The sequence below is a fragment of the Schistocerca cancellata genome, chromosome 11 (genome assembly GCF_023864275.1).
Source record: "Schistocerca cancellata isolate TAMUIC-IGC-003103 chromosome 11, iqSchCanc2.1, whole genome shotgun sequence".
NCBI lineage: Eukaryota > Metazoa > Arthropoda > Insecta > Orthoptera > Acrididae > Schistocerca > Schistocerca cancellata.
In genome coordinates this window covers 24,588,845-24,660,933 of record NC_064636.1, presented here as the reverse complement: position 1 = coordinate 24,660,933, position 72,089 = coordinate 24,588,845, and the positions used below count along the sequence as shown (strand labels likewise).

Genomic DNA, 72,089 nt, shown 5'->3' with positions numbered 1-72,089 from the left:
GCATGGTACCATATGATATGGTTTCTTCCTGGTCCCTCCACAAATAGACTAAGGGAAGACTGACTGTTTACATGACTGTGTGCCGCAGTTATTTTCCTCACTGTCCCCATTGCAGGGATATGGAGGGGACTGAAGATTCTCTCTATGTTCTCACTTTGGGACTGCTAAATGAAATACCGTTTCATATTTTTCTACAACTGAGGTCTCTAGATGTTCATACCTCTGGAAATTAAGGTCGAAAATTACTTATATTTTCTTTTCAGGTCTATGTGTGTTTTACAGAACAAACTCATTGCAAGCTACTGTAAAGCAGAAATACTCTGCAGACTCAAGCCTGTACTAGTGCTGGGTACTATGTCACAAAGAAACTGTTTAAATGGGCTGCTTTCTACTGGATCAGCAGTGAAAACCAAAAAATCCAAATTTAGCATTAGGGTAAAAAACAATCCCTCTTCCATAAACACACACAAAAATTCAATTTTGTGCTTTCTCCCAAAAGCCGAAAAAGTTCAGACCTTTAAATATTCACAGAAAACTACTGAGAACCTGTAGATGTCGCTTGTGTAGCAAAACACTGATTCACAGATGAAGTTGCCTGCTTTTCTGTTTCAGACTGCCACTCTTAATTATATTTGTAGAACTAACAAAAAGGGACACAGGATGGCTAATCATAACACTGAAGGGGTACAGCTCAAAGTAAACTAATATTTTGCTATGTGATGACTTTAACATACAATTATTATTTTTTTTTTTTATAATATCGGCAGGAAAAAGGACCACAGACTAACAATAACTGCTACTAGTTCCTCTGCCACTGGCAGCTTCATTGTTAATACCATTGTACCATTAGGCACATTAACTAGTATTTTTAATGGTATACCCAATCATTACTGTTTGATATTTAATATAGTTGTGCCAAACAAAGACAAGAAGACAAACATACTTGTATAAAAAATTGGCATCTGGGGGCAACCAGAACAAATTTACAACTTTCAAACATTTACCCCATAAATTTCACCACAGCTGTGTTTACAGTGCCTGGGTTGTTGACAGTAACGCCAGATCAACACACTCAACAAGTGTCATCACAATGGCACACTGCAGTTGCCAGTATTAACTCCTAGTTTTCTGTGGCACAACTTTTTTCATGCCACAAAAAGTTCAAACCAGTTGTACACTGTTATGCCGCTTTCCTTCCACCACTATCCACTGGTGTTTGCATTTCTAAAATTGAACTTTCTGTGACATTTTTGGGTAGTTACTGCTGTGCTCTATTCAATTTCAGTATGTTTTCATTTTATTACTGAAAAAGACAATACAGTGGTTGGCAGGTACACTTTCAGAGCTTGTGGAGTTATTACAGCAGCAATAGTTAATTCCTACCCCACAATCTTGAAAGATGTTTCGATGAATAAAGTTATTACATAGCCAAAAAAAGGGAGTTGCATACACTTCGTCATTTGTGAGACCAATCACTGTGTAACTAGTTGATTATTTATAGGAAACAGCTCCTGACTGATGTGGCAGCTGTTAAAATCATTTATTAAAAATACCTACATTGACAAACAATAGATTCTAAAATCTTGGAAGAGTGGCACAATTGCAGATAATGTTTACATAGCACCTGTGTTAGTTTGCCATAGCAGAAAGCATTTTCATTTTTGAGTATTTTTTTTATAAAATTTGTGTGTATAGCCCCTGATTTATCCCTGCACTAAATTCATTTTCACAGCTAACACTTGGGTCTTGTCTTCCTTGTATTTAACTCTTTTCTAATGCCATAACTTGCACTGTGACGTTAGCACAGACCCATACAATTTCAGTTGATGCCACGTCAAAAGCTACGCAATTATTCAGAATTTGTGGAATCTCGTGTGAATCATAACTCATGGTGCAACTACAGAAAGTCTCAAGATGTCGCATCCTAAATTGCACGTGAGAACCCAGCTTAAGGTAGATGATTTGATGGGTAAACTACAACACAGCTACATTGTAACACTTCAAACCAAGTTTACATCTGCACAGCACCAAGACAAACGGTCCATCAAGAAAAATTAAAAATATCTTGCAACAGTAACAATAAAAACAGTTATTTGTACATGCCAGACCAACAGGCAAGTTATTTCATGAAAATTAGAAAATTTATAAAAAAATTAACAAAGTAATCAGTGAAGCTAAGGAACTGCACAATCTAACGCTCTGGTTGGAGCATTATATGAAGCTAATCTTCCATTTCCTAGAGTTCATTTGATGAAAGAAATGAACAGTTTTCAACTTCACAAGATTTATTGACATCTTAACTATATTCTCATCATGTTTAAACAAAACACTTTTACTTCACTGATCTCTTTGACTCCCAAACAGACACTCAAGCAGACTCCACAACAACTCAACAACTAACTAACTAACACGTAGCCTAGCAGCATCACTTTATATACGAATTTTAACAATAGATACCACTGTCAATTTGCTACAAAATGCAACTTTCAATTAAAAACAATTTCATCCAAATTAACTGATGTTACGTTTGTACATGTTATAAAATACACTGCTACATAATAATATATTTTTTACACTTTCTTCAATTACTTGTGTCAAAATTACTTTACAATCTGACTTCAACAATTAGTTTGATTTTACTTTAATTTCGTAATTACAATATGTATGTAGTATGAAGTTTACCCCTAACATTGGTTTGAATTATACACATTATGCCTCGCAAGATTACATAAATTAAGTACATACTTGTCATGTATGCTAGAATTTCATAAATTTGAGTAGTGTAACTAACCAGAGATTAGGTTAATCATTAATTACAATGAATTACATGAAAATGAATGAATTTACATCACTGAATAATAATTGTTATTTTTATTTGAATCACAATGAGTTTCTTTACGTTAACTACATTTTCAGTTGCTACAATGGTAATTAGCGACACCAGCCATTTACGCCAACGTCTCTACTGGCTCTTGTTATCTGATACTTATTTATTACTTCAATTTGTTGATGAAATATTTAATTTTGCACTTGTTCATAATTTTAATAATGACAACAATTCTCTAACAATCATGATAATGCACGACCTTCCGGAACCTTCTGCAGTTTTCACAAAATATTCTGCTTTCTAGCAAATTGAGCAGAAAGGTATATACATAAAGTCACACATACGAGGCCTTGGGAAGCACTAAATCGTCCAACTACCACCCGGATACATACAAAAAGGGTGGTATCAGACATTTTGAATGACTTTTGGGGAAGGCTGTGTCATCATAACAACTGGCAGTTTATTACCATAGCAGAATACAAAGCCATGTGAGAAGTCACACAGAAACTGTTGCCAATCTGGAACTTACCAACAAATAATGTTCTCTAAATCTAAGATGTTGAGTAACTTGAATCATGAAATATTGAAGCCTAGAGAAGGTAGCAGTTTGGTGTGGAAACACATCTTCTTGTAGGAAGAGATTGTGTTTCACAGAGAGTAGTTTTGTAAAAGAATCATTTTATGTTTGTATGTTTAGTATTAAGAGGTCTTACAATACATCACAAAAACAAGACATCAGAATTTTGTAAACCACACTGACAAGCATTATTCAGCTACTGGAGGACATTTGTATGTCCAGTTTCACAAACAGATAATTTTAACTGGCCACATTTCCTCAGCAAACTGTCAAAATGAACAACGTTCTCCACAACAATTAATGCTCAATTGTTAATAACATGGAAATAAAAAACTGAAACTAGTAACATTAGTTCAGTCATCCACAAATGCTAAATTTAGTTTAAATTCATCACTCCCAGTCACATGAAAATGTTTTCATTTGAAGTGAGCTGTGCATGAAATAATAACCACACACAGCAAAATGACAGGAAGTAAAAAGCTGGTTATGTGGAGGATACCCCCGCTACAATCCAGATAACAATGGGCACATTCCTCCCCCTCCCTTCATACAAGATGTAAGAGACCAGACGAACACCCTCTGGCTTCAAGAAGAATGTAGTAATTCCTATACAAAATGAGGCAGGTGACCAGTATGAGTACTACCAAACCATCGGTTACCTAAGCGACAACTGCAAAATACTGACAAACTACTTTGAGAAGAATGAAAAACCTGGAACACACCAACTTCAAGGGAAATGAGTTTTGGTTTTGTAGCAATGTAGGAACACCTAAGTTGAAGAAAGGTAAACTACTCTTTGTACAACATTCAGATTTAGAAAAAGCTGGTGAACGGAGCCGTCATTACAACTCCAACGCTAACTGCTAAAGACAGCAAGGCAGCTGTTGCTCAAATACGCAATGCTCTGTCCACTGCACCCTGAATTACATCTGCAATTGCTGATCAGGCATACAGGATGTAAAACGGTTGTTGCTATAAAGTATATACACAATGGTTATGAGAAAGCTAATAAATGAAGAAACAGGAGCCTTATATTACATAAAGTAACCGCTACTAACAGCACTTCGTCAGTCTGTGATAATAATATATATAAGAGAGAACCAATCGCAATCAGTTGTGATAAGAATATCGATAGCCATCTGTGAGGATTTATCGTGAACTCTTAGACTGTATGGCAGCAAAGATGTTGGTTATATGACACTAATGGTTCCCAAGGAGACGGTGTGGACATTTCGATATGCACCATCTAGCAGAGGAGGGTTTCAGAGCTGTGTCACCGGCTAGATGTCAAATATATACTGGCATGCAGGTCAACATGTAGAAATGCATTCAAGTTAACATGTATTTGTCTTAGATCGTAGTGCCAAGGAAAATACTGCTCGACTGTTGCCATTATTTCCTGTCAAAGCGGTGTGGAGATGTATGTGCACGTTTCACCACAGCCAATTTCAAAGTAGCGACAGTGACTAGCTCTTACAAGATACTGGCATGCAAGTAAGACAAATGTCTTAATATGTGTCAGATCCACCCCATGGCATTAACCGAGGAATATCAGGTAATTGTAGTTAGGGGAGCAGGAAACAGACTTGCTATGAATCCAAGATACGGTATTAGGAGTGACCTGGATAAAATTGGAGCAGTACCTGAGCACACAAATGTGGGGTTTGCCATGATCAGCCCTGGGTAAACACTGCACTAATAATTATCGTCCAATTTCTCTGATACCTATTTTTCAAAAATAATCGAATATTGTATACCAAAGAAAATTAACATGCATTTGTGAAAAAACAATGTACTGACTAAGTCTCAATATGGTTTTAGGGCCCAGTTATCAACAATTAATGCTGTTGAAAATGTTGTTTCTATTGTGCAATCTTCTTTTGAATCCAAATTATCTGCTGAAGCCACACTAGTGGACTTAAGCAAAGCATTTGATTCTGTAAACCACACAATACTGCTGGAAAAACTATGGTGTTATGGCATTAGGGATCTGGAACTCTCCCTCATTAAATCATATCTCAGTAACAGAAAGCAAACTGTAAGCTACAACGGTCAAAAGTCACAGCTACCGAATGTCACTAGAAGTGTACCCCAAGGATCAGTGCTTGGGCCATTACTGTTTATAATATTTATAAATGACCTGCCCAGCAATATGCCACACAAATCTGTGCTTTACGCAGATGATACAACTTTCATCAATTCAGAGAAGGACATAAATAAACTCAAGGAGCAAAGTAAAGATTATCCAATATGTGGTTCGAAGCAAATGAGTTAGCTATCAACTATGAAAAGACTGTAAATATATCCTTCAGCTTATCCAATGCTGATGTTGAGTACACTTCTAACAAACTTCTTGGCATATACTTAGATACAAAATTAACCTGGCAGAGTCACATAGACAACATATCTCGAAAGCTTTCGTGAGTTATCTATCTACTGGAAAAATTACGCACCTGTGTTTCTCAAAGCCTACTGATCAATTCTTATTATGCATTCTTTCATTGCCATATTAGCTATGGTATTCTTCTATGGGGTAATTCTCCATGGTCAAGGAAAATTTTTATTTGGCAGAAGAAAGCCATCAGGAGCATCTCTGGGATTACCAAAAATAACGTATCATGTAGGTCATACTTCAAAGAATTACAGATAATGACAGTCCCTTCTCTTTTTATATACAGCTGCCTTTTGTACATAAAAGAAAACTTTAACAGTTACAACCTTAAGCAGTCCGTTCATAATCATAACACTCGTCAAACATTTAAGATAGACATACCAACAACTCGACTCAAGAAAACACAAGACAGTTATGAATACATGGGAATAAGGCTTTTCAATACATTACCTGTGTAGGCACATTGTGCCTCTCTTAATATATTTAAAAGTAAGACTAAAAAATGGCTGAAAGACAAAGCTTTTTTCCTTGTTAAAGAATTTGAAAACTGTTCAAAAATAGACCTGACTTACGAAACAACTTGCAACTCTGTTTGAACCTCTTTCTAAGCTTTTTTTGTCTCTGGAGTTCCACATTTAATTGTTAAACATGTGGAGAAATACTTATGTATGAAATGTATTTTTTTATTATGCACAATCTTTAAAATGCACACTTTAGTTATGTGGGATATCTTTATGTATCAAATGTATTCCTTTATTATGTATGTTCTTTTAAAATGTATACTTTAGCTTTGTGTGATACCTCACAATAGTTATATTTCTTAATATGTAAATTGTACATTACTCATGACGACAACGATTGCGTGTAGATGCGTAAAGATGGATAGATAAATAAATAAATAAAAATAAAAAATAAATGAGCTGAACTGGATGCTCCAGACACTGGCAAAATCTCACATAAGTGTTGTTCCAGTAAATGCTATTGGTAGGTGGGGATACACTACACACGGCCTGCACCTGAATAGGATGGGGAAAAGTAAGTTAGCTTCTCTATTAGCAGAAACTGCAAGGGGGTCCACAGTCACACAAGGGGTGATCCCTGTGGTTAATGGGTCCAGGCAGACAGGTTTTTTAGGTTGAAGCCAAAATCCAGATAGATGACAATCAAGATAAACAGAATAAAAGAAACTGCACGTACAGTTAATTGGGATAAAGCTAAGGGCAGTATCAGCATACTTAATTAATATATCAGGGGGGGGGGGATAAAGTAGATGAGCTATCAGTGTGTTTAGATGATCTCAAAAATAAGAATGAGATTTATATAATCTGTCTGACTGAACACCATGTAACTGTGGGCATGGATAGTGTCAGTGTAAGTGGGTATAATTTAGCATCTTACACTTGTACATCTAGGATGGATAAAGGAGGAGTTGTCATTTTCATAAAACAAGGGTATAAATGCAAAACTGTAGATATAAGCAAATTTTGTGTTGATCAGCACTTTGAGGTTTGTGCATGTGAACTGTAGCTAGATAATGTAGTATTGATATTAGCAATAGTGTACAGGTTCTCATTAGGAGACTGGGAGCAGTTCATAAAAAAGTTTGACTCCCTATTATGCTGTATGTCAGACAAAAAGAAGAAATTATTAAACTGTGGTGATTTCAATGTACGCTTTCTAAGTAATTCTGATAGGAAAAGTGAACTAGAAGTGTTATTAACAACATATAACTTAGAATCAGTGATCAATTTCCCTACACATATAGCTCAGGACAGTAGCACACTAATAGATAATGTATTTGTACAGAAAGATGAAGCAAAACAAACACATGCTTTCCCTGTGGTAAATGGATTGTCAGACCATGATGCACAACTGATTAACTTACAAAACCTAACACGGTGTATAGTTCAGAAACCATTAAGTAAAAGTTTGAGGTCGCTCAACCCGGTATCTATACAGCACTTCAGAGAAAGCTTAAGAAATGCTAATTGGGGAGATGTATATAATGAGCCAAATGCAACATATTTCTTGATAAATTTATATCCCTCTTTAAACATTGTTTCCCAAAGAAAATTACTACGTGTAACACCACACACTTTTCAAAGAAACCTATGTTAGAGAAGAAATTAACAACTCCGGCAATAAAATCAGATCAGTATGGAATGTTGTTGATTTTGATTTGATTTGATTTGATTTGATTTATTTCATGTTCCATAGGTCCAACTGTGTTGGATACACAATGATGTGGAACGAGTCAGTTTTTTACAAATACAATCTGATAGCATATACAGAAATTTGAGTACATAATTATATAAAAATTTATACAGTAAATTCTTTGGGCAGCAATACAGAAAGAGAAAATACATATTTTCTAAGAATCATTAAAACACTACACAAAACAGATACAGAGCACACAAAGATACAGAGCTCAGGGTAAATAACATTCTTAGTGGCACTATGTCAACTTGTTTTATATAATATTAAAATATTACAATTTATTTAGTTAAAAATTCATCTAGACTGTAAAAAGCTTTTTCTAGCAGAAATATTTTAGTGCTTTCTTAAACTTACTCTTGTTATGAGTCTCTGTCTTTATTTCGGGAGGAAGAGCATTGAAGAGTTTTGCTCCAGTGTAGTGGACACCCTTTTGCGCCAAGCTCAAATTTCTGAGCTCGCTGTGTATGTCATGCTTCCTCCGTGTGTTATGCTCATGATAATTACTGTTTGGTTGAAATATCTCTATATTTTTACAAACAAAACACCTGAGAGAAAAAATATATTGGCATGTAGTTGTGTATATTTTATGTTTATGAAAACTATTTCTACACGAGTCTCTTGGGCGCAATCCACATACAATTCTTAAAGCTCGCTTCTGTGCAATGAACACTTTCCTTGCTAATGGCTGGTTGCCCCAAAAAATAATTCCATACTCAATGAGAGAATCAAAATAGCCGAGGTATGCCACTTTTGCAGTGTTAGGTTCAACACATGTAGTGACAACCCGTAAAGCATAGGTAGCAGAGCTAAAGAAATAAAACAAAAATAAAGAAATAAAAATAACTAAAGACAGCCATGCAACAACACCCACCCACCTCCCCAGGAGTTGGAACTCCCTCACCCTTTAGAAGATACAGATAATACATTGTTGAGATCCCAGAGATCATCCCAGAGTGCCCAGTGAGCATCCCAAAGTGCCCCAGAGAGCTAAAACACCAAGAAGAATCGCTTCTCGGCTTTTGGCAAGATCAATGTGTACATTAATAAATATTGTAACTAATTATCGTTCTGTATCTTCACAAATGCAAAGGCATGGCTGTCTGTAACATGCTGTTGCTTCGTGAACAGTCAATCGTGCAGTGGCCTCAGAAGCCAGCTGCAAGCAGTAGTTGTTACTGATAAGCTGCAGCGCAGGACGTCACTACTGATAAGAGCCCAGCCAGCCAATCAGCGAGCGACCAGAAGGGCGTCGCCGCACCGGAAGGACCCTTTCTTAGTTAAAACGTAGCGCGATCCTCCGCGGCCAAGCGGCAGCCAGGCGAAGCTCGTTCAAGGTCACCAGCCTTGCGCAACAACGTGGCGTCAACTGAAGACGGCCACGCATTCATGCATGGCTGTCTTGAGTTGCCGCCATGTTGTTGCGCAACGCGGGTGACCTTGAACAAGCTTTGCCTGGCTGCCGCTGGGCTGCGGAGGATCACGCTAAGTTTTAACTATGCGCGATCCGCTGTAAAAGGGTGCGGAAGTTGCGGCAACGCCCATCCGGTGGGCCGCTGATTGGCTGGCTGTGCTCTTATCAGTAGCGACTTATGCCAGCAGCTGCGTACTGAAGCCACTGCAGCTCTGACTGTTCACGAGGCAACAGCACGCTACAGACAGCCATGCCTTACCGGAGGAGAAGATACAGAAGGAGAATGAGACTTCCAGTGGTTTATTTCATTAGGGGTTTCTAGGACTTCATTTGCAAATGCGTCTTCTGTTGAGCGGCCCTTTTGAAAGCCAAATTGGCTCTTGCTGATAACTCCATACTTCATGAAATGATCAGTAATTCTTACATGTATTAGCTTTTCTAGAATTTTGGAGAAATCTGTCAGCAAGAGATCGGCGATAAAGCTGAACTAACTATTGACCTTTTTTGTACAGGGGCTTCACAATGGCATACTTAAGTCTAATGGGAACAACACCTTTCTGAAGGGAAGCATTGAAAATATGACAGAGAATGAAACTTCCTGGCAGATTAAAACTGTGTGCCCGACCGAGACTCGAACTCGGGACCTTTGCCTTTCGCGGGCAAGTGCTCTACCATGTGACAGAGAATGTTCCTTATCCACACACAAGAATATTTCAATAAATTACTAGATATATTATCAACCCCTGCAGAGTTCGGACTTTTTAGAGACATGATGATTTTTTTAATTTCTTCTACAGTGACAGGATTAAGTTGCATTTCTGAAATTGTGTTTGAATATACTGCTTGACAAAGAGTTACAGCTTCATCAACATTGGGCTTGCAACCAATCTGTTGAGCTACTGATATAAAGTGTTTATTAAAAATCTCAGACACCATTTTGGGGTTATCTACTAGGGTACCTTCATATCTGATTTTATTTACATCTTCTTTGCTTGTTGTATCTCTTCCTGTTTCTTCTTTAACAATGCTCCAAATTGTTTTTATTTTATTATTAGAATTATCTATTTTCTTCTCATAATAGAGGGCTTTTGATTTCCATATTAGTTTCTTCAAAATTTTTCAGTATAATCTATAGTGTTCCCATTTTTCTACATCTTTACAGAATCTTATTGCAGCATAAGTTTCCCTTTTGGTTTTACATGACTGTTTTATACCTTTTGTAATCCAAGGCTTACTTACAGAATTGGAAGTACTGTTTCTGACCCATTTCTTGGGAAATATTTCTTCAAAAAGAGCACAGAATTCATTTATAAAACAGTTAAATTTAGTATCAACATCATCATGGCTAAATACTAAAGACCAATCCATTTGCTGCAACCTGTGGTTGAAAGTTCCTTTTCCCTCTTCATTCCTCTTATGAATTTCTGTTCTTTTTTGAACAGATTAACATAATAAAGAGTGAGAATTTGTCCATCACGATCTGAAAGCCCACTTATAACCTGCCTGACAATATAATTCTGATGTCTACCTACATCTAAAAAAATGTTGTCTATCATAGTTTGGCACTTGGATGTAATTCTTGTTGGGAAGTTTATTACTGATGTCAGATTATGTAAGGTCATCACAATCTCAAAGTTTATTTTATTCTTATTTTCAGTCAAAGTTTATATTAAGATCACTTAAAACTACAATATCCTTCGCTTTTGAAAGTAACCTGACAGAAGGAGTTCCATTGAATGCAGAAAAGTTTTTACATCACCTGAAGGAGACCTGTAGACAGCCAACACTATTATTGGGTGGAATTTAGTTATTATTTCTGTGGCAAATGCCTCAAGTTGTTGTTCCACACAATATTTCTTAATATCTGTAGCTTTGTATGCTACACTGTCCTTAACATAAATTGCTACTCCACCTTTATCTTTACTTTCCCTACAATAGTATGTTACTAAACTATAACTTACTATAGATGGCAAGGCACATTTATCAGTAACATGGTGCTCAGTTAAGCACAAAATCTGAGCATTATTTATACTGTCCTTTTCACAAATGTTAATAAGAAGTTGATCTGTTTTGTTTAAGAGGCCCCTTATATTTTGATAAAAGAAAGAGATGCCTTCCTCTTGCTTTTTCATTCTATTAGTGCTGTTAGCTGGCTGAGAATCCATTGGAGTCCGTCTTGAGACAGGAGAGAGGAGACACTTGACACTACCTATTGTTGTCCCTCCATTTTCTTCACGTTCACACACAAAAAATCGTTGAGATGAGAAGGAGACTCAGCATTTCTTCTGTCCAACAGCCTTCTATTTGTTGTTGTCGATGGTGATGCTGTTTCTGACGCTTCAAATGTTGGTTCTGCCACTAATGCTGTGTTTCCTTGTGAACTTGGAGCCTTCTCGTTTTTCTTATTTTCATCTAAAATAATATTTGGGTGATGAGGAACAGTAGTTCTTTTGTCATTTAAATTGATGTCCACTGTTCGAAGGGAGACAGGAAAAGTACCTACTCAGGTAGGTAGTATTACTGTTAAAGAGAACGAGACCAGCCTAACCAACAGTACACAAGTAGCAAATGTATTTAACAATCATTTCTTAAGTGTAGGAGAAAAAATTGGTGAGAACAGTTCAAAAGAAAAAGCTAGGCAGTACACGGAAGAGACTGTTTTGAAAAAAATTTGTCAGATTAAGTTTTACCTACCCTCCCAGGAGACACCGCCTTATAGTAGGCACCTTCAGTGCCGGGCAGGAGGGTTTGCGTGCTTCGGTGAAGTCGAAAGCTATGCTGGCGGTAGCATAGCTACTGGCAGGGTCACCCAAGCCGGATTGATCTCGATAGAGCAGCCAGACAAAGTGTGTCCCACAACATAGGGCAGGGAGGGCTCTAGAGGCGTAGTGAAGCCAGCTTCCCTAGAGGAGTAAACCTCATACAAATCCTGGTCCTCCAGCTTGGGGGTTGGGCATGGGGCTAATAACCCCATACTGTAAAAAAAAGAATATTACGGAAATTCAACAGAAGCCTCGGAAACTGGATGGAAAGCATGTATCATGACACCGGCAAAGGTAACGGATAAGGGATCTAACAGTAGCATCGTGGAATGTGAGGACAATGCTTCAGCCTGGAAAAGTGAAAGAAATAGCCAATGAAATTTTAAAATTCAAATATGATATTGTAGGGCTACAGGAAATAAGATGGCAGGGGAATGGCAGATACTCATTGGTATATAGTGGACCAGAAGAAAGAACAGGCCAACTTGGAACAGGGTTTATAATAACTAGGGAAGTTAGGAAAAGCCTTCTAGAATGTGAACCCATAAATGAAAGGATGTGCAGACTCAGACTAAAAGGTAAATTTAGGAATATATCAATAGTTAATGCACATGCACCAACAGAGGAAAAAGAGGATATAATTAAAGAACAGTTCTACAAAGACTTGGAAAAAGTATACTGGGCAGTACCTAAATATGACCTGATGCTAGTAATAGGAGATTTTAATGCAAAAATAGGGAGTAATGAACATCCGTATGGAGCTTCTGGAAAATATTCACTACATGAAGAAAACAATGAGAATAGAGACTTATTATGCCAATTCGCAGCAATTATTAAAAGTACCTGCTTTCCACATAAAAGGATTCATCTGGGTACTTGGAAGTCTGCAGCCAATGGAGTAGTCAATCAGATTGACCATATTTTAGTGATTGCACGCCACTCCACGTCAGTTACAAATGTGCGGAGCTGCAGAGGACCAAACTGCGATTCAGACCACTTTTTGATAAAATCAGTCTTGAGAGATAAACCGTCACTAACAAGTGGCAACAGAATGGGAAAGATGACGAAATGGAATACAGACAAACTGAACATCACTGATGAGGTAAAAAAAAATACCAAGTAACACTAAGCAGAAAGCTGAGCAATGAAAAGACCACAGTAGGAGTAGATGAAAGGTGGAACAGGTTTGAAAAAGCCATTAAGGATGCTGCAGAGGAAATAATAGGCATAAGTAGGAACAGAAGAACCCAGGAGTGGTTTGATGAAGATTGCAGGTCAGCAATAGAGGAAAAGAACAGGGCAAGAACAAAAGTGCTACAGAGAGAAACCAGAAATAATGTGGAACAATATAGAGAATTAAGGAGAAGAGCTAACAGACTGTGCAAGGGAAAGAAAAGAGAGTGGAATAAGAAGAAATTTCAAGAACTAGAAGAACTAAAGGAACAGAGTGAAATAAGAAAGTTCTATCATGCCATAGGCAAAATGAAGAATAGACTCCAACCAAAAACAATGGCCTGTTCCAGTAAAGATGGGAAAATGATAAGAGAGGAAGAACCGATAGTGGGAAGATGGGCAGAGTATTTCAAAGATACACTAAGCACCAGCCTAGAAGATGAAGAGACAGCTGCACAGGAGGGAAGAGTGGAGCTGGAAGTAGACAATGAAACCAATGAGGCAAGAAAGCCAACACTACAAGAAGTCTCCCAGGCTGTGCACAAGTCAAAAAACAATCGAGCCCCTGGGGAAGACAGCATAATTGCTGAATTAATAAAAACTGGTGGTGAGGCTGTAATAAAGGAACTGCACACATTAATATCAGATATATGGGAAACAGAGACTATGCCAGATAACTGGAAAATTGGAATAACAGTCGCCATTTATAAGAAAGGGGACAGAACAGCATGTGAAACTATAGAGGTGTAACACTCATAAGTACAGCTTATAAGATCTTCACAAGTATATTAAACGAAAGGATACGGAAGTGTGCAGAAGGCATACTAGGGGAATATCAGTGTGGCTTTCGACCAGACAGAGGAACAACTGATCAAATATTTGTGATAAGGCAAACGATGGAAAAGTTCTATGAATATGATATAGATCTGCATTTCTTATTCATCGATTTCAAACAAGTCTTTGACAGCATAAATCCGCAAGAACTATACAGAGTACTGAAAGAAGTTGGTATATGTGCTAAATTAATAAGATTAATCAGAATGACAATGTCAGAGACAAGAGCAAAAGTAAAGGTCCTTAGCAGAACAAGTTAAAGCTTTGACTTTAATAAAGGTGTGAAGCAAGGGGATAGTCTCTCCACTGTCCTATTCAACATAGTCCTGCATAGTGCAGTAAATAAAATCAACAAAAGGGGCACCATATTCATGAAAACTAGCCAAATATGTGCATACGCTGATGACATTGCTATAGTGGGAAGAAATACCAATACACTCCTAGAAACATACCGGGCAATGGAAACAGAAGCCTTAAAAATTGGCCTCATAGTAAAAGAAAATAAATCAAAATATATGGTAATGTCACAATCTGAGGCCAGAAGAACCCCTAAAAATCTAAACATCAATGGGAAATGCTTCAATGGAGTGTCCTCTTTTAACTACTTGGGAGCCCTAATATCAAATGATAACAGTATTGGAAAGGCTATAAGGGAAAGAATACAAGCAGGAAACAGAGCTTACTTTGCAAATATGCAGCTTTTCAAAAATAGCCTTGTTACAAGAAAAACTAAACTGCTAATATATAATTCCCTAGTCCGCCCAGTTATCACGTATGGCTCAGAGGTATGGACGTTGACAGGACACGATAAAAATGCTCTAAGAAACATTGAACAGAAAATACTATGCAAAATCTATGGGCCAATAAAAGAGGAAGCAGGCAGGAGAATACGCTACAATGCTGAATTACAAGAGTTAATACAAGGCAGGGACATAGTAAAATTTGTGAAATCACAGTGAATACGATGGCTAGGACACTTTGAGAGAATGGCACAGGATAGAATTCCAAAGAAAATGATGAAAGGTATGATCCATTCAGTCAGGTGAAAAGGGAGACCTATAAGAAGATGGATGAGGTAATAATGGATATCTCCAATATGGGACTCCGGGGGTGGAAAAGAGCAGCAAATAACCGAGAAGTGTGGAGGAAGATTGTTGAAGAAGCCAAGGCTCACCAAGGGCTGTAGAGCTACTGAAGAAGAAGAAGAAGAAGAAGTTTCACCTAACAGACTGTTGTGAAATAATTAAGATGATTAAATCTCCGAAAAATAAATGCTCTGTTGGAGTAGATGACATCTCTAAAAAGATATTAAAACAATGTGGAGCAATTACGGTTGATGTTTTGAGTCACATATGTAATGCATCACAAACTCAAGGTATTTTCCCAGACCGGTTAAAATATGCCATTGTCAGGCCTCTCTACAGGAAGCGGGACTCCACAGATGTCAATAATTACCGGCCAGCATCCGTGCTTACAGCATTCTCAAAAATCTTCGAGAAAGTAATGTACTCCAGAGTGGTTAGCCATCTCAACAGTAATGGGATACTTAGTAAATCACAGTTCGGATTTCAAAAATGCTGTTCCAAGGAGACAGCAACATACAATTTCACTGTCCACATAACAGAGTCTTTAAAAACTAAAATGTCACCAATAGGAATTTTCTGTGACTTGTCCAAAGCATTTGATTGTGTGAACCAAGACATTATGTTACAGAAATAACAATTCTATGGTATAAATGGAATAGCGTATGAGTGGTTTAAGTCATACCCACAGAACAGAAAGCAAAAAGTTTCCTTATATGGGTCAAGGTGTTCCACAGGGTTCGGTCATGGGTCACGGGTCGCCTTCTGTTGTTCACATATGTGAACGACCTCCCTTCCTATCTGAAACAGGCAGCTGAACTGACACTGTTTGCTGATGATACAAGCATAATTATTAATCCAGTAAAAGAAACTCCAATTGAAAATGATACAAATAAGGTCTTTGGAAAAGTCATTAATTGGTTTTCGGCAAATGGACTTGCTCTAAACTTTGAAAAAACACAGTACATCCAATTTTCTACTGCAAAAAGTACAGTCCCTTCAATAAATATAACACATCAACAGAAGAAAGTAGACAGGGTTTGGGTGTACATATGGAAACTTCATATTTTAGATCTCCTAAAGCGACCAGGTTCAGCAACTTTTGCAATCAGAATAATTGCCAATTCCGAGGATATAGACATTAGTAAGCTAACATACTTTGCATACTTTCACTCTGATGTCTTACAGAATAATATTTTGGGGTAACTCAACATTTAGACAAAAAGTATTCACTGCTCAAAAGAAAGTGGTTAGGATAATGTGTGGGGTTCATAGTCTCACATCTTGTAGGCATCTTTTTAAAAGATTGGGAATTCTCACAACAGCCTCACAATACATCTACTCACTAATGAAATTTGTTCTCAACAACATGAACCAGCTTAAAAACAACAGTGACATTAATGATTATAGTACCAGAAAAAAGAAAGACCTACACTATTCTTTGATCAACCTATCTTTGGCACAGAAAGGGGTAAAATATTCACATTGTAATGGCTGATGTACCATGCGATTGATCAATGGAACACGCAACTAACTAACTAACCACGTAACTAACAGTGACACTGATGCAGGGTAAAAATATCTAAAGCATGAAAGAGACATTATATGAAGTTACATCAAACTCTCAGTGAGCCATCGAGGTAGTCAAATATGTAAAACAAGCATAGGAAAACTGAAGTGTAAATAAAAAATAAAAAAAAACGAACTTAGTTGATTACAGTCAGTCCACAAAACAAGCATACAAAATGTCAGGTGTTCAAAAATATCGGTTACAACGCTACAATATATCATAGTGTTAAATATATAATATACTGTACTGTTATAATGTATATAATTTCAGTAGTGACAAACATAAAATAAATGCATAAGCAGCCAAGTTAAGAGGTACTGTGATTCTAGATTAGTCACAAAATGCCCATCAAACAATAATAAGCACAAAGTTACAACCACCATTTGGAGAAATAACAGATGAATACATACAAACTGAAACAAACAGCAGCCATGACATCCACTACTTCTGGATGGAACATATCGATATGACCATGCCATCTCCATGGGAACCATTACTGTCATTTACCCACCATCTCTGCTGCCCTACAATCAACTAGTTTGCAATAAATCTCCACATAGGGCTATCAGTATTCTCACAACCAGTGACTGATTATCTCTTTTGTATAGATTTTTATCTCAGATTGACAAAATTGTGTGTATAGCAGTTTCTTTATATTATACAAGCACTAATTTCTTCATTTGTTATTAGCTTTTGTGTAACCATTCTGTACACACTACTGTAACAAATGTTTGACGTTTGCTATCGCTGATGTAAATCAGCATGCAGTGGGCAACGCATTGGGTATTTAAGCAACACCTGCATTCCTCTCCTTAGCAGTTAACGTTCATAGAGTCTTAACGCCTGGTCCGTCCACTGCTACCACCTACCATCATCATAGGTATAATTTGTACATTAATTGTAATATATTTTATATATTAGTATTTCCCTATAATTCTGTTTGCATAATTCAATATGAGGTCTGAAGATGGTCCAACAGATCAAAACCATTAGCCTCAAAACAAAAATAAAGGTTTGTTGCAGTCTGGAGTTACTGTTCACTTTAAAGTAACAAAAAACTGTTGTTCTCCAAAATAAATGTTCTAAAAACTGCTAAAGTACAGGGAGCTAAAGGTACTGAAACCAGATCGCAGATGTAAGAATCAAAGGACATGAACAGCGGGCAACAATTCAGAAGTTCAGGCAGAAAAAATGAAAATGTATGGGTTAACAAATGCTTTCTGAAGATTTTTTTACAGTAGCATAGCCTTTGACAGATGTAAGGCGAAGACAATTATTAGTTCAGACAAGAAACACTAGAAGATTTTGAATTTGTGGTGTTGCTGAAGTTTAGACAAGTAGAAGAATAAGTAATGAGGCACTGAATTGAACTCGGGAGAAAAAAAGATTCGTGTGTGTGTGTGTGTGTGTGTGTGTGTGTGTGTGTGTGTGTGTGTGTGTGTGTGTGAATAAAAGCAGGTTTAAATGGATATAAGTTGCAATATACAACAATCTAAGATCATCAGGTTCCTATGGCAACCCAAGTTTGCAGTACCATTCTAGTTTAGTGGAATTTGCAATCCCATCTCTTTTTACCAGGTATGTTCACTGCAATTGTGGATATAAAATACAATAGGCATGTCTAAAGATTAATACAATAAATAAAAATGTTTATGAAAGTGTCATACTCCCACAAAAAACTCCATAATAGAAGAACTTTTTTGCCATGTAAATTATCCTGTGGAGTTCACTTAAACAAGGTACAAGGCACTTATTAAAATTTTTTCCTAAATTTAATTTACTTTAATTTTCTATGAAACAGATAGAATGCTATTGTTGTGTTTCAAAAACATGCTTAACTTTTTCATAAATATAGTTGTATTTTGTAGAAAGTGGTATATCTAAAAAGTATTAAATTTATTTTCATAACTGTATAAATAACTTGTTTATATTATATCTCTGATTAGTTTGTAATCACAAAAAGAATTCCAATTCAATTTGTATCCTTAAAAGCAGAAATTGCTTGAGAAGCTTCCACATGCTCCTGGAACGAAGAAGGTTTTTTGCACGTGTATACCTTGTGCAGTGACTGTGTGAAGAGGCAGTGTCACTTGGTTTTTAAAAACGGGACCACTGATGTGCCCCTAGAGACAGTAAAACTATTATGAAACAGAAGGAGCCTAAAAGACAAGTACCTGCAATATTTAGTTATATCATTATTCATTTAACTTCATGTTGGTACTGTTATACAGCAAAAATATTTACTGAAATAGTAGTGAAAAACACTAAGTGTAAATTATTAATATACCAAACCCCAAGGACTTTTTTTGCATAATATTGGAAATACTGAAACTACAAGTATGACTGAACAGTCTATGGGTTACCGACTGTCGCAGAAGCACTACAGTCAGTCACTGTGAACCAACAGCATACATGGGAGGCTATTCAATCAACAAATACAGCAAGAGAAAATGAATCACATGATACTATAAGTAGGTCTAGTTATTTAGATTCTAAATGGTGGGGTGGAACCATTTAAAGGTGTATGACACACACACACACACACACACACACACACACACACACACACACACACACACACACACACACACACACACACACACACACAATATATAACAGCAAATGGACTGCAAACTAGCATTTAACAGCTCCATATACCAGCAACATAGTGCTGGCAGTTTCAGTAAAGGTTTCACCTGCAAACTGTCGACACCTCTACCTCACACGAGCCATTTAACAACCACTTTCAATCAGTGTTTCTACCAACATCATAGTGCCGAGGTCTACAATGGGAAATTAACAGCTCTGTTTAGTATCTGGACAATGGCAGTCTACGCATACATAGCACACAATGACAAAAAAACGTTAAACTTTATTAATCTTGTTCCGAGACGAATTTCCGGCAACTAAATATGGGCGTATAGGCTGTATTAGGGAATATGGGCGTATAGGCTGTATTAGGGAATATATGTCTCATTAACTCCCTGATTTCTTGGCGTATTTTTATCCCTGCTGAACTTCAAGTACTTACATTGGGATTTCCAATGTTACCTTGTATATTTTGTGTCCATAGCAGTAACAGTAGTTGTCACACCTCTCATTAATTTCGGTGGGGTGAGATTATACGACGTGGAAAAGGATCTTTGTAGACTATAGCCTACCTGCACAAAATTTACCATTTTTTGTACTACCTGAATAACCACAAATCTCAACAAAGATCTCACTATAAGCGATAGTGAAACACAACCTCTTTCAATAGCTACATTAGCACACACGGATGATTCGTTAAATTACTTCTGAATTACAAAAGAATACAGAAGCATAGCTGCTAATAGTGTGGGCTCCAGTACAGTCGGCAAGTAACGAGGCAGAACTTTCAGCATGTGAGCTACAGTGATGTTACTCCCGCCCCTCTCACTAAAACGAAATATATGCAATAGTAGTAGTAGTAGACTACTCTGAGCCGTAGCCTAATGTTGTGCTTCTCACCATATTTAAAACATTTTTATCAAAAAACATATGCGGTAAAATCGGAAAACTGACATTAAATACAGGACGTGACCCCAACGACTGTTTCTACGCATGTAATGTACGTAAATTGCACTAACTACGAAAAACGCAAGGGGCTCCATTATGATTACATATGAAAGAAATGCCTTGATGCAAACGCATTACAGCTAACATAATTCTCTTACACTTATTAATCTTTACGGAAATCCGCCAAATTCATACATCCAACCTCATTCCCGAACGCGAATTATAACTGTTCGGAACAATTTGGCTCAAAAACGGGTTCCTCTGCATTAATAACTGTCCCTAATCAATCATATTAATGCTACCGATTGCGAGAAAATATTCCTACTTGATAGGACGGTCAACAAAATAACTGCGATTAAAAGAATATATGTGCAGTAATACAAATTTTGCCATATCCTACTATTAGAATGCATTGCTTCCTTCAAGCTTACATTTTCTCTTAGTTACCACCCTGTGGAACCAAGGGCATTCACACTTTCGTAAACACACAATAGTTTCGCGGCGAACGAATCTACAATGTATTGCTAGCAGAACACTTTTTCGCGTCATAGACAAAAAGGTTAATAGTTCGACTCAAATAATTAGGACTTGCCACTTCCAATAATGACGAAATACAAACAACCGCCAAAACGACTCGTTTTCGGCCAATCACGAACTGAGGACGGCGATAAGTGACGGGGCTTAAATGATCGTCATATGTTCTGAGGCAGCTTCTCGAGCTGCCATCTGTTGGCAACACCGAGGAACACCGCAATACTCCAATGTTTTTTTTATTTTAGTTCGCATCGACAATTTTAGCACCAAAATATTGCATGTAACAAACATCTCCGCAGCTACATCAATAAGTTATTTTTAGTATGCTAATAAAATAGCAATAAGTACCCATCTCTTTTGATTATCTGTGAAGAATTGAAGTCGTACCCGTAATCTTTTCTGGCAAGGTTTTATTTAGATTTGTACCTGCCACTCAGAGGAGGTGTTACTAGTTCTTCTTATTGTCAATTTTTGAAGGCTACGGATTAAATGTTCTGTGGCTTAAAACTGTTCCTACAGAGAGAAGCCGTGATGGTATAGCATATGGTTGATTTCTACTTGCAACCTACTCCATCACAGCTTGAATTTACATATACCAGCACGCTGTGGGGCTGCCGCAGCTCAGTATACTCCCATCCTCCAGTGACTCCCAACAAACATCTCCTCTACAAGAATTGCATTTTTAAGACCACCGGCATATGTCGTTGCTTAAAGTCAAATCTGGATGTATTTCTAGTCTTTGCCTTTCGAACAAGTCACAAACAATTTTGGAAAGCCTGTATCGAATTTACTGTAGTGCAACCCAGGTTGCTTTTACTTTCCTGTTTATTTTTCTTCTCTGTCCAACTTGCAACTTGATCCACTTGCTCTTTGCATGTTAGTTTAGCTTTTTGTATCGAGTTACAAGCATCCTTCAATCTTTGTTTTAGATTGCAGCTTTATGTGGATCAAGTGTAAGTAGCACAATGCTGCCACCCAAAGCAGGGTGCTTCACGTCAAAATACTTCCCGCGTTTCGTCTCACCCAGTGGATCTCGTAAATTATGATGAAAAGTTAAATGACATGAATATATGCTTTCGTACCAACTGGTTCGGGATTAGTCTTCCCTCACTCCCAGTATCGCTATGACATTTTTTTTTTTCTTTGTGTACGGCGTCAGCCTGTCCATTGCTCTCAGTTTTGGAAATCCAGGCTAGCAGAAGACAGCAGGTGGCGTAATGGAGGCGATTCTAACTCCTCCACCTGCTCGTATTGTAGAGAGAGAGAGAGAGAGAGAGAGAGAGAGAGGGGCACGTCAGCCCATAACAGCTCCCGAGCCGGCGCAGTGCGACAGCATATCTGGTAGCTATGGGACGGCCATTGACTTGTGCCAACAACTTAAATGGAAGACGAGGACCCACAGCCCAATATACTTTTAATTCTGTTTTACTCTATGGACTTCCCAACTATTTGTGATGGTGTTTTGTTTTTTTAGTCCGTTAAATTTCATGACATAGATTTTACAACCTGATGATGAGAGCATGGTCTCTTGAAACGCGTTGTTGAAACCCACAAGACAGTCCGCTTGTCTCGACAACATACTTACAAATGTCAATAGAGAGTTACTGTCTTCAGATGTAGCTATCTTCGATTCCTCGGACCATGACTCAGTTTGGGTAAAAATAGGTACAGATAGTCCTAACATGGAGTATAAGGAGTTTAAAGAGCCTAAAATAGTCATCACAAGACCAATAACGCAAGAAAAATTGTCTAATTTCATGGTCTCACTCAGTAATTATGACTGGTCACATCTGTTTAACAGTAATGCTCAGGGCTCTGCCAATACATTGTTTGATAGTTTTTTCCTTATTTCTTAAATATATTCGAGACCAACTGTCCTCAATACAAATGTAAAGTTAACCCTAAAAGTAACAGTAATAGACATAGGGATAAGAGTCCATGGTATACCATTCAACTAACCAATATGAAAAGAAGGCTGTTGTTGTATAGAGATTCTTAGAGACTTCAGAAAACTGATATGGCTGAACAAAGGTACTCAAGAGCACAAAAGGGATATAAGTATGCTTTAAATGAGGCCAAAAAACAACATAACCTAGTCAGCATTGAGTCATCAAAAAATAAATGCAGAAAAGCATAGACTATAATAAATTCAGTGGCCAAAACCAAGCAGAAAGTTGAGGTAGTAATTTCAGCAGATGAATTTAATAACTACTGTATAAAATCTGTTAACCAAATTAGGGAAAGCATTGTGAGGCCACAAGAGACTGTTGCTGATCTCATTAAATATCATAATGTAGACTACACCCTGTACGATAAATTCCTTTTAACAGAAGTCACACCAGATGTTGTTTTAACTCTTGTAAATAACTTTAGACCCTCTGGCAGTGAAGATATATATGGTATTTCTTATAATATGTTAAAAAAGATAATTGGCTACATAGTATATCCCCTTACTAAATGTATAAATAGATGTCTAATTGAGGGAGTATTCCCAGAAGTATTAAAATTATCTAGTGCAGTGCCCATTTACAAGAAAGGAGACAAAAATTGCCCATCTAGCTATCGCCCAATATCCCTGACACCTATTTTATTTAAAGTTTTGGAATCCATCATCAACTCCCAGTTGTGTGATTATCTGACATGTAATAACATTATTACTGCGGTACAATTTGGCTTTAGGAAGGGCAAATCCACAGTCCATGCCATTGACTCCCTGATTAAAAGAGTGCTTAATGCTTATGAAGGAAAAAATTTTGCTCAGGCTACCTTTTGTGATCTTAGCAAAGCCTTCGATTCTGTGGAGCATATTTCACTCCTCAACAAACTAGTTTATTATGGAATCACAAACTGTGAAGTTGACAACATTTTTGGATCTTTCCTCAGCAACCGTAGACAAATTGTTTGTATTGGTAAACAGAGATCACAGCTAGCTGAAGTTAAGTGCGGTGTGCCACAAGGCTCAGTATTAGGACCTCTGCTATTTATCCTAATGACAAACGATCTACCATCCTACATAAATACTCACTCCATTCTCTATACAGATGATACCACTTTTTTCAATATCAGCTCAGACACTGATATGCTCCAAACTGTGGCAAACGACACAATATCACAGGCATCAGTCTGGTTCCGAGCTAATGGGTTCCTGCTTAATGAGAGTAAAACTCAAAAGATTGTATTTAGTTTGAGAGATCCGCCAGCAGAAGACTTCAAGAATAGTGTTAAGTTCTTAGGTATTGTTATAGAAACTAAACTGACTTGGGAGCCACATATTAAATACATTAGTGCAAGGCTGTCTAGAGTGGTGTATTTGTTAAAGAATTTAATAAACCATGTACCTGCGGCCTATGTAAGATCAGCCTACTTTGCTTTTTTTCAAAGTATTATATCTTATGGGCTTTTAATATGGGGCAATAGCACACACCTTCAGGACATTTTGGTACTCCAGAAGGAAGTAATTCGAATTATCACAAACAGTGATGATAAACTGGCCCACTGTTTATTAACTTAAAAATATTAACTGTGATAAACATGTATATTTACACTGGCCTACTGCATATAAAGAGCAACTTATCAGAATACCAGTGTAGAAGAGATGTACACTCTCATGGAACCAGAAATAGTAGCAATCTTGGCATACCTTACTACAGATTATCCAAGTCATTGAACAGCTACGAAGTGGTGGGTATGAAGATGTTTAATAATTTGCCACTAGAATGGGTACAAGCTCCATTTGATTTTTCTAAAGACAAATTGTTCAGTTGGTTAGCTGCAAATCCATACTACTCACTTCAGGAATTTTACGTCTGTAAAATATCATAGTGGTACCGATTTGGAGAGTGCAGCATAATTTCTTTAACTGAATCAGTTATGATGCAATGCTTTCATATTATTTCATTTTAAATATTGTATTTTATGTAAAACCTATGTCACATATTGATCTTTAACCCATGTATATATGTTGTATAACTTGTATATATGTAACTTGACTTTGTCAATTGCTGTAGTAGCTAAACGACAGTAAAATTTCACTCATTCATTCATTATGTATAAGAATCGCGGTTGAATGCTAACAGTGATAACCAGAGACATATGCACCAGCCTGCGTGTCAGGGTAGCCGGACTCACATAGTACGGACTGCCGCCGACAGATGGCATGCATGAGCTGCAAAGCATAAGGCTATGTATAGTGAAAGTATGGCCCTGGCGATAAATTTACTTCTGCAGCACATTTAGCCATGTATATTTAACAAGTACACTCAGCCGTCTACTGCACTGCTAAAACTGATTAGTAGCTTCAAATGAAGCATGTCAGATATTTAGCGACAAATTCAAGGTAAATGAGTCGATATGTGTTTGTTGTGGCGAGCATGAAACAGTTTCCCCCCTGCTATCCTTTATTAATATCGAAAGCAGAGTTCTAAGTTCTTGTTGTGGTATCTCTTTTCGTAATTATCATTAAATTAGGCCACCGAAAACCGTGACGACGACGACGACGACAACGACAACACGCCGAATCTATATAGTGACAAGCACCTGAGCAGAAACTTCCGCAATAAATGTGAAGACAAACTCAAAGTGAAAATATTCTAATAGCAATGGACTTGAAATTGCAAAAATACGTTACAGTCATTGTATACAAACGACTAGTATTGTCAAACCAGGTGCACCCATCCAAGAACTCAATAGAAAGTGAAAATGATCGTAATATTGTCGTCATAGCTGGAGCCAATAATGTATATAAAAACGATCTCCACAGTGCAACACGAAACCTTAAGGCAATACTAAATTCAATTTATTAGCGTCCTTGTAGTACATCATTGAAATGACATAGGACTTGTCAAAAAAAAAAAAAAAAAAAAAAAAAAAAAAAAAACCTAGTGATTCTCACATCAAAGATTATTTCCATTCTTAAATTAATACCGTTTCACAATTTCATAGAAACAGCAAGTATTTAAATGTGAGCAATTACACATATTTATTATGTCAGGGAAATATTAACTGCGCTTTTATTGTCAACGATTCATAAACTCTTCAATACTGTAAAAACTGTTGCTCAATAACATGTTTTTTAATTCTCTTTTAAATATGTACAGTTTTGGTATTATTTTTAGTTCTTTGGGGAGAGCACTGTAGAGGATTTTGGGTTGGTATAGTACACTTTTGTGATACATAGCTGTTTTATGAATTTCTCTGTGGAAATCATTCCCATTCCTTGTTTCGTAGTTGTGAAATTCTCTGTTTAATGTAGAAAATTCCTCGTGTTCTTTTAAGAAACATATGCTTTCATATATGTATAAAGATGGTAGTGTCATGATTTTTAATTCTTTGAAAGCTTGCCTACAAGAGTCTCTATATCCTATACCTTTTATTATTCTGACTGCCTTCTTTTGTAGTCTAAATGAGTGTTTTGTTAGACTGATGTTCCCCCAAAACTGTACGCCGTATCTTAATAAACTGTGCATGAATGAGAAATAAACACGTAACACTGTTTTAATATTACATGAGCTTTTAAGCATTCTAAGAATATAACATGTTTGACTTAATTTTTTGTTCAATGATATTACATGCTTTTCCCATCTTAAGTGTTCATCAAACCATACTCCCAAGAATTTAGTGTATGATGCTTGTTCAATCTTACACTTACCCAGTTCTACTGTAAGGTTAGTTTTTATTTTATTTGTAATATGTCTGAAGTTGATCCACGTTGTTTTTTTGGCATTCACAATGAGTCTGTTTTCATTAAACCATCTGTCTGCTTCGTCTGTTGCTAATGTGACTTTTTCCTGTAAGTCAGCTTCACTATTTGCTTTAACAAACAAACTTGTATCATCAGCGAACAGTACTGCCTCTGCTTCATATAGTTGACTTGGTAGGTCATTGATAAATATTAAAAACAGTAATGGCCCTAATATAGATCCCTGGGGTACTCCATACAAAACTCTCTTGAATCTTGATGAATATGTCCTATCTGCCTGGCTTATCTCCACCTTCTGATACCTGTCTCACAGATATGATTCAAACCATTTGTGGGCAACTCCACGTATCCCATAGGCATATAACTTCCTAAGCAGTAACTTATGGTCGATGACATCAAAGGCCTTTGATAAGTCTAAAAACAATCCACAATTTAATTCCTTTCTGTTTATGGAATTTAGAAAAAGTTGCAAAAAATTGAAGATAGCTGTTTCAGTTGATTTATTTTTACGGAAACCATTTTGCGCATTAACCAATATTCTATTCTTAATAAGAAATTTGTATAGTCTCTGATACATTATCCTTTCTATTATTTTTGAGAAACCTGACATTGATAAAGGCCTAAAGTTACTAACATCATATTTATCACCATTCTTGTAAAGTGGCTTTATAGTAGACATTTTAAGTTTTGATGGAAACACCCCTGTCTTAAAAGATTCATTTATAATTTCAGTGAGATGCGAGGCTATGTTTCTTGCACTTTGCTTAATGACTGTCAGGAATCTCATCACACCCACATGACATTTTATTTTTTAACTTATTTATAGCATTTAGTACCTCTGAATCAGTTACTGGATAAAGGAACATTGTCATGTCATTCATGGGGATTTTTACCTTGCTATTGGAATTGCATTTACTTTTAATTAAATTTATAGCAATACTTGTGAAATGTTCATTAAATATGTTGGCAATCTGAAGTGGGTCCTTAACAGTTTTACCCCCACTTTTAATGACAAAGCTGTTATCTTTTCTTTTGTGTCTACCTATATTTTTATTTATTACCTCCCAAGTTGACTTCATTTTGTTGTTACCTTTCTCAATATAGGTATCATTATCAAGCTCCTTAGCTGCAATTATTACTTTCTTGTACAGACTTCTATAACATTTCACATGTGCTTTGAGTACTACGTTCTTCCTGGCTGATTTATTTAACTTTCTGAGAGTGTCTGATGACTTTCTAATCCCCTGTGTAACCCATGTTTTGGTTTTATGTTTATTTTTGACTCTTTTTATAGGAAAGGCAACATCGAAGCAGAAGAGAAATCAGTTTTTGTAGTCTGAATTCCACATAGGCATGACCTTTCGGAATGGTCATGTGTGATCGTGGAAATCGTAAATGCAAACAGGCAATACCCGAAGTCTGGCTATGTCAAATCAGCATATGTGGAATGTAGGAATGAATACAAAAAAGCCATCCTGCAAGCCAAAAAACTTACAATGCCAACAGCATACATAATTCCACCAATAAATGCAAAACCACTTGGAAAGTAATTAACAGTGCTGCCACAGATACTAAAAAAGACAAAATTAATATCCCACCTCAAACACCCAATGAGTTTTTTTTATTAATTCAGTGAAAAAAATAGACGCAATTATCAAACCAGACATTAGTCCATCAGAGTTACTCTCCCAAAATTGGGGTAGACAGTTACTAAATACAAGCACGCTAACCTTCTCCGAAGTATCGCCTAGATTTGTACAATGGGTCAAAAACAAATGAAATCATCTGATAGCTTAGATATATATGGCACATGCAACCTGCTAAAAAAAGTGTGTGATTGCATTCTGTACCCTTTAACCTCTGCATAAACAAGTGCTTACTTGAGGGATATTTCCTGATGAGTTTTAAACTGTCTAGGATCGTCCCAGTATACAAAAAGGGAGATAAAGACTCTCCATATAGTTACAGGCCTATTTCAAGAGTACCCGCATTCTCCAAGGTAATAGAATGCATCATGTACCAACAATTATCATCTCACTTTGAGAATCTGGGAATAATTAATACTACACAATACGGGTTTAGGAAGAATCTGTCAATCATCGATGCAATCGACACGGTAGTCAGTTACATTCTCAAAGTTTTTGAGAACAAAGGCTTTGCTCAGGCCTCATTCTGTGACCTAAGCGAGGCCTTCGACTGTGTCGAGCACACGCCCCTACTACAGAAACTAGAATTCTACGGCATCAAAGGAAACAGTTTCAGACTATTAAAAGCTTATCTCAACAACTGTAAACAGGTAGTTTGTGTTGGTAAGGAAATGTGAAACATAGAATATGTTAAACTAGGTGTGCCCCAGGGATCTGTACTGGGCCCCTTCCTGTTTCTGATAAAGATCAATGACCTCCCCTCGTTTATTAGATCCACCACTGTACTGTATGCAAATGATACGACTTTTCTTCATATCAGTAACAATCTTAAAACCTGGGTTGAAAATACACTCACTCATGCAGCATATTGGTTCACAGCAAATGGTTTCCTGCTAAATGAAAATAAAACACAGCAGATAATCTTCACTCTAAGAGAGGAGCCACTATCTGATGACCCTTGTTCTGTTAAATTCCTGGGTGTTTATTTAGACGAAAAGTTATCCTGGGGCCAACATGTAAACTATATTAGTAGTAAGCTATCTAAAGTAATTTATTTATTAAGACAATTCAGAAATTGTGTACCTGAAACATACATAAGATTATCTTAATTTGCATTTTCCCAAAGTATAATATCCTATGGCATTATCTTGTGAGGTAACTGTAGTCATATACATGACATCCTATTATTGCAGAAGAAAGCCATTAGGATAATTACAAATTCTTCACATAGGGCTCACTGCAAACCCTTATTTACTAACCAGAAATTATGACAGTAATAAACCTTTATATATACAACATCTTAATCTTTACGAAGAAGAACCTACAAGATGTGAAACATAGAGAAAATGTATATTGCTACAACACAATAAGCATCAAACACATATACACGGCTTACCACAGATTATCAAAATCAATAAATAGCTATAAAGTCACAGGGCACAAACTATTTAATAAGCTGCCACATGCTATACAGGATCTTCCTGAACATACATTGAAAAAAAGACTGCATGAATGGTTTATTGCCCACCCGTTCTATGATATCAATGAATTCTTCAACTGTAAACTGCAGTAGTCTAACAGATGACCCACTGTACATTTATTGTAATATAAGCTAAAATATTTCAATAGTCAATACCTTATCACACTGTATTATAAATTGTATCTTCATTTGGCATTGTCAGTTGCTGTAATGGCCTAAAGACAATAAAATCATCATCATCATCATCATCATCATCATTATTATTATTGTTATTATTATCAAATACTCATAGGTGTCAGGGGAACCAATATTTTCCAAGTGCAAGGAAAAATCTATGGCTAATGTAAAGCTCTATATCGACTTCTTGTTCCTGCTACTTGGTACTACAAAAATACGACCAATGTCTTTTTTTAATACAAAATAAAGCATTGGATTCAAATATATATGCATGGTACCTTAGTAAATAGAATTGATAAACGTGCCTATATGATTACACATTCCTTTTATTTTTGTCAGATGTATGCTATAAAATTTTGTGTGCAATTATTCTATGACATTAGAAAAATGATTAAGAATACAATATTTTTGAAATGTGTTCAAACAAAACTAGGTCTACAATCAAAATGAGTATGTAGGAAACAGTAATAACCGTATTTGTCTTAATAAATTCTTTTTAGCAACCAGATGGCAATTGTAATAATAGTCTCCTGGTAACAATGGTTGCTAAATAAAAGGTCATAGATTCAATACTTGCGTAGGGCATAAATTTACTTTTTGTACATTATATTGTCTTGAACAAAGTACAATTTATTATTATGAGCATCCTAAATATGAGTTTAAAGCCTAGTTTACGGTCAATAGGGTCAATTTTTTTACCAGTCACGATAACTTTCTATGGCACCACTCACTATTACTCGTTTTATGCTTTAACAGTGTCAGTTTTATCTCCAGAATTTCTATTTTGTAATTAAATTACAATCAAACCATCCTATTAGCTCTTCTGACTTTTTTTTGCTGTTCGAATGGACTGGAAACTAAGTAACAGAAATGTTGAAAGACAAAAAGCCATAAATAAATAAATTTAACTGAATCATTAAGTCAAGTTCCTGCAACCTTTCCCATTGTGACAAAGATAAACCCTAAAACAAGCAAATGTATAAGGACTTTTGCTGCAGTGGTCAGACTCTGAAATTAAAATAATGCTCCTGATGGTAGCCTGAAATTAGCTGAATTAGGTGTAAACAGCAGTTGCGTGCTCACGATCATGGGGGACTTGTGAACATTGTTTCTGCACTACCAATAATGAACATGGGAACAAGTTTGCTGGGGGACTTTGTCACCAAATTTAAATTAGTTTTTGAATATGGTTTTCAAATAAATGGTTGTCATTACACTATATGAAGGTAAATCATATGCTGGAAAAGTCACTGCAGCAGATACATAAGACAAGTTTTTTTAAAATAAGTTGCATTTCCAGGACCAAGAAAGGAAAAAAGAAACAGGTTTTGGACCTGAAGGCTAAGATGGAGTTTTGTACTGTAAAGACAGTTTATCAATAGAAAAGATAAATCTCACCCAATAACTGTTAACAGAAAGGGGAATGGTCCATAACAGAAGTGAACATCTGTACTAAGTATCTGAAAATGTTTGAGGGAATGTATTTACTATATAGTATTGCTGAATAGTGTTGTTCTACTCTGAAGACAATCTCTGCACTATTATTTGTAATATGTGTTGTTAAAAATATCCTGAAGAAATCTTATTTTTACATTTATATCCACTTAAATTACAACTGTTAATAACAGGGCTACACAAATATCTTTAAATTTCAAAGTAAACCTGCATTACTGAACTAGAACAATTTGTTTAAACTACTTATTAACCACTGATTTACTTTTTCGATGGCTAAAAAGTTACCCACGAAATTCCATGTAGGTAAAATAAGTGTTGTCTAAGACTAACCTAAACTTAGTCAGAATGGCAGTGTAACTTTATCAGTATAAATATTAAAATATTACAGCAATAGGTTAACTTGTCTATATTTTCACTATCAGGAGCATTCAGTAACTTTAACTACGGCGTTTACCACAGTTGACTGCATTTCCGCTCACACATTCGGGATTTCAAGATAAATTGTCAGATTATGAAGAGATATAAAAATAGCAATTACAGTACAAAATGTGCATGACAATTATATGAAATAACCTTCAAATTTCACTATGTTTCGAAAAAAGTATTTTTCAAAATGGGTGGCCTACCTGTTAACCATCACCAGATTTTGTACGTGCTATTTCATTCTGGGCTAGGAAAGAGTACGGAGTACAAGCTAATTTCTTCCTGGAAGTATTTATACTTTTTCCCTCTCTACAATATTACATAAAATGTAGATACACTGTATGTATAAAAACATTGTCATCAACAGTATTCCGTTCTTTCGAGAACAGTTGCTGTCTTCATATGTATGTATAAAAGCCTATTAAAACCAAGAAAAACAAATTAAAGAAAGCAAATGAAGCACAAGGAAGAAACAAAGGTGATGGTAAAGCACAATGTCAAATATGTACACAGGTTGAAGGATGAAGTTTTTATTTATATATGTATCATTCTTAGCACTTGACAGGGACAGAGTCTGTTTGCAAAATGTAACAAATATTACATGAGATAATAATAACATTCCACACTCAGAAACAAACATGGAACAAAAATTTTATAAAAATCTCTGTAAGTGAAACAAAAATGAGATTATTTGAAGAGAAAATGTTACCACAGATTTTGTGCCTCAAGATGTTAATGATAACGTAAAGAAGTTTCAATGTCAATTTTCGAAATTATTTAATAAAAAGTGATTTTGGAAGTCACAGATTCTGCAATAATTTTCTCATGGCCATGCTTCTACTGCCCTGTGTCACTACACCCTGGTATCTTTTATTTGCCTCATTTAGAAGCATATGTTATCTTGTTGCCAACAAACTGTGAAATATTTTTTTCTGTACACTGTGGCAGGCTACGAAAACTACTTTTTCCTCCACTGATGCAAACACGGAAGTGGCTATATCAGAGAGCGAAAATTCACCTGTGAGTAATTTCACACTTGATGGCTGAATAAGTGGGGTATCTGTAAAGGACTTCAGATGTAAAAGCATGTTCACACACGTACAGGGATTTTCTTTAGATGCGATTAGGCTCTCCTCACAAAATTCGCAAAGTGCATGGCGCTTCATAGCTTGCCTAACATTGTGACAACATAAATAGTAGAGAGACTGGTGCTCATCATCACACACCATGTTACAAGTGGCTCGTCAACTTCCTCGGCACACTTATCTTCATCTTCACTTACAGATTACCCCACTAATTCTGCCAGGAAACTACTGTCTTAATTTTCATTATCAGTGGTAGAAGTAAAGAATTAAGAAAGAGTAATAACCATCAGTGCTGTTTTCAGTTCTCACCACGCTAATTCTGGATTTTTTAAACAGACCATTGAAAACAGATTTTCTAAGGCATCTTGTACAAATCTAATTGTTAGCGCAAATTTCAAATTCTTCTCATTCAGGAATATGTCCTGCAATTCCAAAATAAACACAGGGTGTCCTTAAGATGACAGAAAGACTCACTGTATGTTTGTTCATCAGAACGACTCAGAGCCATAACTGGAGCTCTACATGTCATTAGGCGAAACTACTTATGAACATGCTTTAGATACCGTGCTGTGGTTAAAGCATTTTTCCGTAGTTTCTCTGTCTTGACACCATACTCAATGGCTGCTGTAGTCAAGCTGTTAATTAGGGCAGTAGCCAAGCCAACTTCCATTTTATCATAAAGGTTTGGCATCAAACACCTCTCACGCAGTTGTGGAGCCAGTTTAAGACTTCAACCATTGTCTATCTCAAGTGACCACTTTACATGATTTATATGTACCTCATTACATGGTGGATATTGTTCCCTGACAACATTTTGTGAAAGGAAGACTGATTGCCCACTGACTAAGTGGTTCCTCATATTTCAAAATGTGTGGTGTGTCTCTGACGAAAATTAGCTTCCTGCTATCATCACAAGGATACTGGCAAAATTTGACTAATTTGGAAACCTGCCAACAACAACTCCAAATTCTCACCATACAGCTCGATTTTGCCCTCCCATATCTGACGCAATGCAGTGACCATTGATACCGAGTGCCTCAGATTCACTAAATGCTTATAATGATGCATTTGACAGGAGAGCTGGAAAATGATGGCCTGTGTAATGCTAAACTATTGTTTGTTTCCATCTTGAGGTAATACAACCCAGCATAACAACTAATGCTTCAATCATATTCCAATGATGGAACGATACTACCCTCGTGCATCAGAACAGCTTGTTTTTCATCTGGTAGCAGGAGGTCAAGTTTGACTTTTGGGGTAGTTTCACGAAAACTGTTGCAAAATAAGGGTAAAATTAATAACTGTGGACTACTTGTGGTCATCTGATGTGTGTGTAACAGAAACATGTGAAAAGAGGTATATAAACAATATCAAAGACAAGGATTCAGTAATTGAAATGTTTCAAAGTGACATTGAAGCCCTACAAATAAAGTGTGCTACTTTAGAACACAAATGCAAAATCCTGGGGAGCAGCAATAATTTAAAAGTAAATGAAAACAAATGTACTCTAACTGTTAAATCATGTGAACCCAAGAAGTGTGCTGCAGCCAAAAAAATAGAACAGGACAATTCATGTAAAAATAGTGTAAGAATAGCAGACGAGCACCAACGTTCCATAAATATTCAAAACCAGAACAAAAAAAAAAAAGCTTGTGTCTGACAATGTTGAAGACAGCTTTGCAGTGTTAAAAATCACAAAAACAAACATGAAATCTCCAAAAGACAATTCTTCAGCCATGTAAAAACAAATACATATTAAAAATATTTGGAGACAGCCATGCATGCAACGTTTCAAACTTTGTATCAAACTCTGCGTCAGCTGTTGTTAGGCCTGGAGTGAAATTCAGAAATGTAACCAGCAATATATACAAAAAGAATCTGCCAGTTCCACTAAAAGTGACTGTTGTTCTCATAGCAGGATCGAACAGTGTTACTGCTTGCTACGAGACCAGTGTATTTATAAGAAATCTGATCATTATCCTTCAGTTGCTGTCGACTACAAATGTGATAGTAGGAAATTTAACTCTGAGATTTGATCTGGCGGACTGGTGCTGTGTACATAACGAAATTTGACAAACAAATAAAAAATTATGACATTTCTGCTCCAAGTTTAAAAATGTAAGACTTCTTGATGTCAACAGATACAAAAACACTAGTTTCACAACACATGGTCAACATTTAAATCTATCTGGTAAAAAGAGACTTGAATCAGACATAAACAAAGCTGTGGACGCAATAATTGATTAAAACAGCTGTGAAAACAGACGGACTATTGCCCTAAATCCCAACACGCAGTGAATCTAGTGAAAAGGGCCAACTCCAACCGGATTTGGCCCAATATGAACTATCCAGAACAGGGGGAAGTTCAAAGTGACAAACTGAAAGTACCATTAAGGCTCATGCACTTAAATATACTATATCTTAGAAATAAGCTCAATGTTTTGCAGATTTTTGTAAATTATCATTCACCTCATGTAGTTGTGTTAACCGAGCATGGTCTGAAATCTGAGGAAATTATTTACTTTAAACTAGATGGCTGAACGTTTTAGCTGTTAGTGACATTCGGGTAAGGGGTGAGAAAGAAGAGGAAGTGGGAGAGTACAAGGTCTACCTGTCAGGAGTCAAAGCAGGAATAGCACAATGGGGTGTAGGGCTTTACATCAGGAAAGAAATGGAACCCAGCGTAGTTGCAATAAGGTATGTAAATGAACGACTGATGTGGATAGATTTGACAGTGTCTAGCAAGAAAATTAGGATTGTGTCAGTATATTCGCATTGTGAAGGGACAGATCAGGATAAGATGGATAGTTTTTATGAGGCACTCAGTGATGTAGTTGTTAGAGTAAAGGACAAGGACAGTGTTCTGCTCATGGGTGATTTTAACACCAGGATTGGAAATCGAACAGACGGTAAATTTGGAGAGGATATGGAAGCCAACAGGAACGGGAAACAACTCTTGGATTTCTGTGCCACTATGGGCTTAGTAATCACAAACTCCTTTTTTAAACATAAGAACATTCACCGGTACACTTGGGAAGGCAGGGGAACAAGATCTGTCATTGACTATATAATAACAGATCAGGAATTCAGGAAGGCTGTGAGGGACACACGTGTATTCAGGGGATTCTTTGATGACACTGATCATTATTTAATCTGCAGTGAAATTGGGATTGTGAGGCCGAAAGTGCAGGAGGTCAGGTCCATTTGTTGGAGGATAAGAGTGGAGAAACTTCAGGATAAGGAAATCAGGCACAAGTACATAACAGTGATCTCAGTAAGGTACCAGTTAGTTGAATGTAGTCAATTACAGTCATTGGAAAAGGAATGGACAAGGTACAGGGACACAGTTCTAGAAGTGGCTAAAGAATGTCTTGGAGCAGTAGTGTGTAAAAGTAGGATGAAGGAAACAGCTTGGTGGAATGACACAGTCAAGGCATCCTGTAAAAAGAAAAAGAAGGCGTATCAAAAATGGCTACATACTAGAACTCGGGTAGACAGAGAAAGTTATGTTGAAGGAAGAAACAAAGCCAAACAGATAATTGCAGCATCCAAGAAGAAATCTCGGGAAGACTTTGGAAACAGGTTGGAGACTATGGGTCAAGCTGCTGGAAAACCATTCTGGAGTGTAACTAGCAGTCTTCAAAAGGGAGGTAAGAAGGAAGTGACAAGTATTTTGGACAGGTCAGGAAAACTGCTGGTGAATCCTGTGGATGCCTTGGGCAGATGGACGGAATACTTTGAAGAGTTGCTCAATGTAGGTGAAAATACGATCAGTAATGTTTCAGATTTTGAGGTAGAATGGGATAGGAATGATGATGGAAATAGGATCGGATTTGAGGAAGTGGAGAAAATGGTCAATAGATTGCATTGCAATAAAGCAGCTGGGGTGGATGAAATTAGTCAGAACTCATCAAATACAGTGGAATGTCAGGTCTTAAATGGCTACACAGGATAACTGAAATGGCCTGGGAGTCGGGACAGGTTCCATCAGACTGGACAAAAGCAGTAATCACACCAATTTTTAAACATGGAAACAGAAAATATTGTAACAACTACAGAGGTATCTCTTTAATCAGCGTTGTGGGTAAAATCTTCTCAGCTATTGTTGAAAGGAAAGTGTGAGTATTAGTTGAGGACCAATTGGATGAAAGTGTGGGTTTAGGCCTCTTAGAGGTTGTCAGGACCAGATCTTCAGCTTACAGCAAATAATGGAGAAGTGTTATGAGTGGAACAAGGAATTGTATCTATGCTTTATAGATCTAGAAAAGGCATATGACCAGGTTCCTAGGAGGAAGTTATTGTCTGTTCTACGAGATTATGGAATAGGAGGCAAACTTTTGCAAGCAATTAAGGGTCTTTACATGGATAGGCAGGCAGCAGTTAAGAGTTGACGGTAAATTGAGTTCATGGGTCAGAGTAGTTTCAGGGGTTAGACAAGGCTGCAACCTGTTTCCACTGTTGTTCATATTATTTATGGATAATATGTTGAAAACAATAGACTTGCTGGGTGAGATTAAGATATGTGAACACAAAATAAGCAGTTTTGCATATGCGGATGACTTAGTTGTGATGGCAGATTCGATTGAAAGTTTGCAAAGTAATATTTCAGAGCTAGATCAGAAATTTAAGGACTATGGTATGAATATTAGCTTCTCCAAAACGAAAGTAATGTCAGTGGGAAAGAGATATAAACGGATTGAGTGCCAAATGGGAGGAACAAAGCTAGAATAGGTGGACAGTTTCAAGTACTTAGGACGCATACTCTCACAGGATGGCAACATAGTGAAAGAACTGGAAGCGAGGTGTAGCAAAGCTAATGCAGTGAGCGCTCAGCTACGATCTACTCTCTTCTGCAAGAAGGAAGTCAGTACTGAGACTAAGTTATCTCTGCACTGTTCAGTCTTTCGACCAGCTTGGTTGTATAGGAGCGAAAGCTGGGTGGATTCAGGTTACCTTATCAATAAGGTTGAGGTTACGGATATGAAAGTAGCTAGGATGATTGCAGGTACTAGTAGACGGGAACAATGGCAGGAGGGTGTCCACAATGAGGAAATCAAAGAAAAACTGGGAATGAACACTATAGATGTAGCAGTCAGGGCGAACAGGCTTAGATGGTGGGGTCATGTTACACGCATGGGAGAAGCAAGGTTACCCAAGAGACTCATGGATTCAGCAGTAGAGGGTAGGAGGAGTCGGGGCAGACCGAGGAGAAGGTACCTGGATTCGGTTAAGTATGATTTTGGAGTAATAGGTTTAACATCAGAAGAGGCACCAATGTTAGCACCGAATAGGGGATCATGGAGGAATTTTATAAGGGGGGATATGCTCCAGACTGAACGCTGAAAGGCATAATCAGTCTTAAATGATGATGATGAACTAGATGGCTATTTCCTAGGAAATAGCTACTGTAGACAGCATCATAAAGGTGGAGGTGCAGCAGTATTTGTCAGAGAGCAGCTCAAAGTAAATAAATTAATAATGAAGGCTTGATTGAAGTGACAGTCGAACTACATATCAAAGGTTGCGGAAAGGGCATGGTGAAACAGAAAATTATTGAGATTTATCATCCACCAAAATCAGAGGTAGGGCATTGGATATATATTTTTAGTAGAATAGTGGGACACTGACCCAAACAGGGTAACAATACTTGGTGACTTTAATACAGAGGCAACATCTTGCAATAACCACAACAGGAGGCTAATAGATACCCTTAACTCCTATAATATTATGAATGCAGTAAACTCAGACACAAGAGTAAGTCAGTCTCCTTCTAGAAGAATAGATTACATAATACTTAGTATTAGATGCTGGAATGTGGACTTCCACTACTCAGATGTTAATTTGTAACCTATGAACACACAAGCATCCAAGAAAAGACTCAGGATGTAGTAGAACACACAAGCATCCAAGAAAAGACTCGGGACGTAGTACATAAAAGAATGCTTAACGAGAAAAACATTAATGCTCTTAAAAGTAAACTAGCATCTGAGGAATGGCAACTAGTTCCTCAGCAAAAAGGGTCTGAATACAAATGGGACAAATTTTATGATATTGTTTTACAATATCTTAATTTTTGCTGCCCAGTGTAAGAAATTAAGAAAGTAGTAACTCACAACCAAAATGTAAAAAATGGCAGACTGACTCTTCCAGCTTACATGATTAACCTCACGCAAAATACTGAGGATCTAAGTGTGCTACATAAGTCAAACTAAACTGCAAATATTTAAGGATAAGTACAATCAAGCTAAAAAACAATTTTGGAAACAGCTCTCAAATGTAAGAAAACATATCCTAGATAAGGAAATAGCTCAGTCAACAAATATAGGGAAGACTTCATGAAATTTAATAAATAGATATCGCAAAGCCGCCCCCCAAGTTAGATGCTCAAACTGACAGAATCCTACACGAAGGAAACCATATTAATGATCCAGATAAAATCTGCAATACCTTTAATGAATATTTTATATCTACAGCTGTAAATCCAGTTAATAACAAAGGTCTGATTCAGATGGCAAAGCCTTACCCTAGGCTGGAAACTGCTTTTGAATTTAAGTTAGTGAGTGTGGAATAAGGAATTAGTTGGAATAATAACCCATATCATCAACAGTAGTATCAGGGAGCACACATTTCCAAATTTATTGAAGAAAAGTACAGTTAAACCCATGCATAAAAAAGGATCGAAAGAAGAGCTATCAAACTTAAGGCCCATATCACAAATACCAATTTTCGGTAAAATATTTGAAATTGTTTTGTTGGCATGACTTATTGATTATTTCACAAAGAATAATTTACTAGCAGAAACACAGCACGACTTCAGGAAGCATTACAGCAATTACCGAATTTCTCCACAAGGTGTATGATGCCCTGGATAAGGGAATGCAGACAGCAGGGATATTTCTAGACCTTATGAAAGCATTTCACTCAGTGAACCATGAGCTACTACTAAGCAAACTGGAAACTTTCAATATAAATGCCACATCCATACAACTACTGATCACATATCTAACCAACCGTAAGCTGTGTACAAAGTTGAGTTATGAAATTAATGATCAGATCAAACATTTCCAATCCAGCTATGAAACAGCAAAACAAGGTGTACCTCAGGGGTATGTATTGGGCCCTTTCCTTTTCCTGGTGCAGATTAGCGATTTACAGGCACCTCTGTACTGCCAATTAGTAAGTTATGCAGATTATACCTCACTTTTGTTCTCTTGCAAACAAACTAATGACTTGACATTGGCTGCAACTGACGGCTTAAGTCAAATAACTACTTACTTCCATGATCAAGGTCTAAAAGTAAATATTAGCAAATCCCTGCTATTACCATTTGAACTTGGTAATTCATACCAAATCTGTATTGATAAAATAAGTGGCATCAAAAAACTATTAATATTAGGCTCTGACCAAACATTAAAAACTGCTTATTATGGGACAGTATTTGTATATATTAAATACGGAATTGAGGTATGGGGATTTGCTGCTGATAGACACATCAACAGAATCCTAACACTGCATAAAAGAGCAATCAGGACCATGCATCGCTTAGGATACAGATATTCATTTGATGCAGCTCTCCATGCTACTCTATCCTGTGCAAGCTTCTTCATCTCCCAGTACTTACTGCAACCTACATCCTTCTGAATCTGCTTAGTGTATTCATCTCTTGGTCTCCCTCTATGATTTTTACCCTCCACGCTGCCCTCCAATGCTAAACTTGTGATCCCTTGATGCCTCAGAACATGTCCTACCAACCGGTCCCTTCTTCTTGTCAAAGTTGTACCACCAACTCCTCTTCTCCCCAATTCTATTCAATACCTCCTCATTAGTTACGTGATCCACCCATCTAATCTTCAGCATACTTCTGTAGCACCACATTTCGAAAGCTTCTATTCTCTTCTTGTCCAAACTATTTATCGTCCATGTTTCATTTCCATACATGGCTACACTCCATACAAATACTTTCTGAAACGACTTCCTGACACTTAAGTCTATATTCGATGTTAACTAATTTCTCTTCTTCAGAAACACTTTCCTTGCCATTGCCAGTCTACATTTTATATCCTCTCTACTTCGACCATCATCAGTTATTTTGCTCCCCAAAAAGCAAAACTCCTTTACTACTTTAAGTGTTTCATTTTCTAATCTAATACCCTCAGCATCACCTGACTTAATTTGACTATATTGCATTATCCTTGTTTTGCTTTTGTTCATGTTCATCTTATACCCTCCTTTCAAGACACTGTCCATTCTGTTCAACTGCTCTTCCGAGTCCTTTGCTGTCTCTGACAGAATTACAGTGTCATCGGCGAACCTTGAAGTTTTTATTTCTTCTCTATGGATTTTAATACCTACTCCGAATGTTTCTTGTGTTTTCTTTACTGCTTGCTCAATATACAGATTGAATAACATCGGGGAGAGGCTACAACCCTGTCTCACTCACTTCCCAACCACTGCTTTCCTTTCATGCCCCTCGACTCATAACTGCCATCTGGTTTCTGTACAAATTGTAAATAGCCTTTCACTCCTGTATTTAACCACTGCCACCTTTAGAATTTGAAAGAGAGTATTCCAGTCAACATTGTCGAAAGCTTTCTCTAAGTCTACAAATGCTAGATACGTAGGTTTACCTTTCCTTAATCTTTCCTCTAAGATTAGTCGTAAGGTCAGTATTGCCTCAAGATTCATGTAGGGAAACCTTTGTACAACATAAATATCTAACAGTATATTCGTTTTATCTGTACAAATCACTAACATTCTTTGTGGGCCATAAAAATAATGAAACGAAGTGCTCTGACGTGCATTCCCGTAACACAAGACAAAAAGATTGCTTCTTCAGAAACAGAACTAAACTAAAGACAACAGATCATAGTCCCTGTATTAATGGCCAGATGTGATTTAACAAACTGCCAAGTGCTACGATATGCCACAGAGGTAAGGTACTCAACAAGGAATTAAAATCATTCTTAACTCTCAAATGTTTGTTTTCACTGAATGAATACTGATATTAAAATGTAGCTATTCTTAAATGTAGGCCTATCTATATGATGTACTATTCCGACATGATTTTAATATATATATATATATATATATATATATATATATATATATATATATATATATATATATAAAAAACAAAGATGATGTGACTTACCAAATGAAAGTGCTGGCAGGTCGACAGACACACAAACGAACACAAACATACACACAAAATTCAAGCTTTCGCAACAAACTGTTGCCTCATCAGGAAAGAGGGAAGGAGAGGGAAAGACGAAAGTATGTGGGTTTTAAGGGAGCTGTCAGAACTCCGGAGATGGGAACTTGCCCTTCAGCATATCCTCTCTTCTCGCTATCCGCCAGGCCTCAATCTCCGCTAATTCCTAATTTCAATCTGCCGCCGCTCATACCTCACCTGTCTTTCAACATCATCTTTGCCTCTGTACTTCCGTCCCGACTGACATCTCTGCTCAAACTCTTTGCCTTTACAAATGTCTGCTTGTGTCTTGTATGTGTGGATGGATATGTGTGTGTGTGCGAGTGTATACCTGTCCTTTTTTCCCCCTAAGGTAAGTCTTTCCGCTCCCGGGATTGGAATGACTCCTTACCCTCTCCCTTAAAACCCATATCCTTTTGTCTTTCCTTCTCCTTCCCTCTTTCCTGACGAGGCAACCGTTGGTTGCGAAAGCTAGATTTTGTGTGTATGTTTGTGTGTCTATCGACCTGCCAGCGCTTTCGTTTGGTAAGTCTCGTCATCTTTCTTTTTAAATATATTTTTCCCACGTGGAATGTTTCCCTCTATTATATTCATATCATTAATTTGAACCCAACAATCACGTTTGTTATTGTTATTGTTATTGTCACTGTTACATTTCGTAGTCTTTTCTGTCATCTTATTTCCTCCTTCTGTTTTTGCCAGCAGTTTTACTTTCTATTCACCTTCTCCTTTTTTTACCGTAATCCAGTATACAAGTTTATCCCACCGATATATACTCAATAATACGTAATAATACGTAACCCACTTCCAAACCATAACCAAATTTTTTTTTCCGCTTTCAACACTACCGCTGCTATAAAATCCACCGTTTCCAGTTCACAAACAGTTCCTTTCAGCTATTAAACAACCTTTTCGGCTAGTTTTAATATATTTTGCTTTATTTCCAGTTCCGTTTTTCTCACATCATCGATCATTTTTAGCCGCTTCCCACAGGTTTTAACGTCATTATTTCTTCATCAGACAATTGTTAGCTTCATTTCCATAATCTGCCACCACCAAACCACCCTTTTAATACATCCTCACGTAGTTTTTTCGAAATTTTCCCGTATTTCTCCACCCTTTAACGTGTTTTGGCGGCACTAACCTTTATGCACATCATTATCTACCTACGCAAGTTCACCACAGGATCAACATAGCCCAGCTCTAACCAACCCTTTTTCGCCTTTTTTCACACCAGATCTCAATTTGCTTTCTAGTTTTACCTTTATCTCTCCCCATATATTTTTATATTTATTTTCATTTTCATTTCAGCCTCGTGTTCCACTTTCCACCTTCTAGTACCATGTCACCCTCACAACACCTCCACAACGACCCCATTAAGTTTTATTTACATTCCCTCCGCAAACATGCCTTCGCCCTAGCCAGATTACACTCCCATATTTTATTTTCTCAGGCTTGTCTGACATTTGGCATCACCCCCAAAGGCCTCACACTTAAAGTTCCCATCTCTGGCTGCAACCCTTCTTTCCATCAGTCCCTATACCAGTTCCAAACCGAACAATCCATTGCCCTCACCCACCTAATCCTTCACCTACACATCCACTCAGCCAATCAACACACCCATCAACTCCTGTCCCTAATAAAAGTCCTCAATCTTTCCTCTCCCACATCCACACCGGTTGTTCAGAGCATCCTCCTACAGGCCAACCGCAAATTAGAAAAGCATGCCACCCTCCACCTTAAAAAACTATCCAATCTCCTGGTTTCCCACCTCCGGAAAGGCAACTCACTCACCCTTCACAACCTTTCCAGCAAACCTCACCCTCCTCTCATTGCACACAAACCCAGTCTCTCCCATCTACTCAATCTCCCACTTCCAGCTCCACTCCCTCCAAAACCTCAAAATTCCAATCAACACAATCTGGAACCACAACACCTTAATTCAGTAGTTAACCTCTCCTCCAAACCTCTCTCCCAATCCGAAACCTCTGTCCTATCCAAAGGCCTCACCTTCAGCCCCACTCCCAGATTTAACCAAACAGCCCTTGTCAAAGATTTACTGTCCTACACCCGTACTCTCTGCTGGAAATATCACTTTGCCACGAAGAAAAATGATCCTAATCCTACTCCTAATGATCCAACTCCCCAAGATACTATCCAAATTGAACCATGCCTGGAACAGTTCCGTCCTCCGTCACAGCGGGACCCACCTCCTCTTCCTCAAAATCACCCTCTCCTAACCTTCCAGGAATTTCTGACTTCCAGCCTTGCCTCTCAATCCTTCTTAAAAAACCTTAATCCTACTCCCAACATCACCACTGCTGAAGCCCAAGCTATGCGTGATCTGAAGGCTGACCAATCCATCGTCATTCTTCCGGCGGACAAGGGTTCCACGACTGTGGTACTTGATCGTCGGGAGTATGTGGCTGAGGGACTGCGTCAGCTTTCAGACAACACCACTTACAAAGTTTGCCATGGTAATCCCATTCCTGATGTCCAGGCGGAGCTTCAAGGAATCATCAGAACCTTAGGCCCCCTACAAAACCTTTCACCTGACTCCATCAACCTCCTGACCCCACCAACACCCCGCACCCCTACCTTCTACCTTCTTCCCAAAATTCACAAACCCAATCATCCCGGCCGTCCCATTGTAGCTGGTTACCAAGCCCCCACAGAACGCATCTCTGCCTACGTAGATCAACACCTTCAACCCATTACATGCAGTCTCCCATCCTTCATCAAAGACACCAACCACTTTCTCGAACGCCTGGAATCCCTACCCAGTCTGTTACCCCCGGAAACCATCCTTGTAACCATTGATGCCACTTCCTTATACACAAATATTCCGCATGTCCAGGGCCTCGCTGCGATGGAGCACTTCCTTTCACGCCGATCACCTGCCGCCCTACCTAAAACCTCTTTCCTCATTACCTTAGCCAGCTTCATCCTGACCCACAACTTCTTCACTTTTGAAGGCCAGACATACCAACAATTAAAGGGAACAGCCATGGGTACCAGGATGGCCCCCTCGTACACCAACTCGCTTAGAGGAAGCCTTCTTGGTTACCCAGGCCTGCCAACCCAAAGTTTGGTACAGATTTATTGATGACATTTTCATGATCTGGTCTCACAGTGAAGAAGAACTCCAGAATTTCCTCTCCAACCTCAACTCCTTTGGTTCCATCGGATTCACCTGGTCCTACTCTAAATCCCATGCCACTTTCCTTGACGTTGACCTCCACCTGTCCAATGGCCAGCTTCACACGTCCGTCCACATCAAACCCACCAACAAACAACAGTACCTCCATTATGACAGCTGCCACCCATTCCACATCAAACGGTCCCTTCCCTACAGCCTAGGTCTTCGTGGCAAACGAATCTGCTCCAGTCAGGTAAGGAGTCATTCCAGTCCTGGGAGCGGAAAGACTTACCTTAGGGGGAAAAAAGGACGGGTATACACTCGCACACACACACATATCCATCCACACATATACAGACACAAGCAGACATATCAAGACAAATATATGTCTGCTTGTGTCTGTATATGTGTGGATGGATATGTGTGTGTGTGCGAGTGTATACCCGTCCTTTTTTCCCCATAAGGTAAGTCTTTCCGCTCCCGGGACTGGAATGACTCCTTACCCTCTCCCTTAAAACCCACATCCTTTCGTCTTTCCCTCTCCTTCCCTCGTTCCTGATGAGGCAAGAGTTTGTTGCGAAAGCTTGAATTTTGTGTGTATGTTTGTGTTCGTTTGTGTGTCTGTCGACCTGCCAGCAGTTTCATTTGGTAAGTCACATCATCTTTGTTTTTAAGTATATTTTTCCTTCGTGGAATGTTTCCTTCTATTATATATATATATTATTTTTGTAACAACATGCTGTAAACTCAAATACCTATACTATGTAACAACTGTATGTTGCATTATGAAGTACTGTACTATATAATGCCACATGCATCACCCGTAAGTGGCTTCTTGTACATGTGAATTGCAAATTCCTACTGTTTTTGTATAAAAATTGTATAAAAATGATTGACGATTGCAAAAGACACCAGTTGGTGACTATATGCAAAAAAAGGTAATAAATAAATAAAAAACTCGAGCTCCCTCAGCACACCAGGTCTAAATTTTACATTCTGTAGCGAAAATCTCAGGGTTCTGTCTGAAGGAAATGGAAATTTATTTTACAGCAGGGCTTTGTTCCCCATACCACCACAAGCTAGTCTAATTTTTAGCCCCTTCTGCAGTGTTTCCACTGACCATTTGCTACCTCTACATGTCCCCTTTGTTAATACTGCAAACCGATTTGCACCAAATAAACCATGCAGACTGGCAAGGAGGTTGTCTTTTTCTAAACACACTCTCATTTCTCTTTCTGAGAGGGGTTGAGTTTTCCCTCTAAAGCTTCAATTCCAGCCTGAAGCTGTTGTACTAGGTTCTTCAGGGTGGGGACATCATCTTCTGTAGTGTCCAAGTTCTCTGCAGGACTGATGTCATTGGTCACATTTGAAGGCTCTCCAACCTCTGGAACACAAATTTGCAATATTACAATCGTCAAAAATAAAAAGCATTTAATACTATAATATGTTGTCAAGCGGGCAGAAATTGTTTCTTAGTAGGCTGCGGTATGTGATTTAAAGATTCGTAAGATGCCAAAATCTTAGTTTCAAGGGACAGAGGCAAATCTACAACAATATGAGTGATACTATGAAATGGGAAAGTAATCCCATATATGAAGTGAAATTATAGGTGACCAATTATATTTATTTCCCAACAAACACTACCACAGTGTTTACAAAAATCCTTAGCTGTTTGCTTAGCAACACAGAAATCTGACATCAATGGAATTCAACAGACCTTCACTATACAACAGTTCAATAATAACAGAGCATGTGAGGCCTGAATACTTAAAATTATAAGAGCTGTGAAGCCAGGGGTACTTCTGATGTGGGTTTTAATGTGGATTATAGTTAAGTGCAAGTGAATATTATTTACAATAAAAGATTATTTAATCAGGAACAAACCTAACCACAACGTTACACATCATAGTACCTGTTGTGCCACGTACTGGCAACAAATGCAAAGCTCTGTATACAGTGTTCAAAAAACATAAATGGTAAGGAAAAGCCATACACTTTGACGTAAAATTTAAACAGCTGTGGTAACAAATCAAAGCACTGATTTTCTCGCTTAGGCATAATGTTTAACTGTAAATTAGAATACCGTATATACAGTATCCAATGACTAGCAGTAGAAACAATATAGCTGAAAGGTACGAGAAAAGACATCACTGTTTATTTCACCAGATAGCAATAGAAGTGGAGTGTGTATGTAAGAGATGTGGTCCTGTTTGCTAAATTAATTTGTGACAAAGTATTTTATTCTCAACCTCAACAGACCCTGGATATGCCAGTTTGAAAAATATGCAGCTGTTATAAATGAAATGTTTGAGTCTACTTCTGTACACAACTGAGAGTTAAAATGATAGTATGAAATATAACTTCAAAAGAATAAACTCTAAGCTACGTATTTACAACAACCTTTAAAAAGTATATGCTTATTGTACTTGACAAAGGATTTCCTACAACAACTTCTATGATAGAAGTGAGCATACTGTTTGCAAGCATAATGCTGTAAAGGGGAATTCTGTGCGTCCTACTGATCAAAACAACAAATGTCATCTGTTAGCTGTCACACAAGAATTTCAGAGCGTCATAATTCAGCAGCAAGTGACAGCTTTACGTATGTAAAAAGCTTTTGAAGCTGTGAACGTTATTTTCCAGTTACCGGTATCCTCAGTTCGTTTCTCTAGTAGGCCGACAGGTTTCCTCTCAGCAGGAGCTTTACATCCCTCTGGTAGCTTACGATCACCAAAACTGGTTGGCACAGCATCTGGTTTAAGTTTTATCACTCCACCAGCTCAATTTGTTTGAAACTGGTCTGGAGTGAAGTGATTCTGGTAAACAGAAACAGTACCATCAGCCAATTTAATTACCAACTTTGTTATTTAAGCAATGTAAAAATTTCAAAACTGTACATGATAACTATATTTTGTAATATAACATATGTAAATCTGTGATATAAATAGAACAGAGCACATGCTACTTGTAACTACATACAGTACATGAAGCTCAGTGCCTATGAATTAGGTACAGTAGCTATAGACAAACATTTTAACATGTATCAATCTCTCAGCTTCTGAATGCAAACTAATTGAAAAATTTCATTTTATATGAGATAACTATCATCTTTTAGGTAATGTATCTTCATTCAAGTTTAATTTTCATTAGATTTAGGTTTCCTGTGTGTCAACAAATATTGTATGATGCACATGTTGTAGGCCTACCTAGTATTTGTATCTGAGACTGCTGAGTACACAAGAAGCTGTATTAAAAGAATAATATACTGTACTATACTGTACGGTTATGACTCAAGTTGCAATTCAACTATGCTATTCTTGTCATTTATTTCAATTGTTGTCGAAACGGTTAGCCTACACAACTAAATGCAAGTAATAGGTACTTTAAAGAAGCACGTCCTTAACACGTCAATTATTTTCACAAAACTTACAGAAAATGTAGCATTGAAGTACAGATAGCCATAATGGCATATTTTTTGGAGTACGCAGTAACATACACTAAACCATGCAAAAACTGCAATTTCCAGCTTCAACAGTTGGGCCTACACACTAACTACAAAATGAGAAACAACGTTTACTTATTACATCTTTCATGCAACAAAAAATACGCCTTTATAGCAGTCGGTACATTACAGATTTACTGTAAATATGTAGATTTCACTACGGTTTGTCCCAAAAAATAGGCTTGCAAATGACGTACCTTTTAAAAACAAAGTTGACAAGTTTGAGGCTAACTGCGTACAATGATGCACCAAATCTGATCGTGGAGTCAAGGTACAGCAAGTTTGTTATACAGGAAATCTTAAACCTTGAGATGATTTGCACTAATGAATAAAAACTGTGCTTTACGTACACAGACTAGAGTTCCTCGTGGGCTGCCAGTTGGCTCTGCTGATTTTCATCAGTCATATTCACCTTCTTGTTCCATCTCTCCCTTCATAAGGAATTCTGTACAGTTTTCCTCCCTTTTTGCCTCGAAACGAAAAGCCAGAAGCACAGCACTGAGGTATTATTCTATCTAAAACTTCGAAATACAAACTTCCCATGTAAGACTTGGGATCCACAAGGGGTGCTAATGAAACGTGATGTGGTTTCAGCCAATCCTGAACTGCAGATGGCGGCAAACACAAGTGAAGTGCATCTCAACTTACGAAGCTGCCAACTTTGGACTTCCTAGCAAAATGGCTTCCTCGTGGAAGGACAAACAGGTGTGTTTTAAACCCTCAATTATGCTACCGAATAAATCGGCAAAGTTTCACAAATGGGAAGATAGTATGAGACGTGTAGGTGGAACAGATTCTGCGAGGATTTGGCATTCACCTGTTGCATTACGAACAACCCGTGTACAGTTCTTGATAGTATATCCTACAGCAGTCTCCAAATACGCACTTGCGCAATTAGGTGCTAATCATTTTCAGCTGTTTGCGCTGGCTGTATGCTAACATCAGACCTTGAATTTTAAAAAGAGCAATACTTATAGCTAAATAGCATGGCAACTTCATTAACAGCTATTGATCGTAATTCCAGTTTATAAGTTTCTACGTTTAACTTACTAAAACAGTTTTTGGCCTTGCATTAGTTGTGCATTAATAGCATGCAGGTATTCTTCAGTTATATTTGTACTATTCAGGTTGTGGATTCCTTGCAGCTTTTGGAAATAAGTGTTCTGCGTGTAGTATATAGTCGATATGCATTCTGATCCCCTGCCATTAGTGAGTGTGTTTATACAGCAGGCTTGTATGTAACACATACATGAGATATTTTGTGATCTTCATTCAAGATGGAAGTGTCATTACATAAAAATAGTGAGGAGGGCAACAGTACTTCATCCAGAAATCTCATCCAACTTTGCTATGTGAATCAGCACTTATTGTGTCAAAGTGGAAACTTCATATGCCTCTTCACTTCTTCTGCCACATTATCTGTATTTCTCAGATAAGTTTTCACATTTTCATAGTTCACTTTGTGACTTAATAAGTGAAACAACCTTTAAGTGATAGCAGTATGTTTGAGCAAAGATTTTAATAATTTCCAGCATCAGGCATGTACAGATTACTCGATTCAAATTAACTTCGCCATATCTTAGTTCATTGCTGTTTGGATACTACAAGCTAAATATAATTTACAGAAATGCAATTTTTTGCATCTGCTAGTACTACTGCTGCAGTTATAGAGCCACAGATATCAGAACTTTCTGTGGGTATTTATTGACATGCAGATACCAAGTAATTAATTTTTGTCTACACTACCCAGAACACCAAACAGGCTACTAATTCTAAATCATACTAGACGAGGTGGAGCAGTGGATAGCAAAATGGAATCGTATTCCGAAAGACAGTAATACAAACATATGTTGAGGCACCCTCATTTAGGTATTCTGTCATTGACCTGAATCACTTCAATTAAATGCCAGGATGGTTCCTTTCAAAGTGCATGTCCGTATTTCCTTCACCAACCTTCGCTAATCTGAGCTTGTGGTCTATCTCTAATTACCTTGTTTTTGACAAGACGTTAAGTTATCTCCTCCTTCCATGTCTAAATCCTTGTTTTGTACATTTCAGAAAGATAGCAGCTCATGACATGAAAGTGATGCTGTAGCAGCTTCCACCAATAGTGAAATAGTGCTGGAGAGCCTACAGAAGGAAATGGCATGGAGTTTATGTGCGCATCAGACTGAACAATGGAACAGCTACCACCGCCAAAAACAATGTGGAATCAGGAGGATGTACTATACCCAGATCTTCCACACCAAAAAAATCTAAGGAGACTGAAGATGGCTATTTTCATGCAGCACAACTACTTGCAGATAGCCTGAAATAAAATATTATGGGAATGTGGGCACTTTCATAAAATATATGGCAACAGTTTGTGAAAACAATTATAGAGCAAGATTGCTGTAGTACATCAATAAATTCTGTGTATGTTACATGTGTGCACACTATTTAAATCAAATTTGATTTCTATCTTGGAAATGAACTAAACCCTTATTACTTCCTGAGAAAAGTGAATGTGTGTGCTTTCACATGACACTTGGCTCTGTTTTAAATGACTACTGTCAGTGATTGTAATTATGTAGCTCTCTACTGCCCCTCCCCCACCATGAACCATGGACCTTGCCATTGGTGGGGAGGCTTGCGTGCCTCAGCGATACAGGTAACTGTACTGTAGGTGCAACCGCAACGGAGGGGTGTCTGTTGAGAGGCCAGACAAACATGTGGTTCCTGAAGAGGGGCAGCAGCCTTTTCAGTGCTCTGGGCTTTTAACCAAAACGGCCTTGCTGTGCTCACACTGCAAACGACTGAAAGCAAGAGGAAACTACAGGCCGTAAGTTTTCCTGAGGACATGTAGCTTTACTGTACGGTTAAATGATGGCATCCTCTTGGGTAAAATATTGCTTAGGTATAATATTCCCTCATTTCGATCTCCATTCAGGAACTACTCAGGAGGATGTCATTATCAGGAGAAAGAAAACTGGGGTTTACAGATTGGAGCGTTCAATGTCAGATCCCTTAATTGGGCAGGTAGACTAAAAAATTTAAAAAGGGATATGGATAGGTTAACATTAGATATAGTGATAATTAATTGGGTCAGTGGCAGGACAAACTGGACTTCTGGTCAAGTGAATACAGGGTTATAAACACAAAATCAGGTAGGGGTAATGCAGGAGTAGATTTAATAATGAATAAAAATTGGGAATGCAGATAAGCTACGTTGAACAGCACAGTGAACAGCTACCACATAGTATACGTTTATATGCCAACTGTATGATGAAATAAAAGAAATTATTCAGCTAGTTAATGGGGACTAAAATTTAATACTCATTGGGAACTGGAATTTGGTAGTTGGCAAGGGAAGAGATGTAAAGTAGTAGGGGAATACGGATATTTAAGAATCATGAAAGAAGGTTGTATATGTGGAAAATCTGGAGACACCAAAAGATTTCAGATTGATTATATAATGGTAAAACAGATTTCGGAACCGGGTTTTAAATTGTATGATATTTCCAGGGGCAGATGTGGACTCTGACCACAATTTATTGGTTATGGACTATAGATTAAAACTGAAGAAACTGCAAAAAGGTAGGAATTTAAGGAGATGGGACCCAGATAAACTGAAAGAACCAGACATTGTACAGAGTTTCAGAGAGAGCATTAGAAAACAATTGACACGAACAGGGGAAATGAATACAGTAGAAGAGATGAAATAGTGAAGGGAGCAGAGGATCTAGTAGGTAAAAAGACGAGATCTAGTAGAAATCCTTGGGTAACAAGAGAGAGATTGAATTTAATTGATGAAAGGAGAAAATATAAAAATGCAGGAAATGAAGCACGCAAAAAGGAATACAAACATCTCAAAATTGAGATCAACAGGAAGTGCAAAATGGCTAACTGTGTATGACTCGAGGACATATGTAAGGATGTAGAAGCTTAAATCACTAGGGGAAAGATAGGTTCCACCTAAAGAAAAAGTAAAGGACCTTTGGAGAAAAGAGAACCACCTGTATGAATATGAAGAGCTCAGATGAAAAACCAGCCCTAAGCAAAGAAGGGAAAGCACGAAGTTGGAAGGAGTATATAGAGGTTCCACACAATGGCAATGTGCTCGATGGCAGTATTATGAAATGGAAGAGGACATGGATGAAGAAGAGATGGGAGATACGATACTGCATGAAGAATTCGACAGTGCACTGAAACACTAAAGTTGAAACGAGGCCCTGAGTGTATGCAACATTCCATTGGAATTACTGATACCCTTGGGTGAGCCAGCCATGACAAAACTCTATCATCTGGTGAGCAAGATGTATGACACAAGTGAAATACCCTCAGACTTCAAGAATAATATAATAATTCCAGTTCCACAGAAAGCAGTTGGTGACAGGGGTGGAAATTACCGAATTATGCGTTTAATAAGTCACTGTTGCCAAACAGACGAATGGAAAAACTGGTAGAAGATGACCTCAGGATATCAGTTTGGTTTCTGTAGAAATGTAGGAACATGTAACCTATACTGATCCTACTATTTATCTTAGAACCTAAGTTAAGGAAAGACCAACCTACACTTCTAGCATTTATAGGCAACTATACTTCTAGCATTTATAGGCATAGAGAGCTTTTGACAATGTTGATTGGAACAAGCTCTTTCAAATTCTCAAGGTGGCAGCCATAAAATACAGGGAGTGAAAGGTTATTTACAATTTTTACAGAAACCAGATGGCAGTTATAACGATCCGAGGAGCACGAAAGGGCAGGAGTGATGGAGAAGGCAGTGAGACAGTGTTGTAGCCTATCCCCAATGTTATTCAATCTGTATATTGAGCAAGCAGTAACAGAAACAAAAGAAAAATTTAGATTAGCAATTAAAAAGGTTTGCTGAAGGCTAGTGATGTGGGCTGGGTATATTCCCAGTGGGAGGGAACTTATAAAATGGGAATATTGCTGGAAATATTTCTTTGGCCTGGGAAGAGTCCCAAAATCTGGGAATTTGTGAAAATTTTGAATGTTTTAACACTTATTAACAGTTAAGGAACCTTAAAACGAGGTTATCTACGTGAATTCATACCTTTTAAACCAAGATTTACCATTCCATGTATTAATTTCCTTGCAAATTTCATCCAAAACATCATTTACTTTAAGTCTGGTGGAAAAAATAATTTAAAATATTCGCTAGGCCTACTATTTTTAGCCAAGTTGAAACCCCACATTTCTCTGAATGAAACCTTAACTTACAAAATATTTCTCTGGATGCGTAATTCTCAGCCAGCCGCTATCTGTAGTATGTATCAATTTTTCCAAATGAATGTCTAGAGGGGTTTCGCTTTCAGAATGCAAAGACTCCTCATTTCCTTTGATGAATTATGATTTCTAAAATTATTTTCCTAAATATCGCAAACACTTTCACTTTTAGAATTGTTAATTAATATTTCACCATGTTCTATGTCAATAAAATTACTTGCATTTTCAAGTAAATCATAATTCTCGGACTGTTTATTCGCATAATTCTTTCCCCAAAATGTCATTTTCAGTTACTAATGTTTACAAAATTTGCAATTTTGAAATAAACTTTATAGCTTAAAATGCCTTTATCACAACAGAAAACTTAACAAACAATAAACAAACCCCCCTGTGTATTTTAGTATTATTAGTTATTCACTAGATGGCACATCAATACTATAAACTCTGTTTTCCTAAAGGTTGATTATTTAGATATCAGCAGTTCTAGGAAATGTAAGAGTCATAAATGTCTATGATTCTCAGTTCTAGGGCTAATTCTTTGATATTCAAAACATTGAAAACCAAAAAATTTGTTTATTTCTAACAAGGAGGTTAAGTCCAGATCCATATAAGATTTAACCATATTATTACTGCTTTTACCTAATGACAGTTTTTTGAGCTATCTTGCTAATTAACCATAAATTCTCAGGAATTTATGAATTTTGGGAATATTGCTGGCAATATTCTCTGGGAATATTTCTTCGATTTTAAATTCCTGGGAGTTTTACAATGCTACTGATGGCACTGTAATTCTATCTGAGACAGCAAAGGAGCTGGAAAAGCAGCTGAACAGTATCAACAGTGTCTTGGATGATGAGCATCAACAAAAGGATAATGAGGATAATGGAATGTAGTCGAATTAAATCAGGTAATACGGAGTGAATCAGCTGAGGAAATCAGACAATTAAAGTAGTAGAGGTGTTTTTCTATTCGGGCAGCAAAATAATTGATGATCAAAGTAGAGAAGATATAAAATGTAGACAGGCAATGACAAGGAAAGCAACTGTGAAGAATAGAAATTTGTTAAAATTGAGTATAGATTTAAGTGTCAGGAAATATTTTCTGAGAGTATTTGTATGGAATGTAGCCATGTGCGGAAGTGAAACACAGATGATAAAAGTTTACACAAGAAGAGAACTGAAGCTTTTGGAATGTGGTGCTGCAAAAGAATGGTGAAGATTAGATGGGTAGATGACGTAACTAATGAGGAGGGACTGAATACAATTGAGGAGAAGGGAATGTGTGGAACAATTGACTAGAAGAAGAGGTAAGTCGGTAGGAACGTTCTGAGGCATCAACCAATCTCCAATTTAGAACTGGAGCAAAGCGTGGAGGGTAGAAATCGTAGTGGGAGACCAAGAGATGAACACACTAAGCACACTCGGAAGGATGTAGGTTGCAGTAGTTACTCTGAGATGAAGAGGTTTGTGCAGGATAGAGTAGCATGGAGAGTTGCATCAAACCAGTCTTTGGACTGCAGACAACGATAACAACAACAACAATGCCTCTGTACTACCAAATCGTAATATACGTGGCCTGTCTGAAGACACTGTGATATGGCATACATTTATGGGTACAGCTTCATTAGGTTATACTTTCTTGTAGTAGTGCATGGTGAAGTGCTATATGCTACATTGGTGTTCAAAAATGCTATGTTATTTGTAGATCTGAGTAACTCTATGGGAAGCAGATTTTAGAAGTGGACAAGTCAGTGTGTGATTTGCAGGGGGGGATGGGGGGATCCCCCCCCCCCCCTGCCACCTCTGCATCAGACCATCCCCTCCTCTGGTTTTAGTTTATGCATCCCAACCTGGGATGTTTATTTCCCACGCACTGGAGTAAAACTTCACACATAATTTAAATTTGTAGAGCCTAACACTGAAAGTTTTTAATACAGTCTTACTATTAATATGTTTGCTTATTAATTTTGAAAAAGTGTTATGTAGTAGGTAAGCATTTCAAAACATTTACAACTAAATGACAAGACGACGCATGCCACATTTCCGTAGCATGCTACAATGTTGCCAGACATCGCCCCAGTGTAAACGAGGCTTTAGAGCCAGGTCTGTATTGCATGGTGGATGTGTTGAGTACGAAACTAAAACCTGCAATCAGATCCAAACATCGTGGAAAACTGTGAAAAGGTGTCATCCTGAAGCAAGATATCGCTCATCCACATTCTTCCAAACAGACAGCTGACGCAATAAAGGAGTTGAGATTTGAGGTGCTGCAACATCCACCATACAGTCCAGACCTGGCTCCAAGTGATTTTCTCATGTTTGAACCCTTAACGGAAGCACTACGGGGAAGAAGATTTGAAAGTGATTAAGACGCCATTGCTGCGGTGCAAAATTGGTTACAGATGCAACCGATAAATGTATTTTCTGATGAAATAAAAAAACTCATAAAACATCGGGAAAACTGCATTGAAGTCCAGGGAGGTTATGTAGAAAAATAACGCATGTTTCTGTTTTCTATCATCAGAATAAGTACAGCTTTTCACAAATGTGCCTTTACTTTTTGAATTCCCCTTGTATACCTGTATGTAGATGATTCTGTAAATAAGCTGTACCTATAATGTACTTTTAAAGATATAACAAGGGATGCTTTTCTGATAGTGCTTATGCGTGAATAGTGAGTTTCGACATTAACATCTGTTTATAAATAACTGGTTAACGATAGGTAACGCCACCATCCAAGCTAGTAACATATATAATTATACTAACCCCCTAAGACATCCCCCCCACTGGTAAAAGCACAAATCGAACACTGGCACAAGCGAAACAAAACACAGCTGTATGAACTGTGTGTACACGCACCTCAGCTCTGGCTTGCAGTGCAGGTTTTGAAGGCAGCTCAATTAATTTGTTAGTTGGCACTTCACTCGTAGAGGGATGTGTTACTCTTACCCTTTGTGCAGCCACATTCTCATTACTGCTGCACATGAGAAGGTTTGAACTGATTGGTGTTTAATGTAGAGCTTAAAACTAATCCCCTACATGTAGAGAAATGTGCTCTACATTAGCAACGTCAGTACCCAGACTTAATGCATAAAGTTAAGCTGTCATCTCTGTAACCAGCAGCAACGAACTGTTGTTACTTTAATGCGACTACCGTTACATTGGCAAGTGTAACAGGAAATAAATGAGAATGCTGTATGTACAAACATTATGACTAATAAGCTTTACTATACGAAGGCTATCCACAAAGTACATTACGTTTTGGAATTAAAAATAAATAAAGTATTGGAAATTTTTTTTTATTATATACAGATGAAAGCCACACTTAAATACTACTTTTCTACATAGTTGCCATTTAAATTAAAGCACTTACCGTAGCGATGGACGAGCTTGGAAATTCCTTCATCGTAAAACTCGGCCGCCTGCGCCTTCGACCACATGGCGACTGTCTTTCGGGACAGAAAAGGTGTGATTTTTGTGGATTTCCTGGAAAGAGGCACTACAATAAACTCTCAAAGGTATCGCCAAACTCTGCAAAACCTCAGAAGAGCAATACAAAACAAGCGCAGGGGAAAGTTGGGCTCAAAGATCTTGCCGATTCACGACAACGCCCGGGCCCACACGGCAAATGCCACTCGTGAAGTTCTCGAATCTTTTAAGTGGGAGTTGTTTCCTCATCCGCCGTAGAGTCCCGACCTGGCACCGAGCGACTTCCACTTATTCCCAGCAATGAGGAAGTGGTTGGCTACGCAGTGTTTTGATGACGACGCACAGCTTCAAGAAGAGGTAACCACGTGGTTGAAGGCGCAGGCGGCCGAATTTTACGACAAAGGAATTTCCAAGCTCGTCCATCGCTACGATAAGTGCCTTAATTTAAATGGCAACTATGTAGAAAAGTAGTATTTAAGTGTGGTTTTCATCTGCATATAATAAAAAAAATTTCCAGTACTTTATTTATTTTTAATTCCAAAACGTAATGTACTTAGTGGACAGCAATCGTATTAAGTACAAAAAGCTTGTGAAAAACTGTTTAGGCTTTCAACAGGCTTAAAATTAAGTCCAAAAGTTCCTTTCTAACAAACATAACAGAGTAAAAATTTAGTCATCCAATTTGTGTGATGTCCTATCATTATTATCAGAAAAGGTGTTTTCAAGAAAAGATACTCCTCTTTTGCCTGTAATTGCTGAGTTAAGTGGTAATTTATTAGGCGAGGATGCTTACTCGGGAAAAGAGGAACTGGACGTGGGATTGCGAATATGTAGCAGTGACATATAAATGAAATACATAAGAAACTGAGAATGTGACCTCAAGAAGGGTATGTGGATGCTCCTTTGGCAGTAAAAGTAGGAAGTAGCAAATTGGATGGAGTGGTGTGTCAATAGGGCAGAGTGTGACAGTCAGGTCAGATTTGGTGGGAGCAGGTTTGGCTGCATACATAGGCATAGGTGGAATTGGATTGCTTGCAGGTGTTGCAAAAGGGTGGGAACTAAGGATTGGAAGTGCTGGTACAGGTGGCTAGCTTTGCAGTAGGTATAGGCAGGATGGTTTTTGCAGGTGGGAGTTAAATGATCATTGTAGATCAGGAATTTGTGGCAATGGTGGTCTCAGGAACCAGGAAGGCTCTACTTCGTGTTCACAGTAATAGATGAACGCCGCGTTCTGATGGTGGTGATCTACGGTTGAGGTGTCTTTGGAAAAGATGCAAATGACGAATACAGGGCCAGAATTGCGGCGAATTCAAAGGGCTTTTTGTATCTGCATGACAGGATTGGGTCTTAGCTTCCACATACTTCCCCCACTGAGATCCCTGGGTGCACCCCCATCAATCGGAGCAAAAGATGGATTGCCTTACACATCCTGCAAGATGCTCCTCTAGTATCTCTCCCTACACACCCTATTCAGATGCAGGCCACAATTAGTATATCCACATCTGCAAATTGGAGTGACAGTAACAGCATACACACGAGATATTGATTCAATCGAAATCAGTTCACTCAGCACCCAGATCACACGGCTGACAGTTGTTTTATATCACGGCTGGTTGTGTTGCTGCAATACTTAAACATTAGAGTGTGCTGTTACTTCCTGTATTTTCTCCAGATCAGCTTCCATTCTCTGCTCTAAGTTGACAGAACTATTTAAGTGAGACAAGTCCAAAACACATTCTAGTCACTGTTCCTTTCTCTGTGGCTCTGTGCATTTGTGACTTTTGTATAAGGTTTGTTATTTGAAAGAATGTAACAGTTGTTGAAATTTTCCGGCAGAATAGACGTATACAAATCTGGTGGACCCAAAGGCTGCAGTTGGACTCTTCACTGATGATGAGAAATGGAAAGAAGAAGAACAAACACCTTTTTGGAATTCAAAGAGGGTCAGCCAGCATGCAGCTTCTCTTGCCTGTGGTCTATCTACATTACTGCTGCTTGGATATTGTTGTGGTCATCACTCCCAAGACTGATTTCGTACATATCTCCAATCTAATCCATCATGTGCAAGCCTCTTCATCTTTGAATAACTACTGCAACCTACATCCATTTGAATGTACCTACAGTATTCAAGGCTTTGTCTCTCTCCAAAATTTTTACTGCCAACACGTCCCTCCAGTACCCAATTGATTGTTACTTTTAACCTCATGATGTTTCCTGTTAATGTCACTGTACATTTAGGCAGGGGGTGCTATAAATTTCCATCCTCCCAGATTATATACCTCTTTATCGATAATGATCTTCTAGATTATTTTCATTGGAGAATTTTTATTTGTGGGTCAGCAAATGATAGTATAGTGCCTTGGGCATACTACATTGTTTTTATTTTATTTGTTTATATTCCAGTCTTTGCCATTAATTTTGGGATCTGCCACATTAATGATCTGGAATGGGGCATTGTCATGGGTCGCAGCTGGCAAAACTAGTCACAAACATGAAATTGGTGGGCCGGCCGTGGTGGCCGAGCGGTTCTAGGCGCTATAGTCTGGAACCGCGCGACCGCTACGGTCGCGGGTTCGAATCCTGCCTCGGGCATGGATGTGTGTGATGTCCTTAGGTTAGTTAGGTTTAAGTAGTTCTATGTTCTAGGGGACTGATGACCTTAGAAGTTAAGTCCCATAGTGCTCAGAGCCATTTTTTGAAATTGGTAATATAAAAGGATAGAGTGTACATTTGGGACACTGTTCAAAAACAAATACCTCTTCATTGGTGATTCAGACTACCCACCTAATCTTGAACATTCTTCTGTGGCACTACATTTAAACGGCTTCTATTTTCCTCTTGTCTATGCTGTTTATTATCCAAGTTTCACTTCCATATAAGGCTACAGTCCATACAAATATTTCAGTCAACAGGTGGATTTATTTGTGTTAATGCGAGGTGTGTATTGTGTTAGGATTTTAGGGTGTGTGTAAAGAAACAAATCCGCTATTTTAGAACATGGCTGTGTGGAGGTCACTGGCTAAAACCTGAACATAAATCTAAATATATAAATGAAATAACTAAAATGTAATACCTCTAGTGGCCACAGGCTCCTTTCTGGGTCATATGCATCACAATACACTAGCAATGAGTTAACTAATCGTCCAGCACCTCCCATGAAGGTATAAAGATCACAGTTGAGAACCAAGTAAGTGACATAGTAAACTTATTAGACTTGACCCTTAGATTAATGAATAATAGACATCAAATTGAAATTTATTGGAAATCTACAGCAACACTCTGCCATCCACAATTCCTCCTGTCATCCCACAGCCCCAAAATGGCAGCATTCTGGTATGTTGTCAACAGGAACAGCAACCCAACTACAACACTCTGAAGATAAATGTAAACAAGATATTGAAATAATAAAACACCTCCATAGTATACTCCCTGAAAAACTCAAATGATTGCAAAAGAATCACAGTACAGAAAACAAACATAAAATAAGTTCTTCCATACAATACTACTTGTGGGTAGTATTTCATATCAGATCGCCAGTATCTTGATACGTGAACTCAAACGTATCTTTTGTCAGGCGCAACAGGATTGGGCAGAAAATTAGGCATCCTTGAAACACTGCAGGTATACAAATATCAAAGAAAACAGACAGAGTACATCCCAATTGACAACATATACAACTATCTGTAATCTTTGTTTGTAACAGTAGCCTGCACCATCAGATTTGCAATGCACATGCACAAGCGCTCTCTCTCTCTCTCTCTCTCTCTCTCTCTCTCTCTCTCTCTCTCTCTCTCTCTCTCTCTCTCCCCCCCCCCCCCTCACACACACACACACACACACACACACACACACACACACACACACACACACACACACACACACACACACACACACACACACACAAAAAACCGTTTTGCTCCACTTCATATTTACCATGAATTTTGTAATTTGTGTTCCATTAATATTTTCTAAATGTACATTTGACTAGCATACTCCCAGTACATGTTAGATCTACTTAAAATGACAAAACAGTTTGGATCCAATGTCAACCTAGTTTTTATAAGATGCAACTGATGGAAGCCTAGCAAACCGATAGCTCTGGGATAACCAATAGTTTGCTCTTCTTCTGTCACTCTTCATCCTCTGAATCCCAAATCAAATTGTTATTTATGTATAATTACACCAATTTTAGCAATATAATTATCACATTTCATGTTTTCAACAGGACACCTGAACACGCAAATGTGTACAAAGTTTAAGTTATGTAAATTTAAAAGAAAAGAGTCATGTACCACTTTAAATACTAAATCTAAAATATCTATTGATGTACTCAACCGCAGATATGCACAATGCTTTAACGCTTACTCAGAAATAATGGTCTGTTTTACTGTACGCACTTAGTATTTTGAAATAGTGTTTCTGCTGTACGTTCTTTGTATCTATCAGTTTCTAAACATCATCTTTGTTAACACTGTGTTGGTTTATTGTGATGTATAGTCACACAGAAACAAGCCTGTGGCAAACAGAGGTATTCTGTTGTAACTGATTTGTTTGTACATTTAGATTTACGTTTAGGGTTTAGTCAAAGATATCTACAGAGCCGCGTTCTAAATACTGATTTGTTTCCCTACATACAGTGCCTGGGGTTATCCAAAAATCTAACACAATACACAAATCATATTATTACAAATAATCCACCTGATAATGGAGATTTAAATATTTGAAACACATTGAGGAAATAAATTAAACTGTGACTGGTAAGAGTAAACACACTGTTTCATTTGCATTAATATAGTCATGTATAGTGGCTTCAGAAGTATTGAGGTGAAGAGCTTAGCTGAATCATTAAACATGTCCTCTAGGACTCTGGATACAAGTAAACAGAAACCACTGGAAAATGTAAAACAAGGTAAAGGGAGGTAGCCAAATTACAGCAGGTAATGCACATGGAATTAAACACGCCACTCTCACAAACTAAATTCCGCGCCGTCGTGACGTCACATGCCACAATAGCCTTACGTCACGGGTCAAAGCTGACAGGTGGGGTCGGACGCTTCAGTCGACCCAGGAAACGGCACACTAAAAGGATTGGGCGAATTTTACTACAAGGTGTACCACTTCACTTCAGCCGTTTTTTTTCCCAACATTTGAGGCCTTAATGAAACAAATTGGTTACACAAGTATCATTCAAAGTATTATCCATCACTAGCCACTACTTTCTCCCATATTTCAGGTAGTGTACGAATCCCGCGTTGAAAAAATTTTCATCTTTTGAAGCGATCCACGAATTGACGCAATTTGTGACTTCTTCATGAGATTGGAAGTGTTGATCAGCCAGGCCATGCTCCATTGATCTAAACAGGTGATAGTCAGAGGCAGCAATGTCTGGAGAATACGGCAAGTGGGATAGGACTTCCCATTTTAACATTTCCAAGTACGTTTTGACCTCTTTTGGAATGTGGAGTCGAGTGTTGTCATGCTGCAAAATCACTTTATCGTGCCTCTCGCTGTATTGCTGCCGTTTGTCTTTTAATGCTCTGCTCCAACGCATTAATTGCATTCGATAACAACACCTGTAATTGTTTCACGTGGTTTTAACACCAGTCACAATGCGATGCAGAAATCCCTTCCATTTTTGCCTCTGAAGCAACTGTTCTCAAACACACAAACACCGTTCAACGTCTCTCGGTTTCAGCTCACACGGGACCCAAGTTCCTTCTTTCTGAATCATGTCCATAGCCTTGAGATGTTTTGAAATGGCTTTCTATGTCACTCACTAATCGTACCAATTCTTCTTGAATTGATGTGAGTCTTCACTCTGCATCTTCAAAAACTTACTCTCTTTCACCACTATGCTGGTGTAAGACATTCTTGAAGTGTTGAAACCACTCACGACACATTCTTTCACTAATAGCGTCATTGCCACACGTACTCGAGAGCATTCGATGAGACTCAGTTGCTGTTTTCTTCATATTGAAACAAAACAGTAACACCTCCCAAATGACGAGAATTAGGCTTGTAGACTGACATTTTCAATCAAGAACAACTTTATGATGCAGACACAAATTGACTAATGTTTGAATGAGGTTGTGTTGACCGAGGTCCAAGCTAACTGCCTGACGTCTGCGATCTGTTTACACTGCTACTTACCGTTGTCGCCACCTATCAGCAAACGGCAGAAGCAAAGTTCTACACCTTGTATTTTGGCAGCAACGTGTCTGACAATGGCCAAACTACAGAGGATATAAAATGCAGTGCAGCACTATAGAAAAAAAAAGCTTTTCTGGAAAAAAAGAGTAAATTTGAGTACTGAAAAGTCGTTTCTTGAAAGTATCTGTCTGGAGTGTAACTGGATATGGAAGTTAACCATGGACAACAAATAGCATACACAGGATGAAAATGGTAGTTGTGTAAATGTGGTGCTGCAGAAGAATGCTGAAGACCAGGTGTGTAGATTGGATAACCTATGAACAGGTATTTGCTTCTGAATTGAAGTCCCACAGGAAGTCATCATGTTCATATTTTCGCCGTGTGTCTTTGAATGCGAGGAAACCTTCCTTGTTCAATCAAGCATCAATTCCCTTGGCTCCATGTCTTGCCCACCTGCAATACATTCCCATTATAGCTGAAATTACGTCCAACCAGCCAGTCTGCTCCCTGACCCATTTTTACTCCTCTGTATATTTAAGCTGTACTCTTAGGTCCGATAGTCCAGAAAAAATACACCCAAAAGCTCCCCATATCAGAGATTGGAAATATCTTTTATGCTCACTTAACTTGAAAGAAGTGCCTACAGCACAGATTGACATGTTAACTAGCAACACACATAATGCTCGTTTCACTATTATTTAAGTTAGATTCTTCTCATGCTGCTCAAAACTGCACCTGCTCAACCATAGAACGCTTACAACTAGTATAAAAACCTCACCTACCTGTACAAATATAACAAGAGAGTCAAGAATTTGTCTCTCTACCTGCCTGGGAAGAAGACTGGTAAATTATGACTGTAACTTTTAAATGATTCACTGAAATGTTTATGTTGTTACAAATATTTCTAGCTACAAATTGTCTTTCCATGAGACGTCACACATAACTCGTCAATCATGTATACAATGAAATGGATGATGAAAAATGAAATCTTTTAAAATCACTATTTATACTAACCAAAAGTATGTCATTGTACCTATAACTACAGATATCACATGCTAGTATATCTGAATCACAAACATATAATTAAGAATCCAACTGTTCACAGCGAATTAGGAGGTTGTGGTTCAAAACCCAGAGTTGTCAAGTATCATCTTTGTGAGCACGGGCATGGAGTATTTGACACCAGTGCAAGAAAATGTTTGCACTTCTAAACTATCATTTGAAAGTCTTGCATTTTATACCACATATCATCTAATTGCCGGGGGTGGGTAAATGTGCCACGCTTAACACAAATGATGCTAAAATATCTATAAACTGGTTTTTTCCATGTCAAATAGTATAATTTAATCTCCTATGAATGATTTCCAGTGACAGAAACCAGACTTGTGAGTAGTATGATGGTACAGACTTTCAGTGGAACTCGAATGAAGGAAAGACAGTGAGAAGTACCTTTGTAACGTACGGTACTGCTAAGCATGTGAAAGGTAGCATTAAAACCGTATACGTGTGTGTCACAGAACTGCAATATTCACACCTCCGGCTGAAGGCTGCTGAAGTCACAAAGGGAGAACAAGACGGGAGGCCATTGCAATACTGCCAGGGAGCTCAACTGAGATAAAAGTGGAATTTGTTATTGTTGTTTATTCCAAAACACGGTTCGACACTGAACTGATCTCTCCTATCGTACTACTCAGATGACTCCATCCTTCTCCCCCCTCTCCCCCCCCCCTCCCACACACACACCCTGCTTGCTCCATTTCCACATCACCATCACTACACCTGGGTCCAGAAGCAGCTTCCCAGCATCCCCACCTACTCCAGCTACAACAAACCAACACCTACAACCTGTGCCCTAGTTGTCACCACACGGGCTACATCTGCATTGGCCTGAACCCACTTGCTAAAGGTAAGAAAAGTTAGAAAAGGCATTCAAAATCTTGTCCCACCCCACAGTCAATATCCTCTGACACCCCATCCTGAAACGATCCCAGTAACCCACCTAAGACAGGTACCCCACGTATCTGGGACACCCACCCACATTTGCTCCACACACTCGAACCTATGCGGCCAAATCCCATCCCAGCCCAGCCCAGCCCACACATGTCTTACATCACATTCCTTCATCCTGATTTCGGATTCCCAGTCCTGAAACACTTTCCCTAAAAAAAAAGAAGAGAAGTACTCTTCTAACTTATCACAACTCATACCCTGCAAAGAACTAGCAATCATCAAATCCACTGATTCTGATTTGTAAACCCACCTACTGCAATGCCTACCAGCCATCATCTTTGGTCCACATGACTCCCTCCTCAAAAAACAGTCCACCGTGACCCAGATGACCCCAACAACCCGCCTCCTGCCAAAGAAAGGAACAGAGTCTAGAATGCATTTTGGACTTGTTTCACTTAAATAGTTCTGTCAACTTACAGCAGAGAATGGAAGCTGATCCGGAGAAAATGCAGGAAGTAACAGCACACTCTAATGTTTAAGTATTGCGGCAACACAACCAGCCGTGATATAAAACAACTGTCAGCCATGTAATCTGGGTGCTGAGTGAACTGATTTCGATTGAATCAATCTCTCGTGTGTGTGCTGTTACTGTCACTCCAATTTGCAGATGTGGATATGCTAATTATGGCCTGTATCTGAATAGGGTGGGTAGGGAGAGATACTAGAGGAGCATCTTGCAGGATGTGTAAGGCAACCCATCTTTCGGTTAGTCAGATTAGAGACAGACAGCTTTGATAGGAATTAGAACTGCACAGAACCATAAAATACGGAATAGTATCCAGAAAAGTTAAATGTTTGGTCCGTCAAAACATTTGGATGTTGAATAAAAAGGTAGATGATCTTTTATGTCAGGAAGGTGTGTGAAATTCGTATGTGTGTTTTGTGCCCCTCTGTACACCATGTACGCACAGTGATGGAGTACAGCTAACTTGGAAAAAGGAGTTTTAACACAAAAGCAAAAATATAGAAACAGGCACTTTCTCTGTAGACTGCAATGTAAAAGCATGTGCTTGTCAGTTGTTACTAAGAATAATACACTTCTAATTATAACACTCCTCAGGGGGTCTGCGAGACTTTCTGTGATTTAAGAGAAATTTAGATGAATTATTGAGCTATCTGTCAAATAAGCTGAACCATTCATTATATTTGTGAGGATTTTAATGCACTTCTTGGAGGAATCCGAGAGGTAAAAATTACTGGAACCATTAATTTGGTGTTTTAATCTGATTTTGGTAGTGAATTTTGCAACTTGTGAGCAGGAAGATAGTAGGATATTGATTAAAAACATATTTATTGACACAGCTCAGGCTGAAACAACTGATGTGCAACAAATTGTTAATGGGAAAGGGAAATTTATTTGAAGTCCGTGATAGTTTTAAGTTCGTATTGAACAAAACTACTGCATTTTAATGAAAGTCTAAAACATATCCAGAAATACACATATTCTCACAAATTAATAATGCAGATGTCTTTAGCATATTTCTGCACAGTAATGTATTATGGAATAATTGCATGCTTAAGGTGATACCAAAGAGGTGAACTATTCATGCATCGACTATCTACTGAATGCACACCACACTTCTCATTTTAAGTCTTACAAGCATTTATATAGCTATTACAGTTTCACAATCACTCATTTTCATGGGTATCTGTATGGGGTTGGATGAAATTTAAAAAAATACAATGCAATATAAAGGCATTTTTCTTTAAACAGTCACTGAACCTAGTTTTTCTTCCACGGCAAATACCAGGTAATTACGCTCACTTCTTTCCCTGGAATACTTAAGTATCTTGTAGTGGTCAGTTTACAATCACCAGGCTGGTGGGTCAGAATGTTTAACATCCTGTCAATTAAACCATGAAATCCGAAGTAGGTATTCCTATTGTACTTCAGGCAGTGTGATTCGGCAGCAAACAATAGTATGAATACAAGGTGCACGTTACTGAAGCTATAAAACTATTTTTTGCATGCAACCTATCTCCCAGGGGCATATTTCAAAAGTATCTTCCTCTCAGCAACGGTCTTGGGTACAAGTATTGGTTTACAATGACAAAAAGAGTTTGGTGCAGGGCAATACGGAAGTGTCCGATCCCGCCCGTCGGCTTTGACCCATGACGTCACAAATATGGCAGAAACAACCACAAACCAAGATTCCAATATGGCACGTATAAAGTCGTTACGTACACATTATGAGGACGAAAATACATCGAAAAACAAACACCCACAATTTCGAGAAAAGCCTAGTGACACTAACGGGAGAAGCGCGGGAAATGGGGTGTTTTTGGGTGGGGGCAAACTAAATATAAACAAAGTTAGACACCCACACCCATACAAAACCACATAAAACGGCGAAAAAAAAAATCGACATCACAAAACTCCCCAAATGCCACTAAACACAATATCATCTGGACTCGGACACTTCCCTTGACCTATACAGCTCAACAGCAGCTTCCGATCTCATAAATTAGGATCAAACATTTCCCTTGGCCTATATAGCTCAAAAACATCTCCCGATACCATTACCAACATACATAGCCAGACATTGGGATCGGACACTTCCCTTGACCTGCGCAGTGTTAATTTTATCCGATATATACATTCCTGAACAAAAACAACAACCAATTAATTTTACTGAAACTACCACACGACGTACAGCGAACAACATTAAATTAACCTTCACACAAAATCGTTAACTCACTGAAACGAATTCCACTACAAACACAGCCAACACTCTAACAATTCTTGATAATGAGCAAAAGCAAACTGAGCCCATTACACAAACGAACACCCTGAACATACCACCAGAGAGCACAACAAACCACAACACGACGACATCTACAAACACGCCACACTCCAAATCAAACTCCGCGCCATCATGACGTCACACACAACACCCTTACGTCACGGGTCAAGGCCGACGCGTGGGATCGGACGCTTCTGTCGACCCTGGTGGGGGGCGCTGGTTTAAGTAGGCCTATCACAAATCCATTTGTTCCTTTGGTTTAAAATAGCTCTGGAACATAATTATTCGATTAATCAGTGAAACTATAATTGGCTGATCTCATTACGTCTGTTGTGTATTAAAGGTGACGAAATTTCGTAACTAACCATTACAATTACATTTGGAAATAAACATATTCATCTACAAAACAAAAAAAAAAGTTTAGAAATATTACTGTTACTGACAACACACAAAGGGCACGTGCTGGAGTAATACACACGATATCTTCTCGTCTGTGGCATTCCACTTACTGAATTGCTCGAAAGCAATTTAATTTTTAATTGAAAAACATCTCCTCTTATGTAACGTTCATTACTTGGTATGTGTTCCGGTACCGCAATATTTTACACACATGTTGAAGCTCTGTTTGCACTTGAGATCGTTTACTGCAACAGTCTCTTACACAACAGCTGTAAAATAACGAGAAATTAAGAAATCAACTATACTGTTCTCATTATATTTGTTTTCCTTTTACGTTTGTCTCGCTTCGTTTTAATTCGTCACTTCCCGTGATGTTACACTGAACAGAAATAAACAAATGAGAAAAGCATGCTTTAGGAACTGCACGCTACAAGTTGAAACGAGATTTTGTTTTGCTGGCTCAGTTACTGGTGACATTATTTGGTTTTTCTCCAACCAGTAAAAGCATCTATAATGTACGTTACGCATTTAACCTCAACATTCTGCAGCTAGTTACGTCACGAGCTGTACAAGTACTGCACGTCTTTGAACGTGATATACTAGGCGGGGAATCTTACATTTTCTAATCTACGTTAATGCGTGAAAATTGCACTTACTCCACACAATGCAGTTGCTTTTGTGTTCTGCAGATGTTCATCAGCCATATTCTTCTTCTTGTTGCTTCCCTCTCTTCTTGGCTTCGAAAGTGCAGCTAAAAGCACAGCTTTGTTTAACTTATTCAAGACAAAAATACACAGTACTTGCTATTTTAAACGAACAACGTACACGACCAACGTGGCTACAAATAGTACAAAGTGCAATCAGCTGTAAGCCGTACGTACGCAATGACGGCCATACTTTCGCGGGCAGCGACACTTCTGCCCGCTGCTGCTGCCCTCTCGCGCCGCTCCTCTACACTACGTCACAGACAAAGATATGTTACTCTGTGACTACGTGCAGCCGGCCAGGTGTGGATTCTCCGCATGCCTTCTCCACCGCTGGACCACCGTCGTGAACGCAACGTACCAGCAACACAACGGTAACGCACAAGCAACAAACAGGTAAAACTCAAGGAAGATAAGGCTGAGCGTTTACATTTACGGAAATTGAAGATAGTGATGGGCAGGCAAGGACATAATTAGGAGAGTAAAAATGACATGGGCTACTCGGTAGTGTTTCCAACACTAAACGAGCGTACCAAACCTCCGATTTGTCCGAAAGGGGAAATTAGGAAACACTTCGATCACCAGTTCTGACTTCCAGCAAAGGTGGAAGTTAAACGCAAGAACTGTTCATAAGCTGAAAGTTCGTCTGACAGCAATGTGCAGACGCACAATACGAAATGCTGCGATGTGACAGGGAAATACAGGGATGGGTCTCGGAAGTGACTTGCGTGCAAGATATCAATTCCCGGTACTATAGTGCACATCACTCGCACTCGCACTCGCATTTCGATTTAACCCTCAGACACGGTTACAAGTCTCCGTGTTCGCCAAAAATTAATCCTAATTATTAATCAATGCATTGCATCCATTTAATTCAGCACATAGCGGTTGATAAATATATACAACGAGTTACCACAAACATTGCTGAATGTGAAATATTTTCACCCGAAATAGTGTACAGGCATTGCAGCTTACAGCAATCCTATTAATAAAACATGTACAAATAGTTGATTTCGTGCGGGAGATGTTTGTTATTTGTAGGATTTTCTTGTGAAGCTTCCATATGCGAAATGGGGGCAAGTAATATGCGAGAAACTCCCGATCACACTTGTTGCTTGGTGTTGCCGACAGATGGCAGACCGACACGTTGTCTTCGTAAACACGACAAAACACAAGCACAGCAAAGTGAAATGCATCTCATCTCACTATCTTGTCAACTTCGGACTTCCTATCAAAACGGTTTCCTCGTGGAAGAATGAACAATAGTGTTTTAAACCATCAATTATGCAACCGGATAGAGCGGCAAACTTTCGTAAATGGGCAGACAGTATGAGACGTGTAAGTGGAAAAGGTTCTGTAAGGATCCAACGTCACCTTTTGCATTATAAACAACACACGCACAGAACTTGATGTCCCGCCGCCTCTACCGCTCTTTTCTCCGCACTCGTGACCGGGATACACTTACCCGCCACCGGCAATTACAACGACACATCCGCAACCTGCTTACGGCGAAGAAACGCCGTGCCTGGCGCCAGACATGTACACAACTCAACACCACGCTCCCCATAAACTCTTCCAAGTATTGGTCTTACTGGGAACCGCCCCACCCCCCAGTACCCTCTCCTCCTTAATGACCGTCCCTTTCCTGACAACCTCAGTAAGGCCAACCACTTTGCCTCCCACCTCTCTGATGTTTTTTCCATCCCAGATGATCCCCACTTTGATTATTCCCTCTTCCCTGATGTCATGGACCGTACGAATACCTCTGTTCCTCCCCTTGCTCCTAGCTTCCAGTACTTGGGCCACACCCCACCATCTGAACTTAACACTCCCATCACTACACAGGACATCAGCCCCACACTCCGCACTAAACGTAACACTGCTCCCGGCCACGACTGCGTTACCTATCGCCACCTCAAACACTGCCCTCCCTCCTTCCTTTCAATCCTTGCCACCCTCTACAATGTCATCCTTGCCACTGGCTTCTATCCCGACCTGTGGAAAACCTCCCGTATCCTGATGTTCTCCAAACCCAACAAGCCTCCATCTCATGCCTCTTCCTACCGTCCTATCTGTCTCACATCGGTGTTCGGCAAGCTCTTGGAATCCATCCTTTCCCAGCGCATCCATCACCACCTCCACCGCAACCACCTCCTCCCAAACACCCAATGTGGCTTTCGACCTTCCTTCTCTGCTGATGACCAACTCCTCCGCCTCACTCATCTCCTCTCCCTCCAGCTTAACTCCTGTCGCTCCGCCATTTTTGTCTCCCTCGACCTCGAAAAGGCCTACGACCGTGTCTGGCATCCCGGTCTCCTGTTTAAACTCCAAACCTACGCCCTTCCTATCGACTACATCCGTCTGGTGGCCTCCTTCCTCTCCCACCGCCCCTCCTATGTTACCATACATAATGCCAGTTCCCACACCTTCTACCCCTCTGCAGGTGTGCCCCAGGGCTCTGTCCTCTCCCCTCTCCTCTACCTCCTGTACACGGCAGATATGCCCCAACCCCCCCCCCCCTCCAGTACACCTCTTGCAATATGCTGATGACACCGCATTCCTCGCCCTCGCTCCTACCCTCCACCAGTCCCAGCACCTTCTCGAGAATCACCTTGACCTTTTTGCTGCATGGTGTAACCAGTGGCTCCTGAAACTCAACCTTTCCCAGACTCAGGCCATCATCGTAGGTCGTA

The 72,089-nt window shown here is 38.4% G+C and overlaps 1 long non-coding RNA gene across 1 annotated transcript; it reads right to left on the bottom strand.

Moving 5' to 3' along the window:
• Nucleotides 1-46,482: 46,482 nt before the first annotated feature.
• LOC126108137 (uncharacterized) lies at nt 46,483-69,379 on the bottom strand. Its single transcript, XR_007523513.1, has 4 exons — nt 69,349-69,379; nt 68,451-68,563; nt 47,878-48,046; nt 46,483-46,614 (listed from the first exon to the last, which is right to left on the bottom strand). It is a non-coding gene; the product is annotated as an uncharacterized LOC126108137 (long non-coding RNA).
• Between the last annotated feature and the right edge of the window lie 2,710 nt (nt 69,380-72,089).